Here is a 55,274-nt window from a genome sequence, read left to right as displayed (position 1 = left end):
TGTTTGAAACAAGGGGTGAGGGGCCAGGGAGGCAGGAGCACAAACCCCCGAGGCTAGGGAAAATGGGGAGTGGGCAGAAATGTCAAGTAAGGCATTGCTGAAGTGCAGAATTCACATGTGGCTGCATAACTAAGTTTTAACTGCTACTCTGATCAAATTTGATTGATACAGAGAGGAGCTGATGCAGATAATCAATAGCAAGTGGCTTTTGGTCTTGTCTCAGACATCATGTTCTCTGGCTTGTTTTCCTAATTTTTCTAAGCATCCATGGAAATACAGTTTAATACTTTTACCCCCCCCTTTTCTCTTGGTGGAAGCTGTGACACTCCAGCTTTTGCAGGATCTGGCAGCAGGATCTGAGGACCTCTCCTGGGTTGCGGGGGGTTCCTGCAGTCTGGGAGGTGGGTGTCCTGTAGCAGCAAAGGCAGCAGAACTGCTCGCCTTTGCCAGGCTGAGCAAGCAGGCTGGGGTTTGCCAAACTCGGCCTAAGAGGTGATTTATTTCTTTCAAATCAGAGACCTTTCAGGTGAAGGACAACAGAAAACTAACCAGACTGAGCAAAAACACCAGGAAGAAATTCTCTGTTCTCTGACTCTTTCATTTGCCAACAATTTTTTTTGGCATGAGCAGATTGGAATCCACAAAGTTTTTTGTCAACATCAAGTCCTCACTTTGTCTTGGAAAAAGCTTCTGGATTCAGTGGGGCTTGGGATTTTTTGTTCTGTTTTCCCTCATTCTCTCCCTCAATGTGTGCACAGGATGAATTACAGTCCATTTCCCAAATTCCTCCCAGTCTTCCTCCTCCACTGGTACAGGAAAGGAGAGATCCCTTCCCTAGGGATGAAGGGGGGACCAAGGAAGCTACAGCAAAAAAGCATCCAGTAAAGTATCTTTAGGGAGATTCCTGCTCACATGAGAGTATTCATGTTATGCAAAATCCACGTTTTCACTACAATGAATTATTTTAAAAAATTGTCATAATTGAGGAAATAATGTAAGTAGGAATTACTTCTGCTTGAGCCTCTACAAAACCTGCAGCAGCACGGTTCATGTTGTGATTCCCCACAGCCTTTCCCACTGTTCCAGTGGTGCATTGATCTCTCCTCTGCGATGGCCACTACCAGGAGACCCACACAGAGGGGTTCCAGAGGAAAAGTGAGGCGAGATGTGGTGATCAGCCACTCACACAGCAGGTGCCTGGTTGGGTTTCCTCCCTTTTGCTTTAGTTTCCCTCAGCAGCATGGTCAGAGCGAGGGTGATCTAAAGCTTCTTCCTCATCTCCCTGGCACAAGGCTCTCCAGGTAAAATGAAACAAGCTTTGGCCCTCTGACCCCCACTGCAGGAGCACAGCCACTGTGATTTGTCCTGCCAGCAGAAGGGTGTCCTGGAAAGAAGGTCCATCAGTGGTTCCTGGTGTGACTTTTGGCCTCTCCAGCCATGGAGTTCAGCACTGTGTCCCCAGGTGGGTGACAGCTGCACCAAGGGAGCAGTTCCAGGCAAAAGGTGGTGGCACAGCCACAGCATAATGGGAAGCTGTGCCCGAGCCTGGGTGCCTGCAGGGAAAGGAACCCTGGACCCAGGGGTCAGACCCCACCACAACCACCGAGACACCCACCCTGGGGACCAGAGCTGTGGCTTGGGCTGCTGACAGGGGCAGGAGGCTCCCAGGGGCCTCTCCTGTTCCAAAACCCAGGGTCAGCCACAGGCAGAGGCTGCTCAGGTGGGTTTTTTCAGGAACATGCTTGGGAAAGTTTGTGGGCTTGCAAGTCTGCTGAGGTGACTAAAGAGCACTGGCTCACTATTTTAATTTGGGTTTGGGGGTGGCTCTGAGGCTTTAAAATTCTTCTGCAAAGCTTTTTGTCACAGCTACAGCATTCTGCTTCCTTCCCTCAATATGTGAAGCTGCTGGGACTTTGTATAGGAAGCACATGTGATACATGGCTTAAGAGAGGAGCAAAACTCAGCTCAGCAAAACTCAGGACTCATTTCATAAAGCAGCAGCTTCCCCCAAACCTGGCAGGAGGAAATCCCTACCCCCTGAATGGATGGAACAGTGGAATGCCAGAATGGTTTAGACTGGAAGGGACCTTAAAAGCTCATCCTGATCCACCTCCTGCCATGGGCAGGGACACCTTCCACTATCCCAGGTTGCTCCAAGCCCCTCCAACCTGGCCTTGGACACTGCCAGGGATGGGACAGCCACAGCTGCTTTGGGCACCCTTTGCCAGGGCCTCAGCACACCCACAGGGAAGTATTCCTTCCTAATATCCAACCTTATTTTTTTCCTTCAAAAAAAGGTACATCTGAAAACAACTTTGCTAAATTCTTGCTTATGTTCTGTCAAAAAACCCCCAAAACAACCTGTAATTTTCCCCTCCTCCCTCTCAGCAATGTAGCATAGATGCCAATGATGGGGAAGAAGCTGGATTTCACACAGTGGAGGCCATGGTTTATGCAGCAGAGAAGGAGCTGCTGAATATTAAAGGCATCAACCAAAGCTGGCAGAATCCCAGTAAGGATGTTCTGGAGCTTTAACCCACCCTGACGTTTTTCCTTCCCTCTCCCTCTCAGGTTGTACCTGTGGCAAGGCTGAGACCAGGATCTATAGAACCTCTGACCCTCTGTTTCTTGTCGAGGCCGAAACCATGTTTGCTGTCAGTACCAGCAGAGTGGGAGATGCTGAAAACTCCTTTTCTTGCCCTGGATGCCCAGACTCTGTGTCCGTAAGAGGCTCCTTTGCTGGTGGCACCTCAGGGATGCTCCCCAAGGCAGCAGGGGGAGGAAGCTGTGGTGTGTCAGCGTGGGAACTGTGGGACACACGGAGCACAGCCGGAGCTGTTGGGAAGAGGCCCAGGAGGATACTGATGATGTCCCAGGTTCCTGGGTGTTCAGACCAAGGATTGTTCTGGCTGGCAGAGCCTGCACCAATCTCCCAGGAATCTCAGTCTGGGGAGGGAGGGTGGGGGGAGGCAGTAGAGGGCGGCAGACAGGAGGGAGGGAGGGGAGAAAAGAGGATAGAGGAAAAGAAGTACAGAAAAAAAGAAGCGCAGAAAAAAGAGAATGACAGCCATAGAGCCCGGCCCACCCGCAGCCGCTCGCACCGAGGGACAAATGGCTCCAAATTTAATTCCCGGGGCTTAAATCCCCTCGGCCCGCGCAGCCGCTCTGGGCCCCGCGCACCTGAGCCGGCCCCGCCCCGCCCATAAACCCCGGCGGCTCCGCGCCCGCTCCGCTCGGCTCCGCGGTGGGGGCTCGGCCCGGGGTGCGGCGGGACCGGCACTCGGAGCGCTCTGCGGAGCCCGAGGCGCTGAGATAGGGCCGGCACCGGGACCCGGGTCCCGGCCCCGCCCCCGCCGGTATCCGCTGGGGGTCCCGGGTGGAGCCGCTTCTCCCTTGGCGGGCGGGGTGCGGGATTGGCGCTGGGATGGGCCCCGGGACCCCCGGGCCGCGGGCGGGAGGAGCCGCTCCGTGACGGGCGCTGGGGCCGAGCCCGGCGCTGCCGCTCCTGCTTCGGCTGGCGCGGGGCTGGGGTCCCGCCGGGGCTCCGGGCGCGGTCCCGCTGCGGCCGCGGGGAGCCGGGTCTGTGCCGGTGCCGGGAGGAGGGCGGCGGCTCCCCGGAGCAGGCGCTGGATCGCGGCTGGAAGCGGGCGGGGAGCGGTGACCGCCCGTGCCGGGCCCGGCCCCGCCGCCGCCTCAGCGCCGCCCGGCCCTGGCGGGGCGCCCCCTGGCGGGCGGGAGCGGCGGGCGCAGCGCCCCCTGGCGGGCGGGAGCGGCGGGCGCAGCGCCCCCTGGCGGACAGGAACGGCGAGTGCAGCGCCCCCTGGCGGGCGGGCCCCGCCCCGCAGCCCCGGAGCGCTCCGGGCCCAGCTCCGCGCGGAGCCGCCCCCGCCCCGGCACCCCCGAGGCCACCGCGCCCTCCGGACCGGGCAGCGCCCGCCTCCCCCTCCCCGGTGCCCGCACCCCCGGGCCGAACGAGCGGGGCTGGATCGCCGCGGGCGGCAGGAGCCGCTCCGGGGCTGGGGCTGAGTCCGGCGCTGCCGCTCCTGCTCCGGCCGCGCCCGCTGTGGCACCAGAGCCCGCCGGGGCTCGGTCCTGCTCCAGCCGCTCATCCGACACCTGCCGGGGGAGGCTGCACGCTATCCCTGCTCTCCCCACTTTCTCTGTGCCTCGCGCTCTCCAGTGGAAAAACCTGTGGGTTTAAAAAGCCGGTGAAACTCGGTGACTCCCACTCACTGCCAGGAATGTTCCGTGGTGTTTCCTCCATGTGTCCCAGCTGGCTGGGAGGGGGCTGGGAGCCCCAGAAAGGGAACCAGCACCTCTTGTCCTCGGTGTTTGCAGGGCAGGAGCTGTGCCTGCAGTGTCCCACCCGCGGCACGCAGCGTGCCAAGGGCACATCTCAGGGATGGGCACTGGGATTCCTGGGCAGTGCTCGGATGGACGTGGATAAAGGGCTGCCAGCAGCTCCTTGGCCAGGGGCTGCTCCGAACGGGCACCTGGAGATACTTCAGCCTGGGCAGACCCCACCCACAGCCCAAAAATACCCCAAGCTGGCATTACCTGGGAATGTCAGCACGGTGCATTTGTGGAGACGCTCAGAGAGCAATTCCCAGTGCCGACCTCCTGGAGCACCCACCCACCCCAAATCCCTTCCCTTCCAGCCCAGGGACACCATCCATAAGCAGCATTAAAGCCAAGGGAACCTCCCCTCATATAGAAATTAAACTCCGAGCAATAGCCCTCAGAGATGCCTTAAAATAAAAGGTTAGAGTGGGATGAAGTTCTGTTTGGATGAAATTTGGAGTTTTTGAGGGAGCCAGCTGGAGCTACAGAACTGATGGAGAGCTTTCACAGGAGAATACCACTGGAGGTGTGCTGAAAGCAGGGATGTGCATCCGTTTCCTCAGGGTAAAGAACTTCTAGAGACCACTCCTGAGGCTCTGAAATGAACTCAGCTTCTGCAGGGAGAGATGTCCTCCCCTGGGCCCTGGAGCTGCCTCAGCACTGGCCAGGAGTTTGTGTGGCCACCGCTGTCTCCTGCTTTAAGATACCGACTGGAGCTTGACCCCAGGGAGGTGAAATTGGCTGAATTCCAGGGAACTCTGTCAAGTGTCCCCCAAGGACATCGGTGGGGCTGGGGAATGAGTGATATAAGTAGCAAATTCTATGGATTATAAACCTGTCTTTGTCCTGATCCCACTGAGCTTCCCTGGAAACTCTGCTGGTTCCTTACACAGCTGGTGTTAAAGTGGCAGCTCTGCATAGGAATATCCACATTCCATGAGGCACTGTCAGGTTATTACAGCAGGAATTCGGGGCTACGGGTATAATTCATCTGAACTAGCAAAGCTGATACTGAACCCCAGATCTGGGCACCACACAGAGAACAATCTTCGTGCTGTCCTGTCAGGTAAAGCCCATGGGCTGGGAAATTTCAGCAGCCAAGTGTATGGAAAGATCTAAATCCCAGCCCCCAGCATCCCCCAGAGGGACAATCCAAGTCCAAGGGTGGGAGCTGGTGTCCTTCCCCTGCTGCTGGCGGGACAAATTCCCTCTACGCGGTTGGCCCTGGCTGGGTGGGAGCTGAGAGCAGGAGAGGAGGGAGGGTGGATCGGCTGCCCAGGAATCACTGGGAGATGAGGCTGCTGGAATCTCAGCTGAATCGGTTGAGAACATTCTTTCCCTGCAGAAGACAGGAGCCAAAGCAGATCCCTCCTGGCCAGGCTGGATCTGCTCTGGGGGAAAACACCCTGCCCCTGCCAGGAGCTCTGACTGCTTTTCCTCCCAGCTCCTGAGGGGCCACTCAGGGCCACTGTGAGGGAGTTCAAATCCAAATAAACCCCACAGCCACAGGAGTGAATAATCCCAACAGAAAAATGCCGTGTTGTCATAAAAAGCTTAAAGATCTGTTAAAAAGGCTATGACAACACAGTAATGGGATTCCCATGAGCCTTCTTAGTACTCTTAGTTCCATTTTTATGTATTTTTAGTCCCTCAATGGGCAGCTTGTAGAATTTATTCTGGGACCTAGAGGTTGAGCAGGGTTGGCTTTCGACTGACCATCACCTCTGGTCCCACTTTGTGCAAACACAACTTGGGCTGAGCTGAGTGATCACCTCAGCTTTTCCCTCCAAAACATCCTTTACTTTCCCTGCAGATGAACTTGGATTTTGCCCCAAGCTGTCCCCAAACTCATCTCTAATTGCCGTCCCAATGTCCATTCTGTTCCCCACAGGTGCCCTGGTGACACCAGGGAGGTGCCCACAGTGCCTTTCTCTCCAGCCAGAGGCCACTCCTCTGCTGGCTCTCTTCAGTCTTGTCCCACACAGTGGGGCACAAAAGGGGAAAGGTTTGAGCATACATCAGCACGTTTCTGTGTTTCAACATATCTCTCATCAAATCATCTTTGTGTCACTTTCCATGTGAGGTTTATGTGTCAAAAAATCCATGTTTTCCTATTCAGACTAATTTTGAAGTTTTTCAGAAAATCATGATCTCACAGGGACTCACAAAAATTCTCCCAACACCAATTGCTGCTTCTCTCTCTGCCAGGGCACCAGCAAGAAGTTCTGGGTCAGTTCTTGTTCCATGCTTGCCAGTGACCTCAAGAGAAAAAGGTACAGCTATTGCTATTACTTATTGCCACAGATTTTGGGTTTACAGTTGGGTTACATTTCTATTATATTCTGTAAATAAAAGGAGACAGACATCAACCTACTAGAGCTGACTTGTCCATTCCCTGCTCTGTTCTCCCAAACCCTTTAACCACTCTCCCTAACCCAGCACTGCTGCAGATCTCTACACAGAACAGCATCTTATTCACAGGGGGTTTCTCCTAACACACATTTCCCATAATGTGTCCAGAGCAATCCAAGTGCTTATTTTACATCTCCACAAGTGTGGCCAAAGCCCCAGGTACACAGGAACACCAAATTTTAAGTGTACCAATAGAAGCAACAACAGATTTAAGTATTATTCTTCACACAACAACTAATCCAATTAACTACTGTGCACTTGAAATGCTTGGTGTGGGAGGGTCAGTAGAGCTTCTGTCTATCTTGAAGTACAAAGCATGAAAAGAAAATTAATTTTTTCCACAAAACAAAATGAGAAAAAAATAAAAAAATAATGCGATACACTAGGAGCTGCCTTTTTAATTTTAAGCTTAGTGTCCTAGAACTCAAACATCCATTAAAAATAAAAAACACACATGAAATGGACAAAAGCACCAAATACTGGACAAACCTTCAAATAAGGATCATTCTGGAAACTGGGCTCATCCAAAACCTCTCTCCATCCTCAAGGATTGCTGCACTCACTCCGGGGTACTTAGCAGGAAAAAAGGAGCAAGTGGAGACTTTACGGCTTCCCTGGGATCTTTTCTCCTTTGACCATTGTGGGCAGTGACCAGTGACTGGGAAATGCTCTCCGGGAACCCAGTGTGAGGAGCACGGGTGGACTGCTGACAGGGGTCAGCTTATCAAGAATTTGCTTCCTTGACTGTGTTTTAAACCCAGAACCAAAGTTCCCCCTGCACAGCTCCCAAAACAGTAACAACCTGTCACTTTTGATGTTTGTGGGATCTAGTTTGCTGTAAGGGTTTTGGGGGTGGGCTGGGAAGAGTTTCACATTTTGAAGAGACACTGAAGGGCTCTGTGCTTTCCTGCCCTGCCCAGGTACAGTTTGATCTCAGCGTGGGCATCCCACTTCAAGGCTTCCTTCAGCAACGCTAACAAAACCTTCTGGGTGTCCGTGTCCATGCTGGTCCTGCTGGCTGCTCTCACGAGCTTCCTGATGGGGCTGTCCCTGCAGAGGCCAGCAGATGCAGCCCCTGTGGGCACTGGGGACTCCTGGACATTGGTGCAGCAGCTGCTGTGGCCCTACACAGGACTGCAACACAATGGCCCTCCCCCGGTATAACCCCGGCTCCGCTGCTGGAGCTGCGCTGCCACGCTCTGCCGGACAGGAGCTGAGGCTGGCCTTGATTTAAGGTTACGTGTCTGGATTTGTTTTGCTGAGTTGTGGGTATTTTTGGGGAGGAGATTCATTTTTTTTCTTTAAAGCATGACTTGAAATTTAAAAAAAAAGTATTTTTCTTCCTATTCTGGCAAAAGTCATATTTAAAAGTAGCTAAAAGGGTCTCAGTTCTGTTGAGGTTTACAATAGAACAGCAATTTTTAATATTGTTAACAATAAATGCGTCTAGGTGGTCTAGCCACAAGAGAATAAAGAATTTATTTTGCTTGAACAAAGATTAAATGTTTACATTTTAGAACCTGTTTCAATGATTTGAACAGAAAAGGATTTAAGACTTGAAATGTAACTTTTTTGAAAGCTTTTGATAATAAAATTTTGAAGGAAAGCTTGCTGTATCTAAGAGTATGCTAAAACTCTGGTAGCAAGGAGCAGCTGATACACAGAATCAATAAACAGGAAGCCAGCTCTTTCCACTTTATCCATGGCTTCATTGCTGGCAGAAGCCTTGAGCATATGGTAGAGTGTGGAGTGAAATTCAGACTCTTCTTCCAGCTCTTCTGTAAAAGCTTCACTGGTTTCAGTGAGCTTGAGGTTTTGTACTTTCTCGCCATTGAACATATAAAGAGACCAGTTGTTGTCTTTGGCAGAGCCCACTGTAAGATGTTCACTTGCCTATGGCAGGAAAAAATGCACTGTGAGGTGAAGCCTGTGTCACTGTCAGAGTACAAATTCTAATATCTGTGTGCCACATGCATTTAACCTGAGAGTGAGAAAGCCACTCCAGCTTTCAGCAGTGGGGTGTTACCTTTCTCCAGCCACACGTGGGAGTGTTTGTCTGGCTGGGAGAAGTTTTAACTATGTGTTTCAGTTCACAGGTGGAGACAAATCAACACTGAGGTTGCTTATTCCCTCCTCTGCAGTAGGGAGCAAAAGAAACCCTACAGGCAGGAAGGAATTTCCAGCTGTTCTTTAAAAGGCTGGCAAAACAGATTGCTGATTTTCAAGAGGCCTCTGAAGAAGAGCATGAAACTCTGTCACCCCAGCTCTGGCTAAAGCCTCCCTTGGTGATTTATCAGCTCTGTTTTCCTTAGCAAGTGTCTTTCCTGCTGAGACTTGTGTCCCCTGAGAGCTCTCTCAGGTGCAGTCTGTGACACTGCAGGGGCTGAAGCCACCAGAGGTGAGTTAATTGTTTCTGTCTGACTGGGGAAGGGGTCAGTGCTGGCCTGCTCTGGAAGTTTGGTCTGACTCCACAAACCTTGAACACGACTTGCTCTGGCCCTGCTTCTCCATTCCACTTGCTGTGAGCAAAAGCAAAAGCAGCTGCAAGCAGAGCCATCTGCTCATAGGCCTTCACTTCTGCCAGGGCAGCCTGCAGTGCACAAGTAGCAATCAGACAAAACAGAACTTGCTCTATTTCCCTGTGTTACAGCAATGTCAGGGCCTGCTGTACTCAGTCCCTGGCTCAGCTGGCAGCACAGCAGCTCCCAGTGCAGGAAAGGGTGACCTGAGTGAAAAATGGGAGGGAAAACCACCAGGAAACTCTGGCACTCACCTTCCCAGGCACAGGGACATACTTGGGAGAGTACTCTGCTGGGAAAATGTTCACTCCAGCTCTTTTCAAAGCTGCTCTGAGGGCAAAAGGACTCATCCATTTTCCTGTCATCTGGGAAAGTACCTCCTCCTCTTCCACCACTACTGCAGACAACATACACTGATTATCCTGTTGTACAAACCAGTGAAAGCAACTTACTGGTCATGGAAATACCTTTCTGGTGTAGGCTTCAACTATTGTTATCTTTGCTGGCTATTACCCACATCATCTGCTATACTGGGCTGTGACCTTTCATTTACAGGTCCTGAAGAGAGCCAGCTTTGTGTAGGAATTCAGAAGTTAGACTGGTGTAGTGATTTGTACAGCAATGAACCAATGAATAATCATGAGTAGCTTGAAGTTTGAAAAGCAATAAGGAACATTAGTAGTAGGCTGCTAGAAATGCTTTAACTTCTCCTGGTAGAGCTGGGATGAGAGAGGAACAATTTTCAGGTCTCTAACAGGTGGAACAGGCTTGAATGCAGCAAGGCAGCACCAGCAGCAAAGCACTGACTGAAACTTTCCAGAGCAAATGCACAGATGTTTTCTCATAGTAAATAACTGAAATTAAATAACCAACACAGTGCTTGGAAAGGAAGAGAGATTCAAATTACTCTTGTGGAAACATCCCTAATTCTTACTCAGGGACACTATAATAATTATTTGATTTTTTAACTGCAAATGTTTGATTTTAAAAAAATATGTGACAGTACCTTAATTTGTATCTGAATGGTTGCAAAGGCTGCAGTAACTGTGAAGAGTCCTTCATCCACCCCAGTGGGGTGCAATTCCCAGGCCTGATAGGGCAGGTTCAGGTGAGCATCCTGGAAAAGGGCTACTGTATAAAAGGCACCCATCCCAAAGGTGATGCTCTTTTCTTCTGCTTCATACGTTATCTCGCTGATGCCATCACTTCTCCACTGCTGGCCTGGACAAAAAGGAAGCAATGATACACTGATGTACATGAAAGGCTTCTGGCAGTAATGCTCAAGTAAAACAAACAAAAAAACTAATAAGAAAATAAATGTAAAATCCCCAAATCAATTAACACTGAAGTCCCCCAACTATTTCTGGGCTCCAAACTAGAGCCTTATCTTTACAGCTGGATTGTGGCAATAGTCCAACTTGGGTATAAATTCCACTCTTCAAATTTAAAATAAATTTATGTCCTAAGTTCGTACCTGCAGCATCCCATCGGGCTACCACAGGCACTTTAAAATAAATCACATTATCAGGGAGCTTCAGGGTTATCTGTACTGCAAACTGTGTGCCATCTTCAACCTCTCCTGGGGAATATGGATACACCTCCAATCCAACATCCAGCAGCTTTGGCAAGACAGGAAAAGGACAGATAAGGGGTTTATCAGAAAATGCAGGATTTTTTATTTGAATTCATCTAACTACTGCAGAGTTTTTTAATGCACCATTCAAAGGGTTTACTAATATTGCACATTTCCAAGTACAACTTTGAAGGCTGTAGAAGAGTAGCTACCACGAGGCCTTGGAACCCTTCCTGTGCCCCAGTGTGGGCACAGCCTCAGAAACCAGGAGCAGCTGGGAGGCAAAAGCAGGTGTAATTCCACTCCCAGTGTCAGAGGGAAGGTCCCAGGGGGCTGGGAATGAACATCCCGGGCTGCTCCCCTGCCCACAGTGCTGCTCTCTGCATTTGGCTTATTGGGAATTGCAATTATTGAAAGTTTCCAGCGTCACAGTGCAACCTGTGGGGTAGCTCAGCACTAGAGGAAACCAGAACACAGCGATTGCAGCCCTCAGCCGGCCTGAAGAGCCTGCAGCTGAACCAGCAGCTCTTTTGGTACCAGCGTGCTTTTACCTTTCACATGTGAAAATCTGATGATTTGCAAACCTCGTCTCGTTGGTTTGCCGCTCAGAAGTCGTGTCCAGTGCGCGTGCCAGCAGTGACAAACCTCAGGAGCGGCTCCTCAGGGGTGCCAGGGCAGCAGGGGCTGATCCCTTTCCTCCCTCACCTCCACCATGCTCCAGTCCCCGACGTCCTGGGCCTGGGGTGGCAGCTGCAGGGCATCGATGTGGTACACACCCCCCAGGGGCACCAGCTGCTGCAGATCAACACCTCTGGGTGCCTCTTCTCTGCCTCCTGCCTCCTCCTGCAGCAGCGCATCCTCTTCTGAAAAATCCACCGGACAGCAGGAGTTAACCTGGTGCTCAAACTCAGCATTTCCCACCTCTCTTCATCTTCACTCTGTGTGCTGGAAGTGCTCCAGGAGGCAGCATTTCAGCCCCATCTGCTGGTGCTCTTCAATAATCACTGAAATGTGGGGAAAGGCAGAGAGCTGGGCAATGAAAAGCGCTTCTTGATTTGGGGCTTTTGGATTTGTGGCCAGTGCCAAATGTTTTCAATAGGAATAAGGTTTTACTGACAAAATGAGTCCATTGTTACATGCACAAGAGTTTCACAAGCACAGTAATACAGTCGATTCTGGGCAGATTTTGTAAGATTATATTGATATGAAAAGAAATAAAGCAAATAAAAAGATATCTAAAAATAAGGTGCTAAAAGGCCATGTGCTGACGGTGAAAGACATGGTAATTATGAAGAGCAAGAGGGATTTAACATTAAACACAATTTTCAGATAACAAAGATAATTCCTTTTCTGTGTATAATTACGGATATTTCACATATGTATGAACTTAAGGTTTAATTAGCTGGAAAATGATAGTAAAAGGCAGAAACACTGCGGACAAAAATGACCATAAATATTTTCTTTAAGAAAGAAACCAAACCAGCCCACATCAAACATCACATGAGATGGTATAGGAGGAGAGAAGTTACTGTCAACAGGAATCAAGATAAAACATTCAGTACTGTAAAAACAGGTCTGAAATTGTTACAAAATTTGCTCTGAGTGAATAAGACAATATAAAAAAATGACAACTCTCTTTATAAATTGGCTTCAAGCTTAAAAGAAAAAAAAAAAGTGAAAACAGTGTTAATTTTATGTCAGATTTAGTTACATTCTGCAGAGGTTTGACTCTACTGTATCACACACCATCATAATGTCCTTTTGCAGTTATTCTGAACAACAAACTTACCAGAAGTAAAAAACATTTTACTGCATTTTACAGTGGTAGCTTACACTTTATCTTGTTTTTTAAAATAATGATACAAAAATATATAAGTATCCTCTAAAGAAACTATTTATTGTCCCAAGGTAATTTATCTCTTTAACAATGGCACAATAAGGGTAAATCCAAAGGAACTGTCACTCTTGTCTGTTGGTGCATTTTTGGTTTTTAACCCTCATTTACCTGGCTCCTTGTTTTGAACTTAAGGTAGCTGAGCAATATTTCACTGCTATTCTCAAAAGTGATTGAAAGGGTTTGCAAACCATGAGCATGCCAGAAAAAGCAGTTTTTTCCTTATTAAAACAGATGAACAAGCTGGAAAACACTCAGGTATAATCGGTATCTGTGCACATCCACTTCACCTAATACTGTGGCAGAAATAAAATACAAATTCCTCCACATGAGGCCCAAGTCCTTTATATTCTCTTGAAAACCTTGCTTTTAGGGTCTAATCTGACAACTGGTTCTCTGGACTGCATGTTCATTCCAAAGTGTTGTGGGCTGGGGTTTGTTTTTTTTACCAGAAGAAAAAGGCTGTAAAGTGGAGATAAATTATGCTAATAATTGTTTGCAGTTGTTTTATTTAAGTCAGTGTCACAAGAAAATTCACTCTTATTAAACCAAAGGACAATGCCACAACACTGGAGAAATTTGTAACTTATGTGGATAGACAAAGAGTTTTATTTCCTAGAATTTGGCCCTCTCACTTTAAGCACCCATTTAGGTAATGCTCAGTAACACCCCACACTACACCAATGCCTACTATGATATGCATTTGAATCATCATTTTCTGAGGAAGTAAACCTCCCCAGAGCCTGGCAGATTCATAAAGATTGTGTGTCTCACCCATAAACATATGTATAATAGTACATATGTCTATATAAACATGATAAACATGTACATAAGCATAAATAATAAATAAATAAGTGTGGGGATGAACTCCATTTTCCTGTCCTGTTATCTCCCCACATGATACAATCATGTATAGAAATGATTGAAAAAATAGAAATGTATAGAAATTATTAGAAAAAAACCCGATCATTAATAGAAATGTCAACAAAACTCAAGTGTTATCAAAACATTCCTATATTTACAAACTTTGGTACATTCACATGGAGATATTGCAGTGTTTCCACAGATCAGGGAATGGCCTGGGTTGGAAGGGACCTTAAAGTCCAGTTCCAGCCCCCTGAACACTTTCCACTATCCCAGGTTGCTCCAGAGCCCCATCCATCCTGGCCTTGGACACTTCCAGAGATGGGGCAGCCACAGCTTCTCTGGGCAGCCTGTGCCAGGGCCTCCCCACCCTCACAGGGAACAATTTTTAATACATAAAATACTTAGCATAAGTACTTTTGTAGTGCTGCATGTAAAAAATAACCAAATACCTTGTGATGGTACATCCAAGACGTCTGCATTCATCTCAGTTTCCTCCTCTGTCTCTTTTATATCATCTGTGTTATTGCTATTTTCTTTCAGTGAGGCAGCACTCTCCTAGACAAAAAGCAAGAAACATTTTTCCATTAGTCAGGGAGAAGAAGGTATCACCTCCTTCAAGGAGGCCCAAGGAGAAGAGATACAGAAACAGTTGTACTGATCTTGGTACAGGGCAAGGTTTTAAGAGAAATAATTTCTACCTAGCTAGCAAAAATATTTTGATTAAAGGTACTCTCTAATTTGGAACTGGATTTATAAATAGTGACAAAGTATTTACTTAATTTCCACAGCAAATTCCATCTGATCTCCCTGAGTACCAAACAAGCACCCAATACTTTATCAGCAGTATTCACTCAAAAGTTGTGGTTTTGCTCATTTTACAGCCAGCAGAGTGGCACAAAGTAAAATGCACATTGAGGCTGAATGCAAGCCAATACTGAAACTGTGCTAGAACCCAGCTTTGACCCATGCCTGGCCCATAATATTTATTCCCTTTCACACTGTATTTCGCTGTATTTCCACACAAGAATGTGGGGGAGCTCAAGGCACAGCCAGACTGGAGGATGCTGAGAAACACATTCCCCAGACAAATATCCAACCCAGACAGGGATTCATCCACGCCACAGCAGACTCCTCTGGAGGCACACCACCTTCTATGCCCTGGCTCTGCAGGCCAGCATGTGGGAAGAACACACATCTCCTCTAACAGGACAGGAGGTGAGAGGACAGAAGCTGAGAGAAGTGGAGCCTTCAGAAAAGAAGTTACAGAATGGATTGAGAGAAAGAGTGCAAGACCTGGGAAAGACAAAGAGAAGGAATAAAATGAAGGAGCCTAAAGGAAGTCTGAGAAATATCGGTGAAAAGTGCCAAAAGATAAGATTTGTCATACAAAAAAAGAACAAAAGGAACCAAGAGAAGTAGGATTTCAAGCACTGATCCATTACAAAGGTGTTGGGGGACTGAAAAGGAGAAAAACCATGATCATGAACAGTGGTTCAATCCCCATTAGATCCCTATATGGATCCCAGAATTTCTTCACCTAAGAGTTGGACTTAAGGATGCTTGTGGGCCCCTTTTCACTCAGAACATCCTGTGAAATTGCTCCAAACATACTAAGGAGAAACTTGATGTTTATTTCTGCAGAAATTTTAGGTGGAGAACACAGGGCATTTATTTGAAAGTCACACATGATACACAAAGTGAAAACCCCAAATGCAGTATGGACAGCACAAAACCAAGCAACCTCCATCACACCTAAAGCAAACATATTCCATGGAAGAGAGCTGAGGAAGAGCACAGACAGCCAGAAATAGCATTTGAAAAGCCCTTTGAAAAGCAAAGGGTCAGCATACAGACATGGAGCAGCCAGGCACCTGCACAGCCAACACCTGCTGAACTCTGAATCCTACTCTGCACACTGCAAATTTTCCTAAAATTGGATTCCTGCAGGAATTCTGTGGGGATGTCTGCTTTCAAGAAGCAGAATCCATTCATCTGTATATATGCCAGAAATTTATAGAAATATTTTGCAATGGCACTTCATGCTTGATCCTACTCTCAAACCACCAACCAAATGCCAATTGCGCACCCTGTCCAAACTTCCCTTTCTACTTTCCATCTTTCCATTCCCTTGAGAAGATCTATTACACTGTTGACAGAAGTTGTCTTTTCCAAAGAAACATTTAAGGATTTGGCTGTCCTTCACAGGACACTGTGACTGAGCTTCAAGTTAACAAGAACAGTGTAGGATATCCTTTGAGGATTTTTACCCACCTTCCTCCCTGTAGAACACGTTTCTTCCGCAGCAGGCACACTGGGCTCTTTAATGCCTTTCTCCTCCTCTTCTCCTGGTTCTTGCCCAGTGTCTTCGGGATGCTCAGCCAACTCCTCGCTGTCTGAGGCCTCTGGCCTTGGCACCCCTTGGCAGTGCACCCACAGGGGAGACACGTGGTCGTAGCAGGTGTGCAGCACGCGAACGGCCACACTGCTCAAAGCCAGGGATTTGGGCAGGTCAAAGCCATGCCCCACCTCCTGGAACATGTGGTTCTTGAACCTGGGAAGGGCAGTGACAACAACAGGCACTGGTAAGATTGGCAGCACTTCATTTGGTGTTTCCTCAAAAAGGTTCAAGTCTCTTTTGGGATTTGTTGCACCTCCTGAGAAACGTGGGATGTCACCATGCTTGTGCTGGCAGGTCTCCAGTAAAGAGCCTCCAGTAAAGCCACAATTGCATCAAGGGGATCAGAAGTTTCAAAAATAAGCCTTGGCAGGATGACAATGAGGCAGGATCAAATGGCAGCTCTTCTAGGAATTACATTCCTGGTAAAACTGACTAATTTATTGGGAAAATCCCTGCACAGCTGTCTGTGTTACATCACTCTCCGCACCTTTCAAAATAATTCAAATAATACTTATTTTTGGATAAGATAGGCTGGTCACAAGTTCTAAAAATCTTCTAGTGAAGCAACACTTAGCTTTTAATTGTTAGTTGAATATTTTAAGTGCATCTCTCTACTGGCCAAAAGGCTTTAACACTTAACTCACATGGGCTCTTCCTGCAGGTCAGTCTGACATTGCTCAGCACCCACCCTTTTACTTAACAAAACTCACAGTAACAGGTCCTTAGTCAAGCTAAAGTCCTTTTAATAACTTATTCCTTATATTTATGGAGTGGGAGTAGGAAGTCTGCTCAAAAATCTCATTTTGAAAATGTACCATTTAAATGGTAATCCAATAAAAACACAAAACTTAGATTCAGGAATGAAAGTGCATCCCAAGCTCTAAAATATTTTCTCTTAACTGAGCACAGAGTATCACTCACTGCTTTGCAAGCAACTGGAACAACTTAGAAAATATGAAATGCATCAGCAAGAAACACTGCTTCCAGAGGAATTTCAAATCTCTGCATGAGCTTTGTTGTTTTTCTTCCAAATTTCTTCTGGCAGTGACAGGGTTCTGCTGTTGCATTTTAAGAAATTTATATATCTCTAAACCACTCCTTAGCAACAGCCAGCACTGGGAGTCTGCAGAATGAATGCTATTCAACAAAAGAAAAAGATGGTGAGAAATTGATTCTTGGTGTTTATTCAACAAAGCCAGGCCTCATTTCAAAGTAGTAATTTCAGTGTGCTGTACCTTGCTTTCTTCTTCAGATTGGACCAAATACAGAAAGTAGTATTTTTATCCTTTATAACTGTGTGCATATTCCCAGTTTCAAAATCTTCATACATACTAGCTGCCTACAAAGAAAAAAGCCAATTAAATAATGTTTTATTTATTTCACTTTGATTTACCTTCAATAAATAAATAAATAAATGTAAGAATGAAAATACACCAGACCAAGTCCAACTCAAATCTGTTTCTTAAAATTTGAACTACATTCCCTTTTTTCCCTCTGACTTCATGAATTCTGAGCCATGTACTGCCAAATAGGAGTTCTTCCATTATTTCCCAAATTCTCAGGATAAATTATAAAAAACAAACAAACAAAGGATTTACTGAGCAATAATGAACTCTTACCCCAGAGTCATTGAACATATTATTTTATCATTTAGGCAACATCAAACTTGTGAAATAATAATTACATTGGGAGCTTAATCCTAAATTCACTAAACAAGAATTCAACATTTCTTAATTTGCAGGGGGTTCTGACTGTGCAGATACAACTGGTTCACTATTTCACTAATATTCTCTTGCTAAACATATTTTATATATATGATTAATATCCTTGAAATAGCAAGGTCACTACCAACACATGCAGCTCAAAAAACTGACTCTCCAGCACAATTTAATTTTCTTGTTTGAGTACTCTTCACCTTTCCCCAGATCTTATTTTAAAAAATATTTTAATTACATGAACTTACATTAAAAAAATGTGTACAAGGCTTATGACCTTATGAGCTGCTTTTCACATCTACATTTTTTGGTCAACAAGTTTCATACAGCACCTCTTGTTTCCATTATCTCCAAATCTCACAAAATTTCCCAGTAGTTTATTCTTGTCTGACTTAATGATCAGATTTTCCACTGTAAAGTTCAGATTTTCAGGAGTTTTGAACAATTACAAAGTCTGGCAAGTGCTATAAGCATGGTTTGAAAACTCATAGACTCATCTCTGTGACAGTTTAGGATCAAACAAAGCCAACTATCATTAAAGGACACTTGAAGTTAAGCTTATGTGCACATATCACAATTTTGAAGCAGTAAATCTCACTCACTTTGAGCAGGTTCTGAGTAGCCTCATTGTACTTCTGATGAAGCAGATCCTGCAACTGCAAAATAAATTCCTGGTACTGGTCTCGTTGTTTTTCTGTGATCTCATCTGGTGATGCTTCCAACAGAAGAAACTCCAACTTCTCAATCAACTGGAAGACATTTACATGGGAAAAGTCTCTGTTTTGACACCATCCTTAACATACTGTGTGTTCTGTCATAAAAAATGAGGCAAACCTACTTCCCTTGTACCTAAACAGATTTTGGTCACAAAAATAACCTTTTTTATTTTGTTATAGATAGATAGGAAATCTAACTTAGAACCTAACCAGCCCAATAAAATCTGTATTACACATGAAACTTTCCCCCCATCCAGTTTCTAGAAGACCCCATTTACCTTTCTGAAAAGCCACAGAAAGTCAGCATAATTGAAAATAAAATCCCAAATTTACAGAGCAGACAAAGATTGCTTAAAATTGCTTCACAAGCTATGAATGGCTGGTGACTTTTGTTGGTAAAAATCCATTCTGGGAACTTTTGCTCTTACATGGCATTTTACTGGCTCAAGTGTTACAAAATGAGGCTGCTGTCCACCAAAGCATTTATATCTGATATGAGCTTGTATGCTGTGGTTTAAAATGGAAAGGAATATGGGTGTTGGAATGCTAGACCTCAGTGTAGAAACACAGCACACAAACTCCCTAAATGCATATTGAAAGTCAATACACATCTTCTACAGGGTTAACAATAAATCTGTAATTAAAGAAAAACAGAAAAACTGAAGAAAAACTTTTAGGTGTTGAAGGTCTTTCAGTCATTTGGCCACAAAAAAAGGGAAAATAGAGGAGGCTGTTAAGGATATGTTAAGCTTAAACTGAAATACATAATTTTAACATTTACATTTAGGACCACTTCCTCCTTCTCCATCACAAGCTGAACGTCCACATCTTGGTCGTCACGCCACAAGCTGATGAAAGTGTTGATTTCCTGAGGTATAGTGGGGTCAGGAGTCCCATCACATTTGAGGTAATGCTCCCACTAAAGAAGAGTTCAAAGAAAAGTGGATACAGATATATTGCACAGTGCTATTACAAGAAAAAGGAGGATTCTGAAAGACAAATATATTATAGTGACAAATTCACACCTTCATCTAAACAGGATTCTAACACCACCTGGTTTATTATCCTTATGCCAGGAAAAAAAAGGTTTACTTTGATATTCATGTGTTAAGATGCTTCTGCCCACCTCACACTTGCTGTTTATACCCGTTTATCAGTGGGTGCTCCACAAAAGCAATGAATTCATTACCTGCAACAAGAGAGGGGTGGAAGAATAAAATGACTGAGAACAGAAATGAGGAAGGTGCAGGTGGGTCTCAGATCAGATTCTGCCAAGAAAACTGAAAACTCCTATGCTGGCAATAAAGCTGATTAAGAGCCTCTGCTGCAACATATTTACTCCTCCTTTCTCTGCCTCTGAGGATTTCCTCTCCCTTGCTAGCATCAATTCTCCTTCAGCAGAAACCCCTGGTAGGAATGTGAAATCCTAGATTAGTGGATTTTTTAAAATAATTTTATTTTCAAATCAACACTTGGCCATTCCTACAAGTGGTGTAAAGAAAAAATCTGTGGCAGACTAATGCCACTTAATACCAAATGTAAGCCTAACGTTGGCTCCTGGGATCAATTTATCACCCATAATGGAATTTTTTTCATCCATAAAATAGAATATCAAGGAAACACTGCCCTCCTGTTTGCTGTGAAGATTAATAACCCCATGTTACTGAAAATTGCATTCCAAAGGAAAATGTATCTTTTAAAGCAAAAGCACTTATAGGATTGCATTCTCAACCACTTCCATCAGCATCCCCACTGACTTCAAACAAAGCAACAATAGGGGAGTGCTGAGTGCACTGGAAATTCCTGTATAAAAGACTGATCAATTTTCAGTAATAATTAATCTGATTTCTTTTTTTTACATCTTTGCACTTAAAAGAGAGCTTCACTTTTATAAACACATTCTTGGAAGTAACAGCACTTTTATGGAGAAAAAGGATAAATTTCATGGTAAGTTGTAAATGCATGTCTTCATCTAAACTGAAATTGTTCAGAAATAGATGTGGAAACTCAGTATTTGGTATTATATATCTATTTTGCCCTAAATAATCTTAAAAACAACAGACTAACAGAAACTCTGGTATTTCCCACCATCTACCAGTGTTTTATCAGATTTATTTTAAAATCAATAGTTCTAGTTTGCAAAAAACATCCATAAACAACAGCTGGCAATGATCACAAACTGTAACAGGGAAATGCCAATTGCATTCAGAGAAAAATTGTTATAGTGAGAGTGGTAAAGCTGTCAAAGATGCTGTGGTGCCTCCAGCTTTTAAACATTTCAAAGCCCAACTGAAAACCTTGATTTAACTTCAGACTTTGCCCTGCTTGGTGCAGGAGGTTGAACTACAGCAATTTCACAAGTCCTCTCTAACATGATTTACCCTATGATTGTAAAGTTGTTCTGCAGAGATTTTGAAAGGAGTAAGCAATACACAAGACAAAGAGAAAATCCTTGTGTCCTCAAGACTGTAGGGTATTAAATCTTAGGTTCCTTACCTGACCAAATCTCATTATCAGACTGTTACTGACTGATGTGTCTGCAAGATTCACAAGAGTAAAATCTACTGTATTTCCACACCTTATCACTTAAAATTGAACTTGACAGGTACATAATACCATTGGGTGATAATACAACCATCTTGGATGTCATCCCAAACTGTAGACGTCAACTTTTAGCTGCATTTTCATACATTCCCAGCCCTGACCTGGGTTTGCACCACATCCTTCAAAAATCTGGCACATCTCTCTCTCTGAATGATACCCAAGAAGCACTGAAACTAATGTTTTACAGAATTTCTTTTTAAGCCATGGCAGAACTTTCTTGGTGAAATGGTTAAAAGCAGAATGATTTAAAGAAACAAAGAGGAAGAACAGACACCAGAATATCTGAAATCACAATTCCTTGTGACTGTTGGGGTAAGGTGTGGGGCACTGATACTTTGATCACCAAACAGGCTCCTCTTTGCCCACATTTCTTTTCTGTGTGCTCCACAGTAAAGAAGAGGGTGAGCATGGCCTGTCACTACTTTGAGATGGAACTCAAAATGCTGTCATAGCACACTCCTACATTCAAGAACTGGAAGCTCCTGAACTCTCTTCCTTGCCAAACCTATGGGCAGATTTTGGCAAGAAAGCTTACCTTGGCTTGTTCTCTGTAATCCATTTTCCACTGCTGTGCAGAAAGAAACTTCTGTTCCAGTGAATTAAGTTCTGCTAGTTCAGACTCCTTCTCTCCTTGATACTGTTAAAAAAAAAAATAAAATAAAATAAAATATATATATATCAAACAGGGCAGATAAATATTTGGCTTATTTCTTACAATTATTTTACACAGAAGAAACAAATTTGGGATATTTGAATGAGTTATTATTTTTTCTTTATGAAACATCCAATTGAGGAGTCTGCAGTAGTTTGCAATATGTTACTGTCATCTCATTAGCTACTGAGCCATATGATAAACATAATGTGACATATGATTGTAACCTCTCATTTGAACAGTTTCCATATCAGCATCCTGAAGACAGCTCTAATGGGAGCTGCTAAAAAATGTAAGCATAATTTGGAAAAAAGGGTGCAAGACTGTTTTATTTGTTCCCTTTTCATTTCTATTATTTTAAAGTCATCTTCTCCCCAGGAGGAAAAAAATATTCTGTGAAGTACAAGAGGAGTAGACAAGAGTGACTCTTTAAAAAAAAATTAGTTTATTGTAAATCTCTTTTTTTTTTTTTAAACACAAAAATATTTATCTATTACCAATCAGTTTTTGTTCTGAATGCCAGACTGTTGAGAAAAATAAATATGCATAATCTCAAATACAAATCACTGTATCTGCCCAAGCAGGGAACCAATTAAGGAATTTGTACCAAATGTCCTCATGGGGAACAAGAGAAATACATTCAGTTGAAAGCACAATGGAAATGGGAAAAAAAATGCATTTCATCAAACTAAAGAAATGCATATCACAAGAGGTAATGTATTTAAATTTATCAAAACTGGAAAATTTCCTCAATATTGTTCCCAACAATAAGTACAAAAGGAAATTAATTCCTATAAATTACTGGTGTTTTACAGTCTTTGTCTCAAGTTTAGAAATAGGATTAGATTTTTTCACTGAGTAAAAAACTAACCTTTGCTTCAAGCTTTTCCAAGTGCTCTTGATATAGCCTCTCCCTTTCAAGTCTTTCTGCTTCTTCTTGTTCAGCTCTTAACTGGGCTTCAGCTGAGGATTGGGAAAGAGATGAAGGACATAACTATGCTTTCCTAAATTAAATCTAAAAAATTATTTGGTTACCAGCTATAATGATAAAACCACTATAAAATGAGCAACATAAATGTTTATCTTTCACTGCACAGAAATCTCCCATATGAAGATTGATACAAATTAATTTGAATACTTCTAAAACACACTGTTTCTGGTACTGCCCCTTCAGTCTGTGAGGATAAAAGTGGAAACAAGGACCAGCAAGTGCAGCAGCAGGACTGCTCTCTCCATCTGCAGCTTCAATGGACACAGGTTCTCAATCCAAAGGCTTAAGTGAAACTCAGTGCTTTAATCCCAAACTCCTCTTCTTCTTTACTACAACTGCTGGTTTCCTACAATTTAAATTTTACATCTGTTTGTTCACTGAAATCCTCTTTAGGATCTGCTACTCCACAGTTCTGGCTTCTCTTTGCTGCCATAGGGTCTAGAAAATTAGAGAGGATGTGAAAACTAAAACTGATTCAACCTCTACGCCTTCAGTCTAAGATGGCACAGCCTGTGCCTCAATCCAGATGTTCCCAAACAGTGACTTGATGTCATCACTTCCAAGTAAATCATGCCAAGGCTCTGTGCTGCACTGAGGCAAGAGTAGCAGAAGTTCCCAAATCGGCCTGTGCCCACCTGTGCTGCCACTCCCACCACAAAAGCTTACCAGTGATTAGCAGTCACTGGCAGTCACAGCATGCCCAAACTCCCACGGGGATGGATTAACAGTAAGTTGCTCTGACAGGGAAATGAGATGCAGCACCAAGGAACAGGGAATTTGGCCCACACAAGAAAAGAGGAAGGAATCATTTGTATTTGTGAAAGAGACAGCAATTCACATCTATTTCACGACGTTACTTTCTGCCTGTTTATTTAAAATAAACAATTTGTCCATCATATCCCCTCTAAATGAAGTGCACAGTACCTCTCAGCTTCGCTTCTTTCTTCGATTTTTTACTTTTGCCATTGGACTTCATGTTTGCAGTAAGGGAGAAGAAAACAAATGTCAGTGTTATTTTAATACAATTTGGCAGTTCCAAAACTCTGTAACTTTGCCCTTCAATGTGATCCCTCAATTGAGATTTTAGACTCCCTAGACAGCCAAAGAAGCTCCCAGAACAGTAATGCACATTCTGGACTCAATTTTCTTCTCTTTTTTATGACAAGATCTTACAATTAATGTATTTTTCTATGCTAGACATTCCCAAGCACAGCCACAACACAAGACTATTAAAATCTTTTGGTGTAATGTAGAAATTGAGTAACAGGCAAATCTGCTAAGAAAGTAGATGCTACAATGTTAAATATTTTAGGAAATACTTGAAAATGTATTTTGGGACAAGCCTGGCATTTAGAATCATCTAATTCACAAGACAAAATAGCAAAGAGTTCTCTTTTCTGTTATAAAATCTCACTGCAACTCCAGACAGTTCATTGTTCACCTCCAGCACAATCCTAGAATAACTATATTTTAAATTTGAGGTTCTCAGAAATTATCTGACTACTGGTCCTTCTTCACACACACTTACTTCACACTTTGATTCCAACTATCACACATTCAGATATATATAACTACTTGGTCACGCTACTTGGCATGGCAATAAATATATTGGCATAAATATATATATATGAATGCAACTCTGAGTACAGAGATTGCCATGAAGCTGGGACAAATACAATAGTGACAATTAAGTCTCTCCAGAGTTTGAGTGCATCTTCTTGCATTTGTTACCAAAGCATTCATTTGCAAAATTATTCCAAAATAGAGTCAGTAAAATTCACACTTCTACCCATTAGGATTTCAGGAAAGAATTTGTTCTTTTCACTTTGCTAAATAAATAATTAATTAAACTGAAAATGGAAAATCTGCTTGTTTTAATTACTTGCAATCACGTTTTAGTCAACTTATTATCACATTCCAATGACTTAACAGAGCACTGAGAAGAGTGAGATGCACAGCTGGGGAGGGGTAGATAAATTAATTATCACAGAATTAAGTATAACTCAAAAGATAAATTTATGCAACCCAGTTTCCCACAGACTTCTGCCTGTTGTCCCTTCACCCCTCCCAATTCTGTGTTCAGCCTATGGCTCAGATAACAGAGTCCCAGAATCACTCAGGTTGGAAAAGACCTCCAAGATCATCGAGTCCAAGCTGGGCCCAATCCCTGTCTTGTCACCCAGCCCAGAGCACTGAGTGCCATGTCCAGTCATTCCCTGGGCACCTCCAGGAATGGGGACTCCAAACCTCCCTGGGCAGCCCCTTCCAATACTTTGCAAACCTTTAATGATGAAATGTCTGCCGATGTCCAACCTAAGCTTCACCTGGCACAGTGTGAGACCATTCACTCTTGTCCTGCCCTTTGTTCCCTGGGAGCAGAGCCTGACCCACCCTGGCTGCCCTCTCCTGTCAGGGAATTGTGGAGAACCAGAAGGTCCCCCCTGAGCCTCCTTTTCTGCAGGCTGAGCCCCCTCAGCTGCTACTGATGCTCCAGCCCCTCGTCCAGCTCTGCTCCCTTCTCTGGACACGCCCCAGCCCCTCAATGTCCATCTTGCAGTGACAGGCCCAGAACTGGACACAGCACTGGAGGTGAGGCCTCACCAGTGCCCGCGACAGGGGGACAGTGACTGCCCTGGTCCTGCTGGCCACCCCATGGCTGGGACAGAGCCAGAACACGGCCTCTTTGCCTGGACACCTGTTGCCAAGCCAAACAAGCTGCACTGGCCACGCTCTCTCCAGCAGCGCTACAGGAACATTTGGCCTCCTTGCAAAGAGCACAAAAGCTCGGTGTCCTGGAGACGCCTCTTTCTCCTTCAGATTCAATTAACCCAGGCCAGTTGCCTCAGGAAAAATAAATTTAAAAAAATCAGATTAAAAAAATAAACACAACAGTGAACAGTGTGTTTCTGTCTACCTACCTTTTTTTTTGGACCCTAAAAGATTAGAAGGGGAAAAAAAAGGAAAGGGAACATCAGTCAACAACGTATCAGCCTGAAAGGAATAATTAGAAATATACTATTATTCTGTTAAAATTGAACGCGATCAGCTATTGAAAAACTCTAATGACAGTCATTTCAATACTGCATAAAATTAGCCACTCACACACGACTCTCGGAATGAACTTTGTTACCACAGACCCATTCTGACAACGAAGTCAGAGCCACCTCCCGGCTGCTTCCACACGGAGCAACCACGGCAGCAAAACCACCGCACAAGGACTTAACGCCGGGGCTCACAAAAGATAACGCGTCCTTCAGGTGCTACATTGAGACTAAAGCCTTTATTCCACCTCCCGGGACTCCGGTAGCTAACGAGGAACACCCCGCTTTCCTCCACCCCCTCACCCTTCCCCTGTCCCGCACGTATCCCGCCCGCAGTCCCCTCCCCGCCGCACCATGTCCCGCAGCGGCGGCACTGCCCCTCAGGCCGCCGAGCCCGGCAGGCCCCGGCGCAGGCGCGGCTCAGGCCGGACGCGCTCCCGGCGCTGCCGGAAAGCGGCGCCGCGGCGGCTCCGGGAGCAGCGGGTGAGGTCCCGGTGCGGCCTTGCCGGGACCCGCGGGGAAGCGGGGATGGCTCCGGGGGAGCGGGGCGGCAGGCAGAGCCAGGGCGAGGTGGCGGCCCGAGGAGCCCCGCAGCGGGAGCTGGACTGGATTCCGGTCGCTTGTGATTTGGTTTTGGCTGCGCAGCGTCCAGGGCCAGGCTGGACGGGGCTCTGAGCAAGCTGGGATAGTGGAAGGTGTCCCTGCCCACGGCAGGGTTTGGGACGAGATCATCTTTAAGGTCCTTTCCAAGCCAGGCTGTTCTGTAATTTTGTGCTTACAGAACTAAAAATCGGTTACTTTGTCACTTTTCCTTACGTTTTGCCGGTGCACGCTGGACTCAATTTGTAATGCACTTAAAGAGTCCTTCAAAAAGTAAAATTTATAAATGCGACAGTTGCAGGAATATACATGTATATGTATAAAATTTATATATATATATATATATATATTACAGGAATTTGTAATACATAAATATATATGGAGATAAAAATAAATGCATGAAAATATGTTATTATAAACGTTGCTATATGAATATATAAAACACATAGCAATGTATTCTATTTATATATCTTTACCACTTGATATGTGTATATATGAAGATACAGTTTTTTACCAGACCATAGAAGCAGCTAGGCCAGCTGGTACAGAATTGTAAGGGTGTGAGAAAGCAGCCAATGAACAGCACAAAGTGTTGCAGCTGTTGAAAGTTACTTAGAAGTTTCTTATTTTCTGTTTGAGGGTGGAGGGGAAAAGACAATGAAAAGCTAAATATAATAAAAAGTAAGAAAGAAAAAGAAGAGACAGAATAGAACTAGAATTAGAGTGAATGGGGCTTAGTAGGATACAGAAGTTTTAGGAAGGCTGAGGTGGTTTACTGACTTCCAGAGAAGGCTAATTTCAAATTGATTATCCTTCAGGTAACAAAGCCCAAACAAACCAAAAGACACAAGGAGAGTTCATTGAAATGTGAGAATGGCGAATTCTTTAAGAAGTGAAGTTATAAAACTGTACAAAAATGTAAGTGTCTTAAATGCCACCAGCACTTTTCTTAACCAGAAAATGAATCCCCTCTCAGTGTGCACTCAGTTAATTAAAAACACATTATTCTTTTCTCTCTAAGCTGCTGTACCTTGGAAGAGAGTATCCCAAAGGAGCAGACTACTTCAGAAGCCGTTTGAAAGCAGCTTTTCTAAAAAACAAAGATGAGACAGACCCTGAAAAAATTAAGCAACTGATTGCCCGGGGAGAATTTGTTATAAAGGAGCTGGAGGCTTTGTACTTCCTGAGGAAATACCGAGCCATGAAGCAGCGCTACTACAGTGATGACAAGCCCTGACTCTGCCTGTAATCACACACCTAGGAAAGGTAACAATAAAAGAGCTCTAACTGCAAAAAATGAAATGTAAATCCTTCCTGGTCCTCTAGGACCCAAATCGGGGAGCTGCTTCCCTGCCAGGAGTCACTTGAAGGGTTTGGGGTGTGCAGGTTATGAGTAATAGGTTTTCCTCTGCTGCTTTTGACCTCCTCAACCAAAACTTCACGTATGAAACAATTTTGCAGGAAGGAGTGCTTGCACAGCCCTGTTCTGTTTCACTTCAATGTAATGTGTTGAACAGAAACTCTTCTTACCCCATACCTGTGTGTTTGGGTGTCAGTTCAAGGTGCTGTGCTTTGTTACCTAGAACATGAACCTGATTTGAAAAATCTTCCACATTGAATGACCCATTTCCCCTGGGAATGAGCACCCTCTCAAAAGTGAAGTTCCCAGCCCTGGAGAGGGAGTGCTGTGCTCAGTTCTTGTCTCCTCAGTTCAAGGAAAGACAAGGAGCTACTGAAGAGGATCAAGCAGAGGCCATAAACATGAGGGGTCTTAAGCATCTCTTATGAGAACGGACTGCAGGAACTGGGCCTGTTTAGTCCAGAGAAGAGAAGACTGAGAAGGGATCTCATCAATGCATGTAAATATCTCAAGGGTGGGTGCCAAGAGGACAGTGCCAGCCTCTTTTCAGTGGTGCCCAGCAACAGGACAAGGAGCAATGGCAGTAAACATAATGCAAGAAGTTCCACCTCAACAAGAGGAAGAATTTCTGTACACTGAGGGTGGCAGAGCCCTGGAACAGCTGCCAAGGGGGGGCCTGGTGCCTCCGTCTCTGGAGACATTCCAAACCCACCTGGACATGCTCCTGTGTCACCTGCTCCAGGTGACCCTGCCTGGGTAGAGGGGTTGGATTAAATGCTCTCGAGGTCCCTTCCAACCCTGACTATTCTGTGAAAGTAAATTCTTGAAGCTTTTAGCCTCATCTGCTGAACTTGCACCACCTTCCTGTGTCAGGGAGACAACTGTGGGGTCAGGAAAGGGAGCATTTGAACAATAGTGCTTTAAGCACTTGGGCCCTGAAGACAATTCCTGCTACTACTGATTTCTGCTGTTGTGTAATTGCTGCAGCAGGAATAGAAAACTTGATCTTTGCCCCTGGAAGAGAAGTTTGGCCATAGCTGTTTGCTTCAGGCTGTCTCTGTTGGCCTTGGCTCGACTCACACTTGTGTCAGAGCTGATACTGTTGGGTTGGTTGGTGTTTCCACCAAATAAATGACACTGCAGAGAGAAATAGTCTTTGAAATATACGTAAGGAGTCACTGCAGTAGAGCTGTTGGCAGTAGCAAGTCTTCACACTGGCAATAAGGAGTGTTTTAAGATCACTCAAAGAATTGCCAGCAAAGGCATCAGCAAAACCAGATTTAATATAAAAGCAAAAGTATGACAAAGTCCATTCAACAAGGTTCACTCCACTATTTACTAGATAGTTGAAGCACAAAGAAAAAGCAAACTAAAATCTATGATCTACTGATCTAAAACCAAAATCAACCAAAATGTACCTCTGAGGATGCTGAGGATACAAAAAGGGTAAGGATGGAAAAGGGTATGGATAAAAGGAATAAGGGAGATGCTCCTGTTGAATCACGAAGTTCAGAGTGGACCCCCTTGCAAAACTGAACCCCAGATCTGACCAGTGGTTTATGCCTGATGCTTTAACAGCACTTAGTCCACAGTTTAATTTAAAACATATAGAATTTCTCATATGCACAATAGCAACTCGCTTGTAGGCCTGAGTTACTTGCAGATCTACAGTACTTAGAATCTCTGAGAGCACTATCCATTGTACATTTTCTATAGCATATCCACACAAACAGTCCTGAAGGAGTATGTACAAGGTATACAATTCCCCTGGAATTCAATGAAGCACTTAGGTTGGATACCTTTGCATCTTGTCAGTGGCTGAAGGGTTGAGCCTCAAGGAAAGGCGGCATCATCATTCCATGCTCTGTTGTCACTGCTGGTCCTCCAAATACAGCAAACAGGAGTTCACTGGCTCTGAGGTGCCGCACACAGAGGGAGATTTCTGGTCACTGCTGTCCAGGAGAGCTCTGAGGGCCTCACTCAGGCCCACTCTTTATAGGGTCACAAGAGAGGTGGGTTTATGTATGTATGTATACATACTATTATGTATGTATGTGTGTTTATGTAAAACCACAGCAGTTTTCCATCCTGACCACAATCCAGGTCAGTAACGTCCTTTGGAATTTCAAAAGCAAAAACGCTGTTCCACTGAGGGTGTTCTTCAGGCAGGCAAAGTAAGTTTCCAAAGCTGTTGGTTACAAAGCAGGAGCTCTTCAGACAGCAGCAATTCCTGGAAACTGTTCCTGAAGAGCTCCAGACAACCTCAGCCCAGGTGCTGAATGAGCATTTCTGAGATTACAGCTGCCTGAGGAGGGAGCAGGGGATGCAGCAGCATCCTCACAGAATTCTAGGACAGAATTTAAAAAGTGATGGCAGATTACAGTACCTTGCGATGAAACGCACATGCTCCAGTTTCTGCCACCACACTGATGTGAAAAACTCCTTCAGCATCAACTGAGCTTCTCTGCACTTCCACCTGCTCTGAGCAGCCACCCCTCTCAGAGACAGGGACACCAAGGGGGGCAAGAACAGCAGCTCTGGGACAGGCAGCACCAGCAGAAGTACAAGACAGAATGGAGAACAACTGCCAAGCACATGGAATTTGTGGGATGCCCTGTTACCTGAAATTCTTGCACAAGAAAAGGAAGCTGGGACAGACATTCACAATAACTATTTTTTATTACATTACAATAAATAGGAGCAGTACAGTTTGACAAAAAAATGACAAATTCCAGATCACCTCACAGCACATACTCCTAAAAACATTAAAAATTTTAAAACAAACAGTGGTCTTTTTTTTTTTTTTCCTTTTTTAACTTAATGTCTGGCATGACCAACATTCCTAGGTCACACAACCAAATTATGGAAAAACTGGATCACACTGCATATGTTCCACATCAAATAAAGCACAATGTACAAAATGTGCATGTTTCAGTTTACACTATACAAAAATAGTTAAAATACATTCCAGGTAAACATATTACATTAAGAAGTCATTCTAGTAAGAAGTTGGCACTCAAGAGGTCAAAGCAGAAGTATTTTCAACATGAAAACACAAGACAGTGGAATAAAGAAATGTTAGGAAAGATTTACCATCTATGTAGCTTTATGTAAACTTGAGACACAATGATTTGTTTTACAGTTTGATGGTCTTTGAAGGTAATAATTGTATTGCTTCATAGTCTAGACAAGAGCAGAAGATTGTGTGTGTCAGTATTTACCCATTATCCTGTTACTGTAACAAGGCCCACACAGCAAAAACGTAGCAAAAACTTTCAGGGCACAGAAACTGGTCAGAATAATTCCTTTTGGAGCAAACCAAGGATCCAGGTATTTAGCAGAGTTACATAAAGCTACTGTAAGAAGGTGTTACTCCCTGACACATGGCAGTTTGACATGGTGACGTGAGCAGTGACTCCCAGGCTCAGGAGCTGCTCTCAGGACACACAGCACCCAAGGATGTTCTGTGGAAGCATCTCAAACAGGGCAGTGATGATGGAGCAACTTGTGCAAGCTACAATCCAACCTGCTTCACCAAATCTTAACAGGAAGACAAAACTGCATGACAGTGGCAAGGATGGGGTTGGGTTGGGGTTTTTTTCAAGTAAATAAGGGCTAATCTAAATGGATTTTGTACTAGTTTAATTAGACTGGCAGCTACAGCTCACTTTTGCTGAAAAACTCCAACATTGGTTCTTATATAGCTTTATAGTAGAGCTACCAAAATCCACTTTTGATGAAGACATTTCAGCTACAAGTTCTCCTAACAGCTCTTCGTTAAATTAATATCAGAATTTTAGACCAGCCCTAATTTCACATGCAGTGTGACTCAGTTACCAAAATTAAAGTAACCTTAAGATTACTTTCATTTCCTCAAGACTTACAACCCACTTTTGCTATGTTCTTCATGTATTATCAAGAGTGTATAAAATGTGCAAATAACTGTCTCTGACACATTTTAACCTTGGAAGCTCTGAAATATTTTGTGACTTTAAGAATCTGTTCTTACTCCTTACTGGTCCTTACAGTATAAAGTTAGGTTCTCCTGCTACTGTTCTTCAGAATATTTCATAACCTACATTTCACACTGAAGCTGAGAGGAGTGGATGGGTCTGGATTTTGGTGAAGGGTGGGAATGGTGGGCACAGGCAGGAAAAGGCCTGATTTCTCCCAGACACAATGAAATTAAAGAATATGGAGCAATCCAGATACTCTGTTCCCTGACAGCTTTGTAGGTCCCCACCTACAACAGTCATTCTGGGATTTTTTTTTTGTAGAAGCAAAATAATACTTCTCACAGAAATGGTCCAAGTTACACAGTGCAATTTTTACACACCTGTGTAAAATTTCCATGGAATACCTTAGGTTAGGGCAATGCTACTACACCCTGTTCCAAGTTTTCCAGTGTCCTGAACTGTCCTACTTCAGTGTCTTGTGATCTATTTTTTGGGTACACCAGTCACACCTTCCAGTGTCACTTTGCAGCTGAGTTAGCTCCTGTGAAGAAGTGCACCTTCAGGAACCAAAGCTCTCCTGAAACAAACAACTCCACATTTACAGGGAGACGCTAGGAACTGGAAACACTGGAACTACTGGCTCATACTTCAGTGAATAACTAGGTCTACTGCAGTACCAAAAAGTGAAAGGTCCTGCAAAAATCCTGCATTAATTCCAATCAGAATAATAAAAAAAAAAAAAAAATTAAAAAAAAAAAGTGGTGGGAGAAAAGAACAAAAATCACAAGACAATCACAGAGAAAGACAACATTAAACTCTTGGTGCAGCTTCATGACAGCCTAGACACTGGAATGCCACTCACCAACCACTGAATCAGTACTTCACAGACATCACACAAACAACACTGACTCTGGAAATCATGTTCTATGCTGACAGATTGTGCAAATTCCACACCATTTCCATGGCATAGTGGATTTCAAAATTATTTGCATGAAGCAGCTAAATTCAACTCTTTCATTCACTCATTTGATGTTACTAGAATTTAGAATTTCTCCCCTATTTTTCACAAAATGGGCATCTGGAAGTATTTAATGCCACTCTTGGGGGGAAAAAAAAAGAATGGTTTTACTCCACTGTGTAATTTAGGACTGATTCTGATTTAATTCTTATGGTAAATTCTGGATCCATGTATGAATTAACCTAAGAATTTGAATCAATTTCTCTGTTAAGGCATTCTAGTATTTCCTAGGGACACTCAGGGTGAAATCTTGACTCTACCGAACAAAGCTACTCAAAGCTTTGACACAGGAGGATTTCACCTTGCTCTTCAGACACAAAAAGTCAGTGAAGCTCTTAAATCAATGCATTAACAATAGCAAATCAACCTAATTAGAACTTTTACTTTTTCCATTGCCAGGTGTGCATTGTTGTCTTTCTAAAAATTTTTTTTTTTTTTAATTTTTTATAGAAAAAATAGAGTATTTAAGGAGTGACCGTGACAAATTGCAGTGAAATTTTTTTTTGAAAGTTTTCTTTTTACATTCATTAAAGTTGATCTGAAATGCTACAAGACTAGATGCCTAGAAGCAAAATCTACAGGAAGACTATAAAGGCTTCTGGTCTCTCTCTATTGCAATCAGTCTAAAATAAAGGAAAGGCTGAAATGAAAGCTTCTTTTGCTAACTAGTCCTTTTTCCCAACCAAATTTATAAACCCAAAAATTTTGAGGGGATGTTAAAATGTGTAGAGCATCATTTGTTTGCTTTGCACACAGAACAGAAGTTCACAATCAGTAAGAAAAATAGGAAGTTAGCAACTGTGCATGCACCAAAGAGTCCTAAGACAGTTCTTGGGATTTCTGTGGGTATTTTTTTGTTTGTTTTGGGTTTTTGTTGTTTTTTTTTGTTGGGTTTTTTTTTTTTATTTTCACAGGCATTGCTAGTTCAAGAACCAACAGTCAAAGAATACTGGCACTTTAAGAGGAATGAAGTTTCCACTGTCATTTAAAACAAGCATTCAGGTAAAGCTAACAGGATCATGAAGCAGAAAGTAAAGTAATGCTAAAACAAATGCTAATAATTTAGTGTAATGTACAAAATTACTTCAGTACTTCTTAAGAATAAGGATAAATTGTATTTACATAATTATACACTTTGTCTTTGTCTTCTTTTTCTTCTTTTTACCGTCTTTGCTCATCTTCTCTTTGTGTTTTCTGATTTCTCGAACTAATGTGTAGAAGGCATCATCAACACCCTGAAAAGATACAGAAAGACACAAATTAAGATCGTGTTCAGACTCACAGGCCTGCTGAGGTACAGCCTGTGTCCCTTCCCTGGCCACCTGAGGGGGATTCCATCCACACATTTTCCTGCCTGGCATCCTTTGAACAATGAATCCTGGCTGCAGGACTAATCCTGTTCCCCTCTGGAATTCTGAGCAGCACTGACACAATCACCTAAGGGAACTGCTTTGGTGCCAGCAGGAGCTGACACCTGCTGCCCTATTCCTCAACTGCTCCTAAACGAGGCTTAGGGCAGCCTGCAGGTTACTCACAGGTGCCCCACAGGTGAAATTCCATTGCTGATGTGGGAGGGAAGGTAATGAAGTGTGTCCTGCCCTCACCTCAGTCTCCAAGAGCACACCTTGCTCAACCTCAAGCTAGGAAAGTATCATACAGAGTGTGTATTTATATAATAGCACCTCACAATTGGGTTATAAGTATATATTATCACAGAATCATAGAATGGCCTGGATTGGAAAGGACCTTAAAGATCTTCCATTCCAACCCCAACACCTTTCACTACTCCAGCTTGCTCCAAGCTCCAAGCCCCATATAGCCTAGGACATTTCCAGGGATGTGGACCAGCCACAGCTTCTCTGGGCAACGTGTGCCATGGCCTCAGCACCCTCACAGGGAAGTTGTCAGGCATTAACTATCTTTATTTATGCTTTAATAATCTATATACAGCTTTGGAATATGAATTCTAATATTTGTACCAATAATTCAATACCAAAGACACAGATATGCTTTATCCACGTATTCTGATGATTTATCAGGCACATTGGTACAATAATCACACCACAGTTTTATAAATCTTTACACATGCAAATCAATCAAATCAATCCCATGTCCCAGTGACAAGTTATTTGAGATGTCATTCTATTCAGCTTCCAAAGTTAAGGACACTTGAAACACATTTTCTGTGGTGATTGACAGTCACTTAAAATCTCCATGGCTCCAAGACTTAAGCTACAGTCACAAAAGCTGATGTTTGTTCACACTGAGTAGTTTCTCATTATTTTCAGAGGTAATTACAGCTGACCAAAATAAACTCTGATCTAAAGAGACCAGCATATCCAAAAGCCCGATATGGACCACTATCAAGTACAACACTGTACAATGTACTTTGTTACAACTTACTTATGGGAAACAATTTATGGCCTTGCTCTCATGTTGCTTCCAATCCCACTAAAATACTCATGTTGTCAGTCTGCCTTTACATCTAATAATTTGAGTACAGACAGTTATAGAAGTTTTAGGATAAAAATTTTCTTGATTCTTTCCTGCCTTACTCTTTATATCTTTTAGATAGATGAGAAATATTCCTGTATTACAGCAGCCAAATGCATCACTATAGAACTGGATCTAGAAATTCAGCCATATGAGTTTGCCTTCAAGCTGCCAAAAACAAAATAACACTGCATTTCCTCCTCTATGCCTACTTCAGTAAAGAACTGAAAGTGAACTCTGAAAAAATAAAAAGCCAAAAATCACCTAATTTGTTACTGGTTCAGCCAAACTCCAAGTGGTGATGAAACTTAATATGAAAAGTCCAAACAACAGGGAAGTGTGAAATAGCTTCACTTAAAAAGCAGCACTCAGTATAAGCTAAATTTATTTAAAACCTTCAAGTTCATAAAAGATTTACACACAACTGATGTTCAAAGTCCTTGGCAGTGTATCTCTCAATATTAATAGCACACTTTTGCATATTACAAGACCTTGCAAACAACTTGTTCTACATTTTGAGGCATTATTGGCCAATGTAAAATGGATGCCTAGTGGGAAAATAGCCTTATTTCTGCAAAAGGTCAGGTCACTCATTAGTTTTTGGAAAATTAAAAATACATCATATTACTTTGGAGAGAACTAGTGTATTTTGTTTACAGCTTCAGCATTAATGCACATAGACATAATATGCGGAAATGTTCAAATAGGAGAATGTTATAGAACAACAGTTCATGATTCCACTGCAGGTCTCAGTATTAAGAAGGAGGAGGACAGCACTAAGAATCAATCACAACAGACAAAACAACAGTTTCACACTTCAAACACAAGAACCATGTAAGAACAACCTCTGCCCAAGACTGTTCACACTGCCTTATAGAACCACCTTTCAGAACTGGCTTTCAGTTGGTGCCTTCAAATCAGACACACCTAAAAACTGCAATTTAAGTCTTCAAACAAGAAATCCTCCCTCATTAAACTTGTTTTAAAATAAGTGCAGAGAAAATAACTTGTACAAAGTAATACCCAGACACAATAATCATGATCCTTTAAACACACAACTTCCCAATCAAGGCTGAATTTTTTTTCTACCTAGTAAGATGAGTATCTTTTAAATACAGCACATGCTGCAACATAGAATCATAGAATAGTTTGGGTTGGAAGGGATCTTAAAGATCATCTCATTCCAAGCCCTTGCTGTGGGCAGGGACACCTCTCACTAGATCAGGTTACAGAACTGACCTGGCTTTCATCCTTGCATTTACACCTTTGTAGACCAAGCCTCACTAATTATTGATTATGTTTGCTCCTGCCACAATTCATCTTCAATTCAGGTCATTAACAGAACATGACGTACAAAACTGTGCTTAGACCAACTGTGAGTCAGAAGTGGAGAACACAAGGTAAAGGGAGGTCTTTCACTTTTCAGCCTGCCCATTAAATTTTAAATGTAAGTAGTGGATACTCTGTCTCCAGAAGGTCCCTAAAGGCATCAATGCTGTGAGATCAAAGACTGCCAACCTTTCCAGTCAGCTCTTTCAGTAGGAAGGGACTGCAGGCAGCTGACCTTCCTCCCTCTGACAATGCACTTATTGTGTGCAAGCCTTTGGGGAAGTTAAGAGGTACTGAATGAGAGCTTTAAATTCAGGCTTAGATTAGAAACTCACAATTCCCTGTGCAGACTCAGAACTAAACCCCGGAGCCTCACTAAAAGAGCACTGACAGGCCTTGCTCCTGGCCCTTGTTCTTCCAAAGGGCAGAGGGAGCAGAAACAACAGAACTGATCCCACAGGAACAGCCTGCTCCTGGCTACAAGTTTGCTTTTGGAGCCCCACATGGTCCCATGCCTGCAGAAAAGTCTGGAGATGTGGCTGCACCACCACAAGCATACATGAGACTGACCAATGAACCTGGCTGGCAATAACAAACACCAAATTCATAAGGAATTTGGAATTCCTTAAAACCCCAGTCCCAAAAATAACCCTTACAAAATTTCTAATTTGTAGTTCTTTCTTGTATTTTTTTAATATATAATGCATATATACATACACATGTGTCAGCTGTGAGGAACAGAAGTTATTTGTAGCAGTACTATGGAAGGAAACCATTAAATTGCAGTTTAATCAAGAACTTAGGCATTTTTAAATTCAAATCTAGAACTTTTCTAACTCAAACTTTTCCCTATTAACCCAGCTCAACCCAGATTATATAATCTAGACGTCTGCATGTAGCATGCTTTTTATTTTAAAAATCTGATGCTGAAAAAAAAAAAAAAAGAGTTATTTTGAGGATTTCACATGGAGTTTCAGAGATTTCTCCCTGCTAGCTGAGCAAAAGATGTTCTGTCCTTTCTGCTTTACTGAATAACAGCCAAAGGAATGAAACTCTTGGAAAGCATCAGCAGTTCAAGGCAGTTTGGGTAGTCAAAGTTTTCAGTTTCCTTGTGGAAGATTAATATAACTTAAGGCATCCCACAGGCAGCAAGAAGATAAACAATATTCCAAGAGGGAGAAAAACACTCTGAACAGTCCAACTTGATTATTCATGGAATACTATGATTGCAGTCTGTGTTACAATGAATACTTCTGAAGTCTAAAATCCCAGCTGTAAGGTTCACACCATGAGGTGCTGCTCTCCTTAATCACCTACTACACATCAGACTGAAATAATACATTTTTTTACTGACTGGAAAGTAAAAACAAACCACGCTGGGTTAAACATCAGACTTCTCATTTCACTCAAATCACTACTGAACTACAGCTGTGCCATAATAATTTTGGAGTGTGCTTCCTCCAGCTTAACTCTCTAAATACAAAATTGCTGGAAAAGCATATCAATACCATGTAGAATTCACTCGGGAATAAAGGCAAATGATTCCTTTTCTAAGCAGACTCCTGAAGTTCTAGAGCCTTAGATCCAACACTATTTTCTAAACAGGGTGCAGGGAAAAAAAGAAAACACAACAAACATCCAGAAGTCAACAATATCCACTGCTGACAAAAGATTTCCCTGATTGGAAAAAAAGATGCAAAACCCCCCAAAAATACTTCTCTTGGACATCATCATCAGAAAGTAGGAAGCTGGTAGAAAGAAAACATGTGTTCACTGAGACATAAACAAGGACTCTGCAATCTGCAAAAATCCTTCCACTGAAAACCACAATTCCTCCCATCCTATTCTCATTCTCCCAACAGGAAGGGAAAGCAGACAGATCTCAGGATCTTTAAAGTCCCAGTATAAAAAAAAATAATTCTACTCGGTGGTATGGTTATAACAGTAACGCATCAAGTATCTAAAAAGTTGGTTTCCAGAAGGCTACAGGGCTTAAGCAATTTAATTTCTAATGCTCTCCTCAAAAGTCATCTTGCCCAGCTTCTGTTGTTTCTGATAGGCAGGGAAGGATAACACAAGGTGTTTTGATGGCATCAATTTTAGTAATATTTGGATGCAAGACTAGGGAGCTCCATAACTGAAACTTCCAGTTTCTTGCAAAGGAAACCTGTGATGCAAAGAGTACCACAAAGTAATTGAATCATATAATTAAGGTCAGAAAAGACCTCCAAGAGCACCAAGACCAACCTCTAACTGATCAGCAACTTGTCAACTAGGCCACGACATTAAGTGATATACAATAATTTCCTGAACATCTCCAGGAAAGTGGACTCCATCATTTTCTTTAGGAAAAAAAACCAACAACTAAGTAATTACCTCTGAACAGTCATTCATCACTTAAAAGCTGAGACTAACAAGCCTGAGCAGATCTAGTATGAACTGATATGAATCAAAATTTCTTCCCCAGAAAGAGAACAAAACTCCCTCACTGAGAAGAATATTCCCACAGTGTGACAGTCTCTGGAGGACACGAGCCAAATTCTACTACTTCTCTGCCACATATTCTGAAGTACAAACACACACCTTGAAAAATGAAGTTTTTCTTTTACAAAATGGGAAATTCCAGGTCATCCTCCAGTTGGACAAGTATATAAGGAGTAACAACTTACTCTCTGGAATGGTGCAGTAGAAGGTAGAAAATTAATGGGATAGGAATATCTGCAAGGAGCTGCTCCAATAGTTTGTTCAAAAAACCCTGGAAGTGATTGAGACATGCACTTCCTCCATACCAGTTTCTTCTGTCCTCACCTCCGCCCCTTTTTCTAACAGCTCAATATATAGATTAAAAAAAAAGATTTTGTGAGAATTTGGGTATTGGGGTTTTTTCCTGCATTCTTGTTGGTTTTGGCTTAGCCCCCTCTCTCCTCCAGTGTTCCTTCACTGTTGCTCAACCCCCACCTCTTGTAAAGGTTCTCAAAAAAAGGTAAAACCTTATTTTGTCCAAATCTGGATCACTCACGGCATTATAATTGCACAAAAAATCCTGGAAATTGTAAGGTTACATTTTTTAAGCTGGGGAAGAACAAGGAAAAAATAGCATGGCATAAGGAAGGGCCTGAGAATTAAAAAATCCTGTACACCAGTTAAATACTGTTTTGCTGGATTAGGAACCTCCTATTTCTGAATCTGAGGAGGATTTTCAAGTGCTATAATCTTTTCCTCCCAGTTCATCAGCCTGAAGCTTCAGCCAATATTCATTTCAACAGCATCTGCAATATATTCCTAATAAAACTTCTTCCTCCTAACTTCTTCCCACTCAGAATGGTCCCTCCATTTTCCAGCTGGAGAATTCAACAGACGGCAAAGACTTTTTGTTAATCCATTTATCAAAACCCCACGAAACAAAGCAAATCCATATTCAGGACACTGAAATGTGATTGGTTTTATATCTGAAATTGTGTCATTGATTAGCCACAAAACGTCTGATTGGCAAGATACCCTCAATCAGTTTTATTTTGTCAAGTGATTCGCAACCCTTACCCTGGTACATTACAAACTTACCCTGTTACATTACAAGGCATTTTTTAATTTTCACGCACCCTGGAGTCTTTTCTTCTTTGCTGATTTTTTTCACTCTGTACTGTCGGATCTCTCGCACCAATGTATAAAAAGCATCCTCCACTCTCTGCATTGTAAAACACAACTCCTTAAAAATCACTTTGTTAATGACTGAGACAAGCTGGGACACCCGTGGAAGGGGAATAAATCACAACAAAACCACTGAAATTATGAGCTTTACTTGAGAAAAGTATATGGGTTTATGTATTTAAAATGCTGGGATTGCTCATCTGCTGCTTGATAAATACTTAATTCAAGCTTAATTCAACATTTATTGATTACCAATTATTGTGAATATCTACACTTCAAGCCCTGCTTTTCTTCTGTGCATAGTAACGCTGGGCCAAAAAAAGAGTAAGACTTATTTTCTTCCATTGCTGAAAATAATACTGCTTGTGTTACTGAACTATTCCCACATTTCTGTGGGCATGTTCATGTGGGCAGGAGGCACAAAACCTTAACAGATTGTGAACTAGGGGTTACTTATGAACACACATAGTTAAAGCACCCACTTGCAGTTTTGAGGAAAATTGAGAACATGTTACTATTTAGACAAAGAAAAGCAAGCCTCTTCTTTAGGTAAAAAGGGGAACTTTGCAAAAATCCATGGATCAAGCTAACAAAGTATTAAAAAAGTTTGTCCAGGTGATTTCATAAGTGGTTATAAAGAAATAGAATTTTCTAAGAATCCTAAATTTGGGGCAGTGTTGTTTTTAAAGCTACTAACTTTGTGAAACAAGCGCTGTGTTATTTAATTTAGGAAAAGTGGTATCTGAGCCATGGCAGCATATGTTCAGTACTGTAATCTTTAAGACCTTTGTTACATCAACAAGACACACCTGATCTGTTCCTCTGGGCCAGACTCAGCAATCACGAGGGTCCCATAACAACAACTAAATGCAAACAATCTGTGAAGTTCTGATGCTCAGATTTTTATCTGCTGCAGAAATGTTCCTCATGGGTTCTAGGGATGACACAGAGCTACATGTTTTACTTCTCCAGTCCCACACCTTACTTTTCTGCAGCTCTGCATTTAGGCCACTTGGATATGACACCACAAGCATTAAAAAAAAAATAAAAAATAAATGTATGGAGACTGAAAACATCTTTAACCAAACACAATATAAAGAGAAACAGCACCAGCTCTAAGTTATAATAGTTCAAAATTAGTGTACCTGTGAATAAATTTCATTATTTATATCAATCTCTGAGGATGTTCTTATTAGAACAAGATGAAAAATGTTCCACTGCAGCTTTTGAAGGGGAGAGCAAATCTCTCCTGTGCCTTACTATCAATCTCAGTACTTGTCTCCTCAATCAGATCAACAGGGCTGTTAATTTAATAACAAACTCATCATTTGGAAATAAAGCCAGGACACACTGATGATTGTGGTAAGCAGCTCAACTGCTTAAGCCCCAAAACTTTATTACTACCAATGGGCAGTCTGGGCTTACATTTTGCAGATTTTCCATAAATTCTCTCTCCATTTTCGTATTATGCACTGAATAACTGAAAATCCAGCCAGCATTTACTGCCACAATTACCGGGTCATTTTGCATGACCTGTGTCACAGGTTATCACATGGAACATTTACTTTTAACACATTGTTTATCTGAGGGTTCTTCTGAACTACAGCCTCTTCAATTTGAAGATTAAATGAAATAGATTTATTTCTTGGACTGTATTTCCCTGTATAGACATAGCGTGCCCTCTTAGGATGCAGTCAAGTATGGACAAGTCTTACATTCCAGGTCTCACAGGTTGCAAAATGTAAGGAAAGCCACTAAAACAGGCAAAATCCAAGTAAAGCTCATACTTCCATGTTTTTCTGGAAGGAATGAAAGTTTCTTTCTGAAGTGGAAACAGCAAACATTGATCAGCTGCTATGTGCCAAAGCACAGGCTGTACAAGGATCAACATTTTTGCAAATCTACTGTTTTGCAGCAGAAAGATGTAATTTGATTATGGAGCTTTCACATGAAAAATTAGGTAACAATAGTTGAGTCAACATTTATTGCCAACTTTCCCATCACCAGTAGGAGCTGTAATTTGCTTTAGCAATGCAGAGATGGAGAGATACAGAGTGAGAAAAGAAATCGCTATTACTGCCACCACCAAGAATAGACTTCTGAACACTGCTGAAAGAGATTATTCTGAAAGAAAATCTGTACAGACACATATTTGCTTTTATCATTAGCACAAGGTGACATTTTAAAGAGCCAGATGCCAATCCTACAAACTTAAGTCATTTTAATACTTAATTCAAGACACTCTAGTATTTTTTTCCTTCAATAAGCAATGACCATATATATAAAGTGGGACTAACCAGTTCTTCTAGCTGTCAGAGCTGGAAGCAAAAATAGCCTCTGGCAGTTATTAAAACCTTCAAAACTTCTAAACAGCCTGAGGAACCCAGGACCTTGAGGCAATGTTTTCGAGATGCTTTTGCCTCCAGAATGACAGCCAAACCCTCCATTTAAAATATGACCATGTGCAAAGAAAGGCTGCTTCAAACACAGACCCAAACAGGAATTTTCATAGGTTCCATTTCTGTATTGCCTAAAGGAACCTAATGAAAATTAGCCCTGACAACCCAAAACTGTTTTGTGCCCATCCTTAAACACTTGATCACAGCTGATCTAAAAGCAACCAAAACTTTCTTCCCTTGGAGCTTTGTCCCTGGGGGAGGACTAAGCTTTCCCAGAAATGTTCTACCTTACAACAGACAAGGTACATGAAAAAACTCAACCCCCTGTGTAAAAAGTCTGACCAAGTTAAAACTCATTGAAAACAATGCTTTAAGATAAAATCTGTACAGAAGAACTGGATTAAAAATGGCTTGGAGTAATACAGTGTCATGAAACAGATATGACAAACCCCTAAAAATGGTTCAAGCAAACAGTTAGCCATGAATTTTAAGAAATGTAGAAATGAATTTCTGTAAATATTGCCACAGTTACTTCACCAGATCAGGCACAGGTTCTCAACTTAGTTTGATCACAAGGCTGGGGCCTAACCCAATGTGTATCAGACAGCTGAAATAACTAAAATGCTTTTTTAACAGCGTTCTGGTGATTTAGGTCAACTTCTTCATTACACACTTCAAAAGTGTGTTTAAGCATATTCTAAATAATGAGACCTCAAGCTCTGGGAAACACTTTACTATGCTTCCAATAATTCTCATTCATCTGCTTTTCCTGTGAATCCAGCAAGAAAGCTGAAATGTTCCAAGGGAAACAAAGCCCAACAGTCAAACCACATTGGGGTTGTTTGGCCTTACAGCATTTCCCTGTCTAACTCCCAGGCAAGGGGAAGCCCAATAAAGAATGGTGGGTGCAGCTTTGGTGGGGATAAATCAAGTTTGTCGCTCATCTCTCACTGAGATTATCAATAATAGATAATATTGGGAACTACATGCTCATGTAGACAGGGAAGAACCTGAATATAAAGCTTAGGTCAAACAGAGAAAAGCAAAATCAGCAATCAAAATAAATCTAAGCCATTCATCCCCTTCTCCATAAGGACTGTGAAAGGATGAGTAAATGCTCACGGCCTTACAAAACCACCAGTACTGCCACTTGCTTACATTCAGAAACAGGACTATCACAATTTTTCATAAATTACATTGTACTGATTTCAGTCAGTGGTCTAATTGAAAATATTAATAATCTGTAGATTTATAATCAAGTTGTAGGGCCCTCTGAGGCGAGGTTTCACTGATGAATTCAGTATTTTGTTTGAAAATTCACAGAGGGATTAGGCTTAAAACACAATCTTCTTGCTGTGACTTGAAGTTTGCATCTTTATTCCAGTCAGAACCCTAACACGCTAACCTCTGCAACAACTTATTTCTGTACTTCATTTCAATATTCTTCTATTTTCTGTCCTTGCCTGAGAAGGTTTGAAAATCTTAAAGACTTAGTTGAGCTGAGATATCAACCTGCACGAGCATGCAGTGCCATCCTTTTAAAAAAAGTGTCTTAGCAATCAAAAAAGTCTATTCCGTCAACTCCCTCCCATTTCCACCTTCATAGTTTCCTTCTACAGAAACATTTCTGATTCCCTCTGAGCTCCAGCAGAACTGTGCACAGGAAAGGGCAGAGGCAGGAAAATGGTGCCTTTCAGCAGGGCATTAGTGATGGTATTTCCATGTGGTGGAAGATGAGGACAGGAATGGAAAAGAAGGTTCCTACTTCAAAAGAGTCATGGAAGACTTCCCACGGGCTCTAGAAGACCACCAGCTGCACCTGTTCATATTTGGAAGTTCTCCATGAGGACAGAGAGGACCAGAGTTTTATTTATATATTGACTTTTAAACAAAAAGAGAATAAAACTATAGCCCATGGGCCATATGCAGGTCACAAAACAGTCTGAATCCCCTAATTTAAAATTAATTTTGAGGAAGGTGTGTGTGTGTATATATATATACATATTTATAAATATGCAAGAGTGACTGAAAAATCATTCCATGCACATACACACATGTATATACAAGCACATACACCAAAATTTAGATCCTCCTGCTATAATTAAATTGCAGTTCCTTCTCCAATGCCTTTTTATCTTCCCAAAAATATTTTATTTACATGGGATCCTATGAAGGAATTTCATAGCACAGCATGCTCTGCACTGGGAAAGAATCAGCAGCCATCACTAGTGGTGCCAACTTTTCAAATCCAACAGGCTCTAAAGAGTCTATTGGGCATCTTTATTTTAAAATACCCCTTTTAACAGAAGTGGCTATGCAAAAGAGTATTTCCCCAGCAAAACCTGTTGCTGTATAAGACAGACCAAACAAAGTAAAACCTAGATGTTGGTGCAGCACTTCTGTTGTTTCAAACTTTAAATATAATTTCAGAGTTATTTTTTCACCCTCCTATCTCCATGACAGCCACTAATACAGCACCTTCCAAAGCCACTGTCATTATTCAGTCCATTTGTATGTCCCCTTCTTCAGCACAGTCGTGTGGCCTAATTTATTGTCAGTCATTCAAATTTGGCAATTCTGCTTTGGTTTTTTAAATCCTACCTATCAGAGACTTTCTTTGTTGCCAGAAGTTAGCACCGTTTTGTGAAGTTTTACTAATTAGCCCAAGTTTCAACTTGTCAAAACTTAGGGTGGGTGGCTGGGTGGAACAAATTTGCACTAATAAAATATTCTCTTCTCAGATCCACAAACACCTTACAAACTATGAGGAAATTCTGCCAAGTGATGTAGCTGAATCTCTACAGAAATTCTGAGCAGTTACTCAAACTGCAGCATTCTGCCCTTATTTACCTTCTGAACTCCTGCACATAACACTTCTGATTATGTAGAGTAGGAGCCACTCAGGCCTGATCTAATTTGTACTGACAGTACAATCTCAGCTCTTAAAAGACAAACCACCAAACAGTATTTTTCAAGATTGCTTTCTTCCAGAAGTACTGAACCAGTTCCACCTCTATCCAGAGTTTCTCTTGTCCTGAAAGCTCAGATGTGCCACTCTGACACCTGCGTCCTCTCTCAGCCCAAGAGAGGCACTGAAAGGACCAGTGAGCTACAACAAACCAACAGCGAGCTGTGAAGTCTTAGGAAAAGTACCATTTTACACAAACAAGTAATTCAGGAATTTCACACATAGCCTGAAGGTCAATTGCTTAGGTGTATCAAGCATGTCCCCCTAATTAGAGAATCAATGCCTCAAGGAAATTTATTTCCTTGCTATTCCTTTGTTATTAATGAAAACACTTAAAGCAGAATAAACTAATTAACTGTTTGTCTGTTTAATCCTCTTGCTGAGGGAATAAAAAGCATTTCACCTCTAAGCAGAAGTGCTTTTATTCTACTAAAGCCTCTCATAAGGTTAAGAATGCTGCAACCACCTGACACAGGAGAGCAACAGCAGGCCAGGTCTCACTTCGAGTCTGCCCACTTGAAGCCAATCAATCACTCACTCATCAATAAACAATTACCAATTAGAAGCAAGTTGACAGAAAGAAGAAACACCCCAAGAATTTCAAATCTGCAGAAATGCATCCATTGATATGACCACACAAATGTCAATGCCTGGAATAACTAACATTATGGTAATTCAGGTGAGAGCTCTGCCTTTGCATCTGGGAAGTTTTGAGCTTTACCTGTCTTGTCTTTGCTGATGTTTCAATGAAAGGAATTCCGTAACTTCTTGCTAAATCCTGAGCTTGTTTTGTGTCTACTGTTCTGGAAGGCAAATCACATTTGTTTCCTACTAGCACCATTGGGACATCTTCTGAGTCTTTAACTCTCTTTATTTGTTCTCTAAAAACAAAGAAAAAGAAAAGATTGTGTTTAATAAGTATTCATATTAATAGTTCATATGGTAGATTTAAAAACTGTTATAACATTAAATTAACAGAATTGAACATCAGTCCTTATGTTAATCTACTGTATGTGCACTATTGGAAGACACTAAAAAATAAATTGATCAATCCTGTCACCATCATGTTTATCATCTTACTAAACAAAAACAAACCAACCAACCAAAAGCCTGACATTTTACAAACTACTATAGATATTAATGTCATTACACTGGGGTTTTTAAATTTATTTTTTTTTTTAAACTTTTTAACAGCTAATACCAGAATAAGCTTAAGAAGCTCTGGTATTAATCTTGCTACTTACCTCTTATATTCAACACTCATAATATTCAATTCATTTGCCAAAACACTGCCAGAAGCTCTATGTCTGCTGTCTTGATTTTGTTTTGGGGGAGGTCATAATTTTATTTTGTTCTTTAATTAAAGACAGCATTAAAAATTCTGCACTTAGGAGGTTTAAAATAGACCACTAGTCTGGCTCTCTACAGTGAGAAATTTGGTAGGAGTCCTTTCAAGCACTAGTTAGAAAGCATCTTGAAAGATGCTAGATGTACTTGTGAAGAATCTTGAATAAAAATCATTGATTTCATAACTTCTGCCTTCCCAAATATGCTCCTTAATTAATATAGACACTGTTTCCAGCTCTTTATGATCGTTCAGCCTCAAGCCAGTTGAGGCTTGAGACCTCAAGGAAGGTCGCCCACAGGTCTGTCACTGCACAGAAGAGATTCCAGCACTCAACACCCAACACTTTGAAAGAAACTGTGAAGGTCTTATGCAAATCTACAACTCTCATTAAAAACAAAAATTCCTCATGAAAACTTCTATGCTCCTTCTTCCCCCTACAACAACATCTTTCTTGCCTTTTTCCCTTCCTCCTCTAAACCAACAGGAAACACATGTGTGATATTATTATTATCATCATCTAACTGTGCGCAGATTAACACATGTTTGAAACTAACCTTAGGCTAATGCTGATGAACTCAGTGATCTTTGGTGGGAATTGCATTGGCTTCTAATAGAATACCCAGGGAGAATACAGGGTAACAGTAAGGTACTAAGTTATAAATAATCTGCTGTGGTAATCACCAAAGCTATTTCTAAATTAGTGTAGCTGAGAAAGAAAGCGTGAGTTGTAATTCTTAACTAATTATTTAAAAGAAGATAATATGAAAAAAATAATAACAGGTTGGTATTTACTGTCATATTGGAGCTTTGGTTTTTTTGTGTCTGTCCTTCTCAGGCATCAGGGCTCACACAGGTTATTCTTCTCCAGGTATTTTCCCTTCCAGCCCCAAACAAACTAGCAATTGACATTATTGTCTGTACAATTACAACAGCTACTGTTTTTCCATCTTAGCAAACAATTTTATCAATGGAATGGACAGAATTTATCTTTGTCTTGACTCAGAATACTAAGTCAATAATTTACACCTCATTTATGAGCGAAGCAGATTTTCAGATTACCCAAAATTCTAGATAGCAGATGCACAAATAAATTGCAATATTGTTAATTTTCAGACTTTTCCTATTTCATGAGAGACCACTGTATTATTCAGAGGAAGAACAAGCCCCCTGCCCACCTAATACAAAAACTGGTGGATTATCTCTTCACATACACACCTATAATGGTGAATATCTTCAAAAGACTTTGTATTGTTTATGGCAAACACACACAGAAAGCCTTCCCCTGTTCTCATATATTGGTCCCTCATTGCACTGTACTCTTCTTGACCTGCTGTATCAAGAATATCCAAGAGACAGGTTTCTCCATCAATTACTACTTGCTTCCTGTAGGAATCCTAGGAAAATAAAAAATAAACCTTGGTTAACCACAAGCAGGTAAGGTTTTGAACATCATTAAATCTGGAAAGAATCATATTATTTACTAGCAAGAAGAAGGACTGAAAAAGTTTGACTGTGCTTAAATTTACTCAGTCTACTAATTTCTTTTTTAAACTACAATTTTCCCCTCATTCTGTGCTACAAGAATGTACAAAATAATAATCCAGAAAGAATGCACAAGTAAGACAACTCCAAAAAAAACCTTTGCCAATGAAAAGAAAGTGAAGAATACAAAGCCTTCAGTTGGGGCAGGAAATCTGTTTTGCATGCCTTAGCAGGTGTGTATAATGGTATCTTCTATTAAGTTATCAAAGCTGAGCTGATATATTTGAAATTCAAGCTTTTCAGCCAGGACAGACCAACAAAGCCATATTAAAACCCTGATGGGCTGGTTCACAGAGATGTCAGAACAAATTATTTCAATGCTATCAAATCAAAGCTTTCAGGTCACTGACTCAAGTAGCTAAAATCTGTACAAAGTCCCACCAGCTAGATTTTATTACATCCCTGTTTTGGTGCCAGGCCTCTGAGTACACAGCTTTAGCAGTAAGAAGGTGAGCATTACATGCCCAATAACTTCTATAAACATCTCTGTGTTTGAAATAAAGCCATGGCAGTGAGTTTAGAAAAGGTGTCATCAACCAGCACCATGAATTATTCCCAGTAAGCAGCTCTTGTAACAAATAACAGGTATGAACACAAGCTCCTGATATCACCTTTCAGCTTCCTTAGCCAGAGATTAACACAATATTGCTGCTGTTCTGACACTATACAGGAGTGAAACTAAGCTACTGGGAAGGGAATTAAAGAATTAAAACTGCAATTCTAGCCAGCTGCAAGGTGAATTCAGAACAACCTTTCTATTCATTTTTGGGCACAGTACACCTACTCTATCCATTTGTAATTTTACAAAAGACTCTATTCTTTCCTGTTGCTCATGCTAAGAAAAAATCAGGAGAGAATTGTAAAAAGACAGTATTTTAAACTAAACGAACTCTGTAATCTCACATTTACTGCTAAATGTCATTAAGGCTCACGATATCAGGTAACACAATACTTACTGTTTACCTTAAAGATAAAAGTTTGCCTCCAACATGATTTTGGGACTATTTATTTCACAGAAGGGCAAATTCAATGTTCAGGTAAGAAACAGGTAAGTTACTTCAGAAACGTATAAACCATGTTCAAATATTGATATAGCTGAGAAACACACAAGCTCTGACGTGTTTTAAAAGAAAGTTAATATTCTATCTTGCTGCTTAAAGGGAAAAAAAAAAGACAAAAAATTCCCAAACCTAAGGATTCACCTTCATTCCAACACTGCTATTCAAGAGCAGAGCCTTCATGTCCTGGGATACCTTTACTACTGTACTAGCAGAACTTTTATCATACCAGACATATTACAAAGCTTGCATTTTCTCTTCTTGCAATTTGACTGCTAGTTCAAAAATATGAAAAGCAGTTCTTGAAAAGCCTGTATTATTCCTTTCCATCTTAAGGACTTCAAAGGGAAGGCCTTTTAGAGCTCAACTGATCTCTAAACAAAAGCTTTAAGAAATTTTCATCAAAGAAAATTATTTTTAAGAGAAAAGAATTGCTTTTAAGAACTGCCTACCATGTTAGCAGTAGCAGCAAAGACACACCAGTATAAAACACAGCACAGATACAAAAATTACTATTTTGAGGTGCTAAGTTGCTTTGCCACTTCTGGGGAGAAAATCCTTATGACTACCTAGTGAGGGGATTTAAAGCAGAAGGAAAAGAAAGATGTGGGAGAGAAAATTGAAGCTTATGATTTCCAGACAAATGAAAAAATAAATACTTTGATTTTTGGCCTTTTTTCCCCTCCCCCTTGCAAAACATAAAACCTTAAATCACATTTGATGCTATTAAGTAAAAACAAAATGCAAACTAGAAATAATGCAAACTAGAACATTAATTCCTGATTCCTACCCAGCTTCATATGTGAAATTCCAGTTTTTCCCCAGTACACAGTATGTAACTACCAAAAATTTCATTCATCACTTAACCTGCTTTTATTGGCCTTTTGTAAATCATAAAAAACAGCAAGAATTACGTTAAAGTAGTAATAATTCCATCTGCTCACAAGCACTGATAAGAAAATGTGATCTGAAATCTCAGCTTTACACTACGTACGGAATTTAGCTAAAAAAACTACAGTGCTTAATAAATCCCATCTAGGCAAGTAATTATTACTCCACAAAACTCCATTATACCAGAGATTTAATGCTAAAATATCGCAGCTCCTGAGACTAAGCTATTACTAAATATTGGTGCTTGTTTCAGGAGGGCACAGGTCATTTAAGAACACGGACTTAAATATCAGTATTCCTACATCAGCCGAGGGATTTGGCTAATCCAATTTCAAAACCTCTGACAAGCAGCTATGAGAGCTGCTCTTTCTCTGGGACATTTAAAAGACGACACATATTTAGAGCTGAAATGTCCTAAAAGTGTAAAAAAGCTAAAAAATGAAAGAAATTCAAGAGAGCACAAGTAAGATTTACTCAGACTCGGCCAGTAGAGGGCACTGCCCCAACTGCTCACGCCAAATTTACAATGGTTGCTGCCCATTTAATTTAAAATAAAACACTTAAAATTACTTGGCTATAAATCCTTGCTCGGACATCTCCTTCAAATAAAGCACTGGACTGTGAAACACACATAAAGCATGGATATCTGAGCAACTGCAGCCACCCAAACACTCATTTTCAGTCCTCCCCCTGCCCTGCCATCTGCTGTGCTCAGATTTAAGTAATAAAACACTCAAGCAGGCCCTGAAATTTGACATTTTCCAACCAGGTTATCTGTTGAATCATTAGGTTTATTCCACCAAAAAAACAGCAGCAAAATTAACATTGTAAAGGCACCTGTGATTAAGTAATTAGTGGGGTTTTCCTCTGCTGCACCATATCATGTCTTCACAACATGAGAATTTTACAAGTGTGGAGTTTCATTCTGTTAATCACAGGAAATATTTAGAATTATTCAGTAACTGCGTAGTTACGAAATATATCATGGACAACAAACATTAAACTATCTTCTCTATCTTACCCCAAACTATTTAGCTTAACTATCTGCAGGGAAAAGGAGTATTTTGCTATATGGCAATGAAAGAAACAGTAGCAAGTTGCAAACAACAGTAGTGACACTACTGAACTATCCTAATTATTTAACAGTCAGGGCAATTTTAGCCTTATCTCCTCATACTGCCTAAAACCCGCTCCATAGCTATTGTTTTTTGATCAGCATCACAACTGCACCTAACAGAAAGCACCATCACCAACCCTCCTCAACCGAGTGGGATTCTGCCCAAGCATGACCTGGAGCATTTAAACCGAATTTTTATTTTTGTTTGCCACTCCAAATCACAGCCTGCCGTGTTGGCACTGAATTATTTCTTACCCACATGTGAGCACACACAAGGCCAGTTACCAGGAGGAGGAAGATACAGTTTCCATCCCCGAGGTCTCAGAATTTACAAGATAAGAACGGGATCTAGTAGACAAGAACTTGTTAAAGGAGCAGAAATAAATGCTGCTGCATGTGACACGCTGTGAACGCTGGCAAAATCTATTGGGTTGCTTAATAACCAGTTAATTTGGTGTCATTCGTAAAGAAGAACACATGGATTCTGGACCACAGCACTGCATTTGTGGCTGCCCCATCCCTGGAAACGGCTGAGGCCAGATGCACCTGGAGCACACTGGTCTAGTGGAAGGTGTCCTTGTTCATGGGAACAAGATGATCTTTAAGGTCCCCTCCAACCCAAACCATTCTATGATTCCATGAATTAAATACACAGCTCTGGGATTTTCAGGTTCATTCTATAAGGAACTGTATTTCCAATTTATTATTTTATATTAAAAATGTGTTTAATGGCCTTCAGATCACTCAGCTGGTTGAATAGCAAAATCCCTCAAGTGCTCCAGGAATACTGGCATTTAAGTTTCTCTGTTCCTAAACTGTTTACACAATGACAGCTTGTAAGATGGAACCTGCACAGCACTTTCTGCAGTGCTTAAACACACCTCTAACCTAAGAGAAACTCAGGTAATTATGAACAAGCATCAAAGACCAACAGCCTCCAAAGATCCTTTCGCAGCAAAAAGTAAAATCCCATTTGGCTTGTTCCTCTCAGCAAGTTTTGTGTGATTTTAGAGAATGTTTGGGGTTGTCATTGTAAGACTTCATATCTTAATAATTGAAAGAGCTGCTCTGCTGCTGTAAGTCAAACAGTTTTCTGTACAGGTCTAATCAAAATTGCTGCAAGCAAGACATTATCCAGCCATGCAAGAGACAGACAAGAAGACACACAGGCACATGAAACAACCTCAAGTCAACACATCTATGTTTGGGCTCAGGCCCTCACTAAATTTGTGCCACCTCGGGGCACTGGCTCCTCTTGCTTGTGTCTCCCTGAAAATCACTACCTACACACTTCCCAAGTCTCCATTTTAAGCCCAGATTTAAACCCCTGTGATTCCTTCAAGTGAGCCTGGAAGTGCCTTGCTGGATAAACATATAAATGAAGTCATGAGATGCAGAGCTTCAGTGCTGGGAACATAAAAAAAACCTGGGGTAAGTTATGGTGTCATTTCTCCTTTTATAGAGTCGGAGGTTGTTAAATGCAACGATCCACAGGAGATTGCAGACAACACTGGTATTTTTCTTGTATTTAAAAAGCAGAGCTTGCCTGCTCATTATAAACCTTTAAAACAGCACAACTTTTAAAGCTTAAATACAATTTCAAACTTTGAGGTACTGAGCCATGTATTTCAAAGAACCCATTCCAGAAGATATGCTGTAACATTTTCTCTAGATAGGAAAACACACACTGGTGTGTCTAAACAGAGAAAAAATAAAACAAAACAGGCTCCAATTTTTGCTTCATTCACTGTAACATTCTAAGACACATTTCTCCCTGCGTGAAACAGATCCCAGTGATAGGAGCTGAGAAAGACTGGCACACACGTTTCACAACCACTAATTTACCTTCTTAATTCCTTCTTATCAAAGGAAAAATGTCCCATCTAAGAGGTTGCACAAAGCTATGAAGAGTTTCACCAAGCGTTTTCAAGGGAGTTTGCAAATACTTTGTCATAGAGATCCTAAACACAAGCATCCAAAACGCCCAAGGATACATGGCAACTAACACCACGCTTTTAACTGATCAAAACTGGTAATTTTTTACTGCAGCTGTTGTTCCACAGCCAGATCAAGAAGACAGCAATTCTGTCTCCAATGCAGACCATTATCTATCTCTGAGCTCTTTCTACTCTAAAGCCCTGTCCTTGTGGTAAGTGTCCAAAAGCAAACAAGAACCATTATTAACTGATAATCTCCCCTCACGAAAAGTATGAGATGAAAGTGTTTACCTCTATTGTGGGGTCATATTCATCCACAAAGTGATTCTGGATTAGCTGTATTGTCAAGGCGCTCTTGCCTACACCACCAGCTCCAACCACCACAAGTTTATACTCTGTCATTTTTTAGCAGACCTGATGACAAAGAAACCAACATTAAGCAGAGCTGGGCTCCCACTAACGAGGATGCTGCCGGTGCCTTCTCATTCAGCGTCAGGATCCTCTACTATTACCGGGAAGCAGCTCCCTCCCTGCAAGACAAGACAAAAAGGGATGAGGGAATGCTGTTCCTCAAATATTACACACACAGGGAATATGGAGCGGGCACTCGGCCGACAGGCAGCGGTCACACAAAGATTTAAAGAACACGAAATAAGTTTTAAAAAATATATTTTTTTAAATACACTAAATAAATTTTAAAAGCACTGAATTCCGGTAAAGGCCAAAAGAGTATTTCGTGCAAGGAATTAATCCGTGCAGGGATTTAGTTCCTCGCTGCTTCCTCCCGGTGCCTCGCAGAGCCCGTCCGGGTTTCCCGGAGCGTCCCAGCTCCCCTCGGGATGGGGCTCACAGCCGGGAACGCGCCTCCAGTGCCCGGACAAGAGACAGGGCGAGCACGGCTTCCTCTACACAGTTTAGGGTGGGTTTTATTAATTTTTAATTGCCGGGCGAGCCGTGCCTGCGGGACCCCCGCGGCTCCGGGGCATCGCCCGCCCCGCCCCGGCTCCCTCTGCCCCTGCCAGCGCCGCGCCCGCGCCGCCCCAACTTTCCGGGTTTAAGGATCTGGGAGAAAAGGTGTGGGGGGGAAATAAATCCATGAGGGCTCAGGGAGGGATGGGGGATGTCTCGGGCGAGCGCCGGGTCCCGCAGGGCGTTGGCCACCTGTCCCCTCCCGCCGGGAAGGACCGGGAATGCGGCTCAGGGGGATGCCGGCGGGAGCAACGGGGGTGCGGGATAGGAGAGGGAAAGGGGGACGGGAGGGGGAACGGCGATGGGGGAGAAAAGGGGCGCCGGGTGCACTTCCCACCTCGAAGGGAAAGCGGGGAAGGAGAGAAGGAAGGAAGAGGGTCGCCCCGGCTCGGCGGGGTGGGGATAGGCGGTACCTGGCTGGCCGTGCCACGGGAGCTCCCGGCACCCACCGTGCCCGGGTCGCGTCGCGTCCCTTCCTTTTCTCTCCTTTCCCTTCCCTCTCCGCCTGGCGTCGCGTCCCGTCCCTTCCCGTCCCGGTGCGAAATGGCGGGGGACGGGCAGGGCTGGGCGGGCGCTGCCCAGGGAGCCGAGCACCGATGCACGGATGGACGGCGGCGATCGATGCGCTCGGCGCTCCAGCGCCCCTTGCGGCAGCGCCGGCACCTCCCTCCTGCTGCCGAGCGGGGGGCCGCGGGTTCGAGACCGCATCCGGCCACTCCCGTGTCCAGTCCTGGGATACTCACGATGAGGGAGACATGGAGCGCCTGGAGCGGAGGCTGCGGAGATTATTTAGTGACTGGAAGGGCTGGCGGTGTGGGGCTTTTCAGCCTCGAGAGGCACCCTCAGCCCGGTCTGTCGCTGTCTGCAAGGAGGGCTCTGAGCAGGGCCCAGGCTCTGCTCCGGGGGGCCCAGCAATAG

At 42.3% G+C, this 55,274-nt stretch overlaps 3 protein-coding genes across 5 annotated transcripts; 1 reads left to right on the top strand and 2 right to left on the bottom strand.

Moving 5' to 3' along the window:
- Window positions 1–8,078: 8,078 nt before the first annotated feature.
- LOC131592928 (dynein axonemal intermediate chain 7-like) lies at window positions 8,079–26,087 on the bottom strand. The gene is made up of 17 exons (XM_058864861.1): window positions 26,077–26,087; window positions 25,601–25,615; window positions 25,284–25,493; window positions 23,607–23,652; window positions 22,563–22,654; window positions 21,575–21,676; window positions 19,217–19,354; window positions 18,322–18,468; window positions 17,240–17,343; window positions 15,878–16,157; window positions 14,056–14,161; window positions 11,551–11,708; window positions 10,747–10,891; window positions 10,279–10,493; window positions 9,527–9,694; window positions 9,230–9,343; window positions 8,079–8,646 (listed from the first exon to the last, which is right to left on the bottom strand). Exons 1-17 carry the CDS (start codon window positions 26,077–26,079, stop codon window positions 8,371–8,373), a joined length of 2,319 nt encoding a protein of 772 aa, XP_058720844.1. The 5' UTR covers window positions 26,080–26,087; the 3' UTR covers window positions 8,079–8,370.
- LOC131592929 (electron transfer flavoprotein regulatory factor 1) lies at window positions 25,679–33,786 on the top strand. Of its 3 annotated transcripts, XM_058864864.1 has the most exons (4): window positions 26,155–26,206; window positions 27,142–27,241; window positions 27,345–27,589; window positions 33,572–33,786. In XM_058864864.1, exons 2-3 carry the CDS (start codon window positions 27,197–27,199, stop codon window positions 27,558–27,560), a joined length of 261 nt encoding a protein of 86 aa, XP_058720847.1. In that variant the 5' UTR covers window positions 26,155–26,206; window positions 27,142–27,196; the 3' UTR covers window positions 27,561–27,589; window positions 33,572–33,786. The 3 variants fall into 3 exon arrangements, with proteins under 3 accessions (XP_058720846.1, XP_058720847.1, XP_058720845.1); XM_058864863.1 differs by lacking the exons at window positions 26,155–26,206; window positions 33,572–33,786 and adding an exon at window positions 25,679–25,939 and having other exon boundaries at window positions 27,345–28,008; XM_058864862.1 differs by lacking the exons at window positions 26,155–26,206; window positions 33,572–33,786 and adding an exon at window positions 26,237–26,462 and having other exon boundaries at window positions 27,345–28,008.
- Window positions 33,769–54,923, bottom strand: LOC131592930 (GTPase KRas). Its single transcript, XM_058864865.1, has 5 exons — window positions 54,770–54,923; window positions 53,679–53,917; window positions 48,058–48,236; window positions 46,216–46,375; window positions 33,769–33,892 (listed from the first exon to the last, which is right to left on the bottom strand). Exons 2-5 carry the CDS (start codon window positions 53,787–53,789, stop codon window positions 33,776–33,778), a joined length of 567 nt encoding a protein of 188 aa, XP_058720848.1. The 5' UTR covers window positions 53,790–53,917; window positions 54,770–54,923; the 3' UTR covers window positions 33,769–33,775.
- Between the last annotated feature and the right edge of the window lie 351 nt (window positions 54,924–55,274).

The sequence above is a fragment of the Poecile atricapillus genome, chromosome Z (genome assembly GCF_030490865.1).
Source record: "Poecile atricapillus isolate bPoeAtr1 chromosome Z, bPoeAtr1.hap1, whole genome shotgun sequence".
Classification (NCBI taxonomy): Eukaryota; Metazoa; Chordata; class Aves; order Passeriformes; family Paridae; genus Poecile; species Poecile atricapillus.
Note: the sequence above shows the minus strand (reverse complement) of the source record. Positions and strands in the feature narration are given on the sequence as shown.

Bases quoted from the DNA above. Each gene is read 5' to 3' on its own strand.
- LOC131592928 (XM_058864861.1), bottom strand. The intron at 22,655-23,606 runs GTACTGTGCACT...CCCAATCCTCAG, and splicing joins GAAAGAAGCGAAGCTGAGAG to CTGAAGCCCAGTTAAGAGCT. The intron at 9,344-9,526 runs GTGAGTGCCAGA...TGTGCACTGCAG, and splicing joins ATGTCCCTGTGCCTGGGAAG to GCTGCCCTGGCAGAAGTGAA.
- LOC131592929 (XM_058864864.1), top strand. From the start codon at position 27,197: ATGGCGAATTCTTTAAGAAGTGAAGTTATAAAACTGTACAAAAAT. The intron at 27,242-27,344 runs GTAAGTGTCTTA...TTTCTCTCTAAG, and splicing joins TTATAAAACTGTACAAAAAT to CTGCTGTACCTTGGAAGAGA.
- LOC131592930 (XM_058864865.1), bottom strand. From the start codon at position 53,789: ATGACAGAGTATAAACTTGTGGTGGTTGGAGCTGGTGGTGTAGGCAAG. The intron at 46,376-48,057 runs GTGTGTATGTGA...CTTTGTTTTTAG, and splicing joins GAAGATATTCACCATTATAG to AGAACAAATAAAGAGAGTTA. The intron at 33,893-46,215 runs GTAAAGCTCAAA...GTATCTTTTCAG, and splicing joins CATCAGCAAAGACAAGACAG to GGTGTTGATGATGCCTTCTA.